This window comes from Macrosteles quadrilineatus, unplaced genomic scaffold (genome assembly GCF_028750875.1).
Source record: "Macrosteles quadrilineatus isolate MER2022 unplaced genomic scaffold, UCM_ALF_1.0 Scaffold_5__1_contigs__length_97177068, whole genome shotgun sequence".
Classification (NCBI taxonomy): Eukaryota; Metazoa; Arthropoda; class Insecta; order Hemiptera; family Cicadellidae; genus Macrosteles; species Macrosteles quadrilineatus.
Window position 1 is genome coordinate 94,140,114 of NW_026542598.1, and position 60,948 is coordinate 94,201,061.

The window sequence follows — 60,948 nt, forward strand, 5'->3', positions numbered from 1 at the left end:
TCTCCTTATATGATATTACACATGTCATTCTGCGCCACATGCGCGTCTAATGCAATATCACTCCCGCTTTCTTGCCATTCAGACGTTATTCGATTATTTCCTTCCGTAAATTGATATTTTATTGCGAAATGTGGCTTGGGTTTGTACTCAAGCCAATGGAGTGGAGGGGTGGGAACCAATAGTTTGATTAGGTTTTGGATCCCATAAATTTCATTGGTATTTTTAAAATACACATCTTTTTTACAGCTTCGTACTTGATGAGCTGTAGTTAGTTACGTGTGAAACCGGTTTGCAATAATAATTGTACCTGATTCCCAAAAAATGGTTAAAAAAGTATATGAGTTGTAAACAAAAATTTAACTGATTTTCCACTACAGTGTCAATATGCGAAATATCAATGTCCTATGCAATTTAAGTGGCTTTTCAAAAACATTGTAACGGACAAAAAGTAAGTATTTACTTACATGTCACATATTTAATCAATGCTTGGATACCCTTCCTGGATTAAAAACACAACTGAGTTCAATTTTCAACCATCGTGAATCTTCCAGAATTTAACTAAAATAGCATACAATAAGCTGTTATAGATCCGCTTATACTAAAGATAAAACAAAGATTTTCTGATTTCTGAAAAGAAATTCTGATTTCTGATACTTCTTTAAATATTTCGCCGGTGAGTCCACACTGTTTCATTGCAGACTAGGGATTTAACATTAGGGCTTTAAAATGTTCCAGACTTTCAAGTTATTTCAGACGCAAAAACATTCACATTGATTGAACTTGCAGCCAAGGAGCAAACTGATTAATTTAATCCAAAACGATAAAAACACTTGCTCAAACGTAACCAGTGATGAAACACAAATAAAGACAAACTTTAGATTTTACAATAGAGTAAATATACTAGCAGTGTACAAAGTAGTGTAAAAAGTGGCATGAATGACCGAAGATTAAGTTTACATAGCGCTCGCACGGCTGACCAAGCAACCAGGCGTTGATTACATCGTATAAATTACACCTCGGTCATTATTCAGCATTCTGTGTAAGATGTGATAACAGACCCTTGGCCACCACAGGAGCCTCTTACATAAGTCACCGAGACGAATGTGCGGCAGTGGTCTACACTCTATAGCACGGTCTTGGCTCGAATATTAACTCTAGCGCTGGACTTTGGATACTGAAGTGAAACATTGCATCTTTAAGTGATAAGGAACAGTTTTTCATTAAATTGAAACATGATGGAATGATCATCCCAGAATGTGTATTAAAATATTTTCTCTTTTATATCACCAACTTATAGTGTTATTAAGACAGAAACTTACATTATGAATCTATAGAAAACTAAGTGTAGGATGAAGATAAATTATCTGTGCTCTGTGCAGCCTCCACAGGATCACTTCTTAAAATACCAACGATTATAAGATGTAACTAAGAGGAGTATTCTGATGCACCCATTTTGACTAAAAGATATTAAACTGTTCCGTCAGTAAAAACCGCAAGTAATTATTAGTTATGAATGTTATTTAACTTTTTGCTTACATTATTATATACATTATATTGTCAGTTATTGATTTAAAACTCTTGCTATCTTGTTTATTAACTTTTTTATTGTAAAATGGTGGAATAAATCAAAACCGAAGCAATGTATTCCCTTTGGTATCTAGTTTCCTTTACTTATAAGTTTAGGTTGTTAGAATAATCTTTTTAATTAGTGACATAGGCAACCGGGGAAGCTTCCTATTAAAAAAAAATGTAATAATAAGTATTGAGCTAAAAATTCTGCAATGGTATTACTCATTTTATGAACAATTAATCCTTCGATGTCAACTGTCTTTAAATCTTCAAAGGGTGTATTTCCCTAGATAAATCCATCATCAGCAAATCATATTATATATATTTTTTACTCTTCACATTGGCGTTATATTGATCACTCCCATAGTTAAGCAGAAGCAAGTGAAGCCCCGTCAAAACTCTGTTGTCCAATACGAGGAAATGCCTCAAATTGGCCAGCAACACAATGTGACATGATTAGACATATTGTATCAATGCGATCCGGCCCAGATCATATGTCATCGTGGTTAATCATCTGTTGCATACTATACAGCATTTGCCAATACGCTACGCACCACACGCTACACGTGAAATACCACAACATACATGCTATACGTCATACGCCGATACGCTACCCACCACATGCTATACGTTATACGCCATACATCATAGCCTAAACGTTAATCGTTACATGTCATAACGCGGATTAAATACATATACACTGTCTCTATTCTGTATCCATACGCTACACTCTAGTCTAAATGATACAAGGAACTGCTCTCTCGCGCAAAGAGGCCTGGGCAAAGAGGTTTATTCTGGAAAACTCCCTCTTCTAAGAGTTCTCTGACTATAGTAATATAAATTATGATTCAGACGATAGTCCAACACATTTCATTTTACAGCTTGGACATTTCTCAATTATTAACATAGTGGCGTTGTCTAAACAGATGTGTCTATTTCAGGTTCTGCGTCGGTGACAGGTTCTACTTGTGTGAGAACAAGATTCTGTGCGAGTACGACTACGAGGAGCGGCTAGTGTTCGCCAACATGGCTTACAACCCTACACATAGTGGCGTTGTCTAACACTTGTGTCTATTTCAGGTTCTGCGTCGGTGACAGATTCTACTTGTGTGAGAACAAGATTCTGTGCGAGTACGACTACGAGGAGCGTCTAGTGTTCGCCAACATGGCTTACAACCCTACACATAGTGGCGTTGTCTAAACAGATGTGTCTATTTCAGGTTCTGCGTCGGTGACAGGTTCTACTTGTGTGAGAACAAGATTCTGTGCGAGTATGACTACGAGGAGCGTCTAGTGTTCGCCAACATGGCTTACAACCCTACACATAGTGGCGTTGTCTAACACTTGTGTCTATTTCAGGTTCTGCGTCGGTGACAGGTTCTACTTGTGTGAGAACAAGATTCTGTGCGAGTACGACTACGAGGAGCGTCTAGTGTTCGCCAACATGGCTTACAACCCTACACATAGTGGCGTTGTCTAAACAGATGTGTCTATTTCAGGTTCTGCGTCGGTGACAGGTTCTACTTGTGTGAGAACAAGATTCTGTGCGAGTACGACTACGAGGAGCGGCTAGTGTTCGCCAACATGGCTTACAACCCTACACATAGTGGCGTTGTCTAACACTTGTGTCTATTTCAGGTTCTGCGTCGGTGACAGGTTCTACTTGTGTGAGAACAAGATTCTGTGCGAGTATGACTACGAGGAGCGTCTAGTGTTCGCCAACATGGCTTACAACCCTACACATAGTGGCGTTGTCTAAACAGATGTGTCTATTTCAGGTTCTGCGTCGGCGACAGGTTCTACTTGTGTGAGAACAAGATTCTGTGCGAGTACGACTACGAGGAGCGGCTAGTGTTCGCCAACATGGCTTACAACCCTACACATAGTGGCGTTGTCTAACACTTGTGTCTATTTCAGGTTCTGCGTCGGCGACAGGTTCTACTTGTGTGAGAACAAGATTCTGTGCGAGTATGACTACGAGGAGCGGCTAGTGTTCGCCAACATGGCTTACAACCCTACACATATTGGCGTTGTCTAAACAGATGTGTCTATTTCAGGTTCTGCGTCGGCGACAGGTTCTACTTGTGTGAGAACAAGATTCTGTGCGAGTACGACTACGAGGAGCGGCTAGTGTTCGCCAACATGGCTTACAACCCTACACATAGTGGCGTTGTCTAAACACTTGTGTCTATTTCAGGTTCTGCGTCGGCGACAGGTTCTACTTGTGTGAGAACAAGATTCTGTGCGAGTACGACTACGAGGAGCGGCTAGTGTTCGCCAACATGGCTTACAACCCTCCCAGCATTGCGGCGCTGAAGCGACACACCAGTCATCTACCGGTAAGCCATCTTCCTTGTATCATTCATATGTTAATTCATGTACCATTGTATCCTTCATACGTTCATTGATACTACAAACACACTGTATTATTTACCTGTGTACACTTTTATGTCACAACATCAAACACACTACATTATATCCACGTACCCTTCATTCCCTAACTTGTTACTGATTAAGTGATACTTGTAAGCCATGGTGTTTTTATCAACCTACACTAATAATTTTTAAGTCTTGAACTATATAACCCATAGCATTATTGTATTTTTAAATCATATCGCCGTTTCAGTAATCACAATTACAATCTATCAAATTCTCTATTTGAAAAAGACTAAATTTGTTTAATACGACGGAAAAAATCACATTCAATCTAACCGGCCACAAAACCCTCCCGCGGGAAAAGGATACAAAAGTGATCCTCCACAGTGGCGGTGTATCGCACAAAGGATAATTAATGATGTTGGACAGAAGACGTCGGCATCAATCACCTGTACAATGCTGATCGGTGATCGCGGTCTCAGCAGCTATTGTCCCGCCAAATCTCTCTTTGCTTTCAATTAAACCTTTTATCGGAGATTGACGCTTTCCCGCGAAAATTGACACGTTGAACGTACGCTCGCACAACAGCTGTATTTCGTATGGTAGTTCGGTCTCCGAGGAGGGTTGAGTTCAATAGTTGCTGTATCGTCAATGAGGTTGGCCACTCATTTGTCATGCGACTTGTGGTGGACAATGGGAGATTATTCGATTTAATAGTGATGCACGTAAAACGTTTACAAAGTTTTCGACTCCATGACGAACCAAAAACAGGGCAACGTTCAATTTAAAGCGTACTCAAACTATTCTTTGACGACAGTCTAGAAAAATCTGAGTTGGTTCCTGCAATGTACTCTTGTCTTGCGTTAAGGAGAGTTAAAATAAACAGGATTATTAGTATGGATTTCTTACAGGTTAAACTGCAACTGGGACTTACAAACAGTTTTTCTTTTTAATTCCTCCTGTCCTGCGGGAACTTACCAACACTAGTTAACTATACGTTTATAATGATGTAGTAGTAGTGGTGAACTAACTATCCTTATGAAACAGGTTGGCTCTATGATTTTTTCTGTTGGCGTTTGGATGAGGGGTTGCCTTCTATTTCCTTTTAGTTACATCAAAAAAATTAATGCTATGAGTATTATTATCACATATAACAATGTATAAGTAAATTACTGATTTTCCTTCTAGGGTTAACCACAAAGAAATGCCTAGTTGACATCAAACCTTCCAAGCGTTACCGGATAAACACACAAACCGTGCTAATGATTTGTCATCACGATGAAAATGTTAATTACTTTTGTGACTCATCTTACAGTATAGTAATCAAACAAAACGCTTGGCTAAAGTCCCTTTCTGGAATAAATTTCCTTGCCACTTAACAAATGAAAGTAGGAGTGAGAGTTGAAATCTCGGGTGTTTTATCTCCTGGTGGTAAATCAAGGTAAGGAGTGTAGAGAAGGTCTTTACGCCATCCATTGCACTTAGGCGACGATCAGGTGGCTTGGCTAACGAGCAAACAGACTGGTGGGAAATGTGGCATATTTATGGCGGGAAAAGGGTGAAGAAGAAGAAACACCCCACAGAACGCGGGAAACCGCAAGACCACAGAGTAAAATGATTATAAGTGTATTCGGAAGAGATACTGAATTATTTATTCTTAAAAATAAATATTTTACGGGTATGAGGTGGTAATAATCCCTAAATTTAGATAAATTCAACAACATGCATAGTAGGTATAACATTAGATACAACATCATGCAATTACAATCGATATTGAAACGGAATTGAGTGCGTTTCGCACGGAAAAGAAACGTATGCTACCCTGTATTGTATTGAGACAATTATTGAAAATAAAAACCCAATAATTGTTATCCATTAAAATTGTAAAATAATTCTGTGCATTTTAAAACAATTAAAACATGTTCTCAGATATTATTTGTCAAAATAGAAGTAAGGGAAATTAAAAAAAAACACTTACATTTTTAAATTGTTGTGTTGATTGAGAATAACGTAGATGAAAAATATTTTTAATTCAATGTATTTTTATGGTAATTAAATTGTATTCACTTTTGGTTAGCTAAAATACCTCTACATATATATTTAAACGGAAATATATTTTAACTGTTTTTGTGCCATCTGCTTTTACCTCTACAACCGAAAAATAAATTGGAACGCAACGAATGAGCAAGTCTATAAGGAGTTATTTAAAAACAGGTTAGTTTAAAAGAAATTAAAAATTGGAATAACTTAATCCAACATTTTCGAAGTAATTTTGAAAATGACTTTACTAAGGCCATTGTTGGTCTTACAGGTTTAAAGTCGGACCTTGCGAGAATCTTCTCTCCCGAGAGTACTTCCGTAAGTACTTGTTACTTTTCGAATCAAATCTGCTTCGCAACTTGATTGTTTGGCTTGCATTTTCAATCTGAAATTACTTGATACTTCATTAGTAAAATTTGAAATCAGCTCTCAAGCTGTAGGGCCCTATACACACCTTAACTTGAACTTGAATTAATTCAATCTAACATGTTAACAAAATTATATAAATTATTGCTTAAGTCAAGCATCATTAAACTTAATATTTGGAAAAGTTTTCAGTTGAAATTTTCCAAACGTTATTTGTAAGATATTTTCTTTGTCAAAAGTATTCATAAATTTTTATAACACGATGTCTTGACACCTTTTATATAATATTTAAATTTATGCAAAATTAAAGCAATTACAAATTCTCAGCATTCCAAATGATGTAGTAAAAATCGCCAAATGGTTTAGCTATTAGCCTTTTGGTCACAAGCATGGTTTCGGGTTTTTATCCAAAAACATTTTACAAGTAGAATGCACGTTATTGCATAGATCTTTGATATTATTTATTTTCATTACAGTAAAATGCATGAGACGTCTATTAGCATAACTAACTCATCGGTGAACTAATATTTATGAAGTGTTCTACAATTCTATTATATCAATAAAGATAACATTTAGTAGATTTTGTTTATAAAAAAAATTAACAGAGCCACTAAATATGAAAATACATCTATTTCAATTACAGTTAAAGTCATATTCAGAGTATGGTGTATCTTTTGTTTTAGTCTTTCAAATTATAAAAAGTGTACAAAATATTGTATTCTATTTTCAGTTACAAACGTTAGCTACACAATTGTACATTCAGAAAATTAAATTGTCAATTATTGATGTAAATCATAAAAACTTTATTTGAGGCCAATCATAGTTTGAAACGATGAGGTTGAGAAGTTGAAAAACTAAAAAGTACCTAATAAAATGTTATCAAGTGTAAAATATGAAAGTGTGTAGTGATTAAACGGGACTTTTTATCCTAAAGAGAATCGTTGTTAACTTTTACCTGCGGGACAAGTACACCTGACCAGAAAACCAATAAATAACACATTTCGATGTAAGGAGAGGAGAACTATTTTCCTCCTGTGTAATGTGTGTATTCTCCTACTAACATTATAAAAAAAAAAAACAATCATCGTCCAACATAATTGTAGAATATACTTCAAACCATAGATATTTATACAGTAATGTCCTCCCAACGGTGTCAAGAGACTAATAAAACTGTTGTCAACCTCGGATGACGTTCACAAACTCCTTTGAACAGTTTAATCGTCACGCCTAGAGATAATCCTGCGTTGGGACGCGCGTCACGTCCAGGTATAAGACGAGGTCTAATTAAAGGGGGCGAATCCTGCGATCCTGCGGGCGATCAGGTAATCTCGGTGATAAGGAGCCACTTGTTTCCTTAGGACCTGTTGTCTTGATAAGGAGATTATCTGTACAAGCACCTCCGCCTTGGGTAAACAAATATCTTGAGAGGCTTCGGCTGTAACATCACAGGTATTGAGCGTTGTTGTGCAGTGAAACTATTTTATTATACCTTTTTCGGGTAGATGTAAAGTTGGGAGAAATAAATTTTTTTAAGAAGTAACAGGTGTCACACAACATATTTTAAGAGGAGATACTCGCCCCTTCAAAAAAATTGGGGAAGACCAAGGACATCGAGAACGTTTTTGTTTGTACAGTATAATTCTTAGGGGCGAATTTTCAAACTTGCTCAAGCAAACTTGTTTCGTTAATTTTCAGATTGGCAGAAACGTATTTTTGCAATGACTGTTCGAATTTTCATTAACAAAACCTCTTAAGGAAGTCCTCAATGTATAAACACAATATTTAGGACAATAGTTCAATTTGTCATGACACAAACTTCTTTCAGTTTTTTTGATTGGAAGTGACAGACTTTCATTATGTTCATGTTAGTATAAAAAACTCATTTAAAAGAGGAGTTCTGACTTGCAAAGTTACACCATAGTAGTTCGCATTAGCACATCTATATAAATAAAAATTTATCCCTTTTTGGTGGTATTCGATAACTCGAGAATGAGTGGACCGAATGGGATGACTTTTTTGTTGTGATCCTTAGTGACAGGGGAAAGTGTTTAATAAATGTATAGTCCATCCAACCGTTACTTAGTAATTTGATTTTTTTTTATTGCCTTTACATTAGCATTGGAGGAAACTGTTTTCGTTGAACTGTGGGATACAATAAGAAGTGGTAATTTTCAACAAAAAGGTGAGTGAGCGTAGCGAACGAACTTCATCCAGGACGTGATTGAACGATGTGAATGAGCTAATCTGAAGAATGAACGAGAATTTGACATAAAATCTCATTAGGACCGAACGACGTATGTCGGACCAATTTGGATAACAGTGCATTTCTTCTGCAAAATATTTGAATGTGAAATGTTTAAAATAGTTGAATAGCTGAGCCTTATAAACATATTTTTAAATTCCATGTCATATCTTCCGAGACAACCTTACAAATCACTTAACACTATCCTCCTCGCAAAGAGAGTGTAAAAAGAATAAAGACCGAGTCGTTAGCGAATCAACAGGCAAGGATATCATCATTTCCTGGGCGAAAGGAGATATTATGGAAACAAAAACAATTCTTCTCAAGTAAATGGACTGCCTTAACAGGGCAGTGGTAAATAATTGTGTGGGTTTGGGCCAGCTGTTAGGGGAAGGGGGAGGACAAATGGGGGCTGCCTCTCTGAATAACACGCAACCTCTAATTCCAGACATTTTGCTCAAGAAAAAATGTCTTGGTGTAATCGGCCCTCCCCCATCTTCTGGGTGGAGCACTCTCTTGGCAAATGTTCTGTTGATGGGTAGATGATTTCGGTTTTACTTTTTTAGACTACCTATGAACTGGTTTCTGGGGGAAATATTGTAAAATTAAATGTCTTGAACACATTATTGCTTAAATTGTAATATTCAGAATTATATTGACCTGCCCTCGAATGTGTTGTGTGAACATTAACTATATTTTCTAAGGAATATGTTATAAATTTTAGAAAGTCTATTCTGATTTCGTCTTTTAATGTGTCAAAGTGTCTTAACTTCTACCATGCAAGAGAGTCGCTGGAGCAGTACAAATATAAACTTTTTCCATCAGGTTCAATGTCACCTCTAGTTGTACTAATTAATTTTGAGCCGTTAATTGGGTCGCTAATCACTTTAGGAAATATATATATTCAGCAATAAAAGATTTCAAATATTAGTTGAAACTCTGGAAATCTTTTACAAAATAGTTTATATTAAAAATACATGACCAGTACCACCTGTAGCCACCTTTTTATATCGAAAGGGTCTTAGTTGATTGAGTGTCACACACAGAACCCAATTATGGGAGTTATATTTTTTCTGTTAGTTTCTCGTATTTATAATTGAATAGAGGCATTATAGATTATATAGCCTAGTCATCAAATTATTTTAGCACGAAACGAGTACAAACTTGTGGATAAGGAACCGGTATTTCGCACCAGCGGTTCACGCATTTATTGTAACTTATTTTTAAATTTTATAAAGTCGTGTTCACAGTAATGATCAGCTGATCAACTACAGATTACCTCACAATGAACTCTGTACCCTTGCAGGTGATTTCTCCCCGTTAGCGCGTCGCAACGCAGAGATGTGCCGCAAATCGCGCTCATTTGTCGTGTGAGCCGCCAGCCGCACCGGCAATTTGGCCCTGACGTCGCCCAATACTTGATTCAGATAAATTGAGAGTTTAACAAAGTTTTCGCCGCTCCCCTCCCCACAATTATCGCCAATCATTTGTTACCGGGGATTGTGTCTCTCACACGCACACGCACACACTCACACAAATTGTATTCGTGTTTCTTTCCGACGCATCTTTGACGTCTGTTGTTAGTGTGACATTGTTTGATTGTTTTAGATATGTGTAGAACGGATTTATATAGCTTTTGTCAAATATTTTCCCAAAGACAGTAGGCCCTATTTAATATTTTATTCATATGAGATGGAATCTAAATCATCGCATTTACTCATGTACAATTTTTATTACTTCCACCCGGTACATGTAGGGTATCTGTTGATGTTTAACTATTCATGAATAGTTTTACTATTTTTTCAAGCACACACATTTTTATGAATTTTTTCAACGAATCTGCGATGTTTTTTGTGTCGTGTAATCTATGTTCACTTTCATTGCTGAGAGTTTACTCTTAACTTATCGTACTACTTCCTTTTGTATTGAATACACTTAGAACTGATATGTCTGTAGAGGGTGCAATGATGTATACAAAATTGGTATCTATGTTTTAAACTGAATTTTAAATCATTTCAAATTGAACGACATTCACGTAAACAATTACTTCTCCCCTCATATATCTAAAGAGTGAAGCCGTCTGTAAAACTTAATCGAACATTAATGCATACTAAATCCAGCTTTAGATTTTTACTGGGGAATAAGTAATCTAATTGCAGAACTTAATGTCAATCAATATAATATAATACAGTGTAACTAACGCGATGAAAGGGTAAAACTACTCTTCTTCAGATGCACAGATACTTAAAAGAGCACAAGTGGTCTACTTGCAGTACTTATAATGTCAATGGTTTAAATCATATGCATATTACAACTTTACGCGATAAAAGAGTAACTATTCTTCTTTTGCCAATGTGTTTATTCTATAAGCCTCCTTATCCCTTTGAATGTTCAGCCCACGCCACGCCACACGATTTCAAAGTTCTTGTCACAGTCGCTGTACCGTGTAGGTCTCCAATAATTCACCACAGTCTGCCTATGCTCGCTCTTGCTCTAATCCGTCAATTTCCGGTCATTTCTGCCAATCGGATTGACAAAGACGGCTTTGCTCGGCGCTGATTGGTTTAAAAAGTCATGAGTACAGGCTGTAGAACAGTGCATGCGGGTTAAGTTGTATTTGCTTCGTAATTTCACCAATTTACACAATCGATTCTTATTTGCTATTGAATTTATGAACTTCAAAAGTGAATGTAGCATTAGGTGGACAAGTAAATTTGTAATGGATAATTTAGGTACAACGCAAGTTTTAAACGTGCAAATATTTAATTAGATTATAAAGTTCGTATTTTAAATAATGTTAAGTCAAATCTCAACGAGTAATTGACATTGATTTTTCTATCATTCAATTTTCTATTCAAACGTACAAAACGTTCCACGATTTTCTATTCAAACATTCAAATATTTCTACTATTCCCAATAAAGTGTTCATAAATCGTGTCATGTTTTACTTGAATTGCTGATAAAATTTCAGAAAGATGTATTCCTGCAATACAATAAATCAACGATTAATTTATTTTGGCCAAGTTGTCTCATTCATTGTTCGTAGATGAACTTTCTGATAAGTATTAAGAGTCTATAAGCCGCCATGCACTCGAAAATCAGCTGGTAGCTACAATGCTATCATTATGTATCACTCGATAGCTACGTCATGTCAACTCCTCACTGATGTGTTTCTCCTGTTCCAGCCCAGCAACCCTCCAGGCAGGTCCGGCCAAGAAGGTCGACACCCCGAGACCAACGGACACCACTATCCTCCACCCCCAGGCGCTTCCAACGACCCTCCACTCCTGTTCGACGTCAAATGATCACCTCGCGTCTAGACTTCGCCCCCTCGGACCCTTGGACCTACTTTACATATTCCGACAATAATAAGTCGAATGTCCACAGCTATACGCATCTCTGGACTATGAATGTTTGTAAATGTTTTAAACTCATACATCGGAATACTCATGCGAAATATTATCTCCTTGGATGTAATTTGTTGTTAATGGAAATATTTTTGTTTTGGAAATATTGGATATATTTAAACTTGAAGCCCTAGTGTGGCGGGTTCCGAATACTTAAGCTAAAGATGAGCATTCCATATTAGTTTATAACATTCCATAAAATATTATTTTGCGATCTCAGAAACCAAAGATAGGAATTAAAAGACTCAATTTTAGTATAGTTTGTCTGTAAATTACTAGGTTTATATAATTTTTTAAGAAGAAATTTTTGTTATACTGTAGTTATTTTTTAATCGTGCTTATTGTATTTTCAACCAATTAGTGATATTTTGTGGTATATATTTTTAACCCTACATTTTTTACCTACGGTAAAGTGTCATTTTGAAATAAATGTGATCTTGTTTTTAGATTTTATATTTCATTATACTGTAACCGAATTGTCTCATATCTTCCATCAAAGCTAGCAATGTTTAAATTTCCAGTCAGTATTTAAACTTCATAAGCCTCATAAATTCCACGATAGTTTCATCATTATTTGACGAATGGCACGGTTTAGTATGTAAATATGTTAATTGACTCCATTCAGATTATTTGTTGAGTTGTTAATGTATATAATATTGTTGTTATTAGTGATATTAATTACTTAGTTCTAGTATGATTTTGAATCCGCGTATGTACAAATAGGCTACCATATTATGTTATGACAAATGGTTAGGAATTTTGTCTAACCTCTATTTTTACGTTAATATAGCGATTAGTAATATAAAAATTAATATAAAACCCCCTTAGTATTCGAAGAAACGTTGTCTCCTTATAATTAACATTAAATTATGTATGATTACTCCAAATTTTGTCGCTAAGTCAAATTATAATAAAATAATAATTCATTCACTGCCAATTCAATTTGATAATATTTTACTGTCACGAGTGTTAAAATGCTTTCAACTTTTGATTTATAATAAAAATAATTGAATATTAATATCAACCCTGTATTTAAGATGTTTCTAAATACATAAAAAAATATGGCATAATGATGATTTTCCACCCTTAGTATAACCATCGGCTTTGTACACTAAAGTAGATATACCATCTGATGACCAGTTGTAGCTCGGGTTTTTACTGATAAAAAGCACAATTGAGCCGTTCATAGTGTTATGCATTTGCAGTTCTATTTTCACTTTAGGGTTTCCATTATTAGGGAGTTGAGAAATACATTCAATATGCTACAGTTTAGTTTAGTTTCCCTTCAGATTTTCACTTCAATGATTGATGAATTTTTCAATTACAAACAAATTTTACGAAAATTAACACTGTACTTTTACAGCAGCCCACTATACTGGTGGCTCAGTTCCATTGAACAAAGTATTTTTTCTCTAAAGCTGGTCTGAACTTCGAAAACATTTTATTGGAATGTCTATTCCACATTAGTGTAGGCCTATACAAAGTCGAATGTTATACCATTCACTTTTGGAAACAGCCAAAGGTTACACTAAATGATATTGTTGTACATAAAGATTACCGTGTAGATAATTTATTGTTAGTTATGTTGGAAATACGAAAGTTGGTAATGTACTCCAAATACAATGGTTACCTCGATGTATAAATGTACTTATCTTATCCGAATAAAATGAAAGTCCATATCATTAAACCGTTGTTTTATTCACCTAGTGTTAAAATTGTTAATGTTAAATACCGGAACAGAATTCAATTTTAGCGGTTTTAAAGCTGTTCAGTGATATACATTGTGTATTTTAATCTCTCTTGAAACCTTTTGAGATAAATTTTAACTGCAAGTTAGGAAAGAATTTGTTCTGATGTTAATTACAGCAAAACATATTTTAAGGTGATAGAAGTTTCATACTTAAGGGTATTTCAAAACCATTCCAATCGATACATTATAATATTTGTCGTTCTTTAAATCAACGTTTAGTAGCAACTCTTTGCTAATTGGGCAATGATTGCAAAACAATATAATATTTACTCATAATAATATGGGATTTAAAAAAAGAGTATTTTCTATACCTCCAAAAATTCTAAAATAACACAAAACCTTTGACAAAGAATTATATACAAGTTAGCTAGGTATGACAAGTGAGGAGTCGCAGTTAACGAATAATAAAATAAGAAAACTGAAATGAAACACAACAAATCTATATTTATAAAAAATGAAGTTTGTATATATATTTATACAGTATATTTGAACGTTATGGACTCCTAAACCACTCGACAGATTGTAATGAAACTTTCAGGCATTATTAAGCATTATTCAAGGATGGTTTGTGTGAAGTTTGGTGCAGATCCGTCAAAGGACTCCGGATCAGTAGCTCTGGAGTTTCCCAAGTTAACCTTATGAGTACTTATATTTAAATAGAAATAAAGAATCTTAACAGCTGGTGCAACCAAAAGGTGAGTGAGCGAAGCGAACGAACTTCAACCTGGAGGCGAGTTAGCGTAACGAACAAGCTAAACCTTAAGGCAAGTGAGCGCAGCGAACGAGCTCCAACCTAAAGGTGAGTTAAGCGTAGCGAACGAACTTCAACCAGGGCGTGATTGAGCGATGCGAACGAGTTCATTTTGAAAATTAAGAAGCATTTGACATAAAAACACATTAGGACAGGACGACATCTGTCGGGCAGCTAGTATGTAAATAATGAAATAGCTCAATATCACAAACCAACAACAACACAATATAACCTAAAATTATAAACAGATAATAATAATTAATAATTCAAAAATCTAGCGCAAATCAAAGAGAGATCAATATATTCTATAATATAAAGCACATGATCTATCACTGAGGATCTCTTGATACGTCAAGTCACAACCAAAAAAATTTTGAAAACATCATCCAACACAACCATCTCATAACTCCTTGGTTACAAGATCATTATTCAAACGTCTCAATCCTTCCTTTCCGGGAGTTGAGGCACAACGGGGTATAATTTGTGTGTAAGGGAGAGACAAGGGAGAAGAGGGAGACGAGGGAGGTACTAACTGTTAGATAAGAACATCTTATCACCACAGTACAACATCACATAACAGCTGATGCCTCTGGTGTATTGTATTGTAGTCTGACCAAAGCAATCGTCAGTTTATGTCAAGGATCTAATTAGAGTTGTTAATGGAATGTGGAAACTCCTTCAAGATTTCATCTTATTGTTGAGTAGATTGGTGTTTAGGGATGGAAGTTGATGTCCCATTGTGTGCTATGAAGCTTGTCTTGATGTGTATCATTATGGTTACCTATGTTGGATGAGGGATACAATTATGAGTAAAATAAATTGGTTTTGATTCATCAAAACAAATAATTTTACTCATAATAAAGTATTTATTTGGTAGCAGTGCGAAGAATAAAACACGAAATTGACTATTGAGTTACCTCAATTAGTTGTGTTCTCTGAAATGATTAGGTGGTACATTGGTAAAATTGCACAAAACAAATTATAAGAAATGCTTTAAAAATTTGCTGTTTAAAATGCCATACGTATTTCAACAGATTGGAGACACGAAATCTACTCTCTTATCCCAAAATATTGTTGAAAACTGTATTTTCATTACATATCGTATAGAATATGGATATAAAATCAGTTTTGGAGCATACAGTAAACAGTCTAAGGATATATTTCTTACTGAATGAGTTAAGAGTGAAAAAATAAATAGTGTTCAATACCGTTGGGAACTCTAGTCCCCAAATGATGAAGAAAACAACCAAGTCAACTAATTATAATCTGTTTACCGACTTGGAGAAATTGGATGTCGACACTAACCTAGACAAAGTCAACTACCGCTTTATTCTGTATAAACTACCTAAAGGGTGGAAACACTAGCCATATATAAACGTATGTGGGAAAAGTGTAAATTAACGTCTTGTCAGTACCCTAAAAACAAACTACATTGCATTACTGTTTGATTAATTCGACTTTTGAAATATAATGTTGGTTTTACAGAAAAGTGGCTACACTTGTGACTAGAAGTGCTGCCAGAAATCATGCACTTCTGTAAAAATTATTTACTGTTAACGAGGTTAAAACAACTTCTTGTTCCTACAAAAATTGATGAATTATACTTTCTCAAGGTAAAAAATAACACAATGCCTTAGCGTCATCTGAAACACAACTATTTGCAATACTGTGCGGATAAACATAAAGAAAACCAAACATTATACCCACCTCTCACCGTCGCGGCGCTACGGGACGAAGTGTCACCGGCGCTATCTATCTTTGTTTCGATGTATTAATCAGTTTATTACGGCTCTCTCCAGAGGCAGTGACGAGAGTTTGCTTTTAACACCAGATATGCAATAACACACCATTATCCACCATTACCTGCACTGTGGAGACATGCTTTTTCATTCCGCCATCCCCCTCGTTAAAGACTGCGAGCCACTGGGTAATGATGGATCACAGTTCTCAGGGATTTATAGTGTTAAGTTTGGTATGTGGTTGGCAGCACTGAATATTCACTTAGTAAGAGAAGGCTGTTAAGAATTGATAACAACCTAGTTGAATTTTAAATAAATATTTCGGCCAGCGTTGTTGCATTTTATTGTGCTTCTTTGGTACATCGGTTCTTACAGTTCTAAACATTAGAAACGCGTTGACAATCTAAGGTCAGTTTTTTACATCTGCTGATGGATCGGCAAAGAAAGTGGTATTAATAAAAACTATAAGTATTAGTTGGATTTAAAAAAAAATTTTGTGAGCATGGTTGCATTAGTATGTACTTTCTCTTTAAAATTTCAATCTAAAAATCTAACCCTAAGGACACATTTAAATCCTAATGGTTGTATAATGGTATTTTCGGATGGTTTTGACTCGACAAGGAAAACACCTACAGTCTACTAATGTATCGAATGAATACCTAAAATTTGTCCATCCGCCAGTAGAGTTACGTAAACCCTTAGCGCTCTGCTCCACAGACCTAGCCATAGTTTGAGTTTTGGGAAGCTTTTTTAGCTGATTCAAATTGCAACGATAAAAGTTTGAAATGTTTACGTGATATTTACTTAAACTTGTTAAAGATATATTAACTCCCAAGCCATTGCTAGAAGTACCAACGCAGGATGCTTTCCAGACTATAAATTTAAGAAAGGACGATTACTTTCCAATCTATAATATATTTTCCAAATAACATTTCCCATCAAATGATAATTTAAACTAACGTTACTCGTATTTTATTCCCGACAAATAAAAACGCCAAAGTAAATACCCCCACCGCAGCAAACCTGCAGACTAAGCAAATTTCCATTTGCGTGATTGGATTTACACTAAAATGTCTCCTTCAAATGTCACATTTATTCTCTATTTAAATAGAATTAGTTTAACGAGTACTTATGTTTGCTGCAACAGGGAGGGTAAAAAAGGGGTTTTAGTAAAAATTTAACAGATTAGTAAGAAATAAATGCATTTTCCAAATTTGATCAAAATACTGTATGTTCATAGCCAAGCAAACTACAATTATTAACTCATTGTCCAAAAGAATAACATAATAATTTTAAATTCACGGTTTTTTGGAAATTTTTCATAACCATCACGCGCATAATATTCAATACATTACATTATTTGTTTTTACTCTCTTCAAAATGGCTTGGAAAGAAATTGGTAAATTTTATGTTTTTAGGTCAAAAATAGGAAAACACAATTTTTTCCCATAGAACCCCCCCCATAAACCCCCGTTCCCATAGTACGATCATGCTGGTTCGCGAATGTGGTCCAAATCTTACCATGAGTACTACAGAAATAGCGTATTCCCTATATGGGAAATTCGCTAAAACTAATTCTCATTCCCCTCCATCCCACAACTTAGTTGAGTTCGATAGAACAGGTGAATGTTTGGAAGTCAATGGTCCCCGACGGCAGTTTTATGAACCCACAGTTTCACTGGAGTTAAAGGAACAGGAAAACTGTTAATTTCACCGAGAGCGCGTGGAACGTTTAACTTCCAAGTTGGCCTCGCCTCGCCTCGCCGCGCGGTTAAAACTTGGAACGTTTGTTTTGCCACAATCCCCGAAGTGGTTTACCGATTTAATGTATTACATTGCTACTCTGAGCATTATTACAGGCTGCGTCGAGATCTACGTGTTTGGTTTGTCATTTGTTAGGTTCAGGTTGACGTAGTAATAAAAGTAACAAAACAGCTGATCTTGGTCTGTACAAAGCTGTCACTCATCCTTTGCGACATCATATTTGCCAAATATTCAAAATGGTGTTAAACAACAAATGTTGCAAACATATCTCTAGGGGTCGTCTAGTGGTTGAAAACTTGACCAAAAATATCTAATGTACAGACTTCTCTATTTTCACCCCACGCTGTAAATAAAACATGTGCTTGGAATTTCCTCCATTTGTTTTGATTTTCTGTTTATATTTCATTGTTATTTCGTCACCAGCATGGCAATCCATAAGGCCCATGTTATTTGTTTTTATTAAATTCATTTTTTGTGCTTATTTTTGAGCCTATTTTAATTTATAAAGGGATTATGCACACCTAAAACAAAATATATTTCTTACAGTACCGGTATGCGTAGATTTTTTCTAGAATACACACGAGCTGAGATAAAAGGTTTTAAAGAAACATGCTTGCCTATCAATATATAGATGGTAGTAAACGCGATTAGATGAAAATTTTCAAAATTATTTCTTTTGGCGAATTTTATGGGGAAATTAGATATGAATAAGGAATAGATTTTTACCATAAGTCTCATGGTAAAACCTGGGTCCGGGACCGATTTAACATTTCGTGTTGGTCTCCCCAGACGGAAATAACGCCCTCAGAACAAACTCATCAACCGATATTTTAGTGACAACATACACTTTATTACCTTCCCTGTAGAAGCAAGCTCAAGTATACCATCAGTTAATAAAATTAGTTAATACCAATAGGAATACGTGAAGGCGATTTCTTCGAAACACTACTCCTCCGTTAATAATGGACGGATTTTTAGAAACGGTGTGTCAAAATAAAGCATTTTTGTGTTGACGCCCCCTTTCACAAATTCCTGTAATAAAAGTCCTCGGGCTTTGCCCCACAGGCCATCAAAATCCCAATGTATTTCTTTTGAAGAAAAGATTTTGTTTACTTAACAGACGAATAGTTTGTATTTATTGCATACTAAAACAGATGTTCATAGTAAACACATGAAACACAAGTAAGAGCGTTCGTTTTCAGTTTCAATAACTGGAGTGGAGTGATTGATTACATTAATTTTTAGTTGACTCTTTTAAGTAATCGGAAAATGTGACTATTATTCGTTTTGAAATAACACATGTAATACTTTGCAATTGCTCGAATTCGAGCAACATGAGTACTAGTAGTTAATAACTAGTTAATGTTAATAGCCAGTGCCCACTAGAAAAAACAGGCCATGCTGCAGGATCCATGACGTCACACTAGTGGATGGATTTCATTGATAAATTCATTACCATCACCATTCCCATATGTTTTAGGTAAATAAACAAGCTGGCTGTTTGTAAGATTTTAATGGTAAGAGTTTAGTACAACTATCCACCACTGTGACGTAGTGTTGCGCTACCCGCGCTGCAGCATGGCCCAAACCAATGGTATTCATTTACAATAGAGAAAAATCTGGTTCCTTTAAGGAAATTTTTTGGTAAAAATCCAATCGGGCAAATGGAAATTCGCATAATCTGCAGGTTTTATGCATTAAGGTAATTTATTTAACTGAAAGTATACAAAACCAGGGTCGTATTGTAATAAAATTGCTATAGCTACAACCGATCATGGTTACAAATGAAACAAACTCTAATCCTCCAATCCTCCTAAACTCCTATAGAAGACAATTCAATCAACCTTCCAAAGAATCATTCCTGAAGAAGTACAAGTATGTTTTCAGTCCTATTGAGAGTTATTGCTACTGCGAGCCGGTCTGTGAAATGTAATAAAGAAATTTCCAGGAGATATTCTTCACGGCTCGACGGACATTGTAGATTGAGTCCGGCAAATGACAGGTGCGCCGCTCGAGCGCGCTCACATTCATACCTGCAGCGCACAATATCTCAGATACAATATTGTCCAGTCGCTCAACTAAACGAATTTCCAATAACATTTCTCTTACAGAATCTCTTATTATATCTTGTCTTGTCGTCAGAATAGTTGGAATACTTAGCCTCAGTTCAAACTCTGTCCAGTTGTTCAACTAAACAAAAAAATGTCTACAAAATTTCCCTTACTCAGCTTTTATTATAATTTAGATGAGATTATTATTGAAAATTGTTTCTTTACTCGATCTCACATCATATATTATCTAGTTTTTCAGTTAAAGATATCTTCTTTAACAATTCTCTTTATGTATCACCAACAATATTATAATTGTTCTAACGTATATAATTGTAGACTATATAATGTTTTGATCGTCAGAATGGTTGGAATACTCGTCCGAAGATTAAATACTGTCCAGTTGTCCGCATATTCAACAACCTATAGGAAGTTTTTTAGAGAATGTCTAGTTATATTCTCCTTTTAATTATCGCCAAAATAGTTGGAATACTCGATCTCACAACATGCACTGTCTATGATTACCGGTACTATTCATATACATTTATTACTAAAGATTATTTCCACGTAGATAGCTTACCTCTGCAAAGTAGTCTAGACTCGATTTGTAGGCAATTTAAACTAATTGCTTAATTTACTTGATCATGATGACAGAATCGGGTGGTAAAACTAGTGTAGAACTTTGTATGATTTATACGCAGTCGTATTTTGTTATGACCTTTGTCCCTACCTAAGTACTTCAGTGCCAACAAATATTTTGTGCTATTAATTGCGTTGAGGCATAGCTGTTAAGTCGCACAAAACCTAATTCCCTACCTAACATTTCCTACAAAAATGTAAAGGTAGTCACTACTCCTCTCTAAGATCGTCACGGGGGGGGGGGGTAAATGTCGCCCCTCCCCCCCACAGAGCAATTAAAAGCAAGGGTTGAGAGAGTAGTTAGCTTTGTTGCCGCCGATAATTATTGTTATGATAACCAAGTTGTTCCTCCAAGTTAAAGTGGCTGAGATAAGACGGTTTATTGTCTCCAGACATTCGCACTGTTTCTTGGTTCCTGGCCCATTGTTCCGACTCCCCGTGAAAAATAATTATCTTACAAAAATGTAATTGAAACGTTTAAAAGAGTGTGTAAAAGGGTTAAATAGGGTATTTAAACTGTTCAGTTTGTTTAAGATGACTTTGTTTGTTGGATACTTAAGTTGGTTATAATTCGAAATTGAACCTTGGTGTTTTTGATCAATGTGTTTTCCTTATACAGTTATGGATTTGCCTAGCATATGTCCTATAAACAGTCTCCGCTTATCGAATAAAAATTTGCGAAAATTTTTTTAGCCAACAAACGAGAGATCTGATGTAAATTGCTCATTTAGGTCACATACACCTACAGTTTAGATCAAGCTAAACTGAAGAAAGTACATTATGGGATGAAATACAATTTTCACAGTTGCACAAAATGTGATTGACTCTTTCAACTAAGTTATTTTTATTTATGAATAAACTGCTACACCTAGTTCATAAATAGATGAGATGTCTACTTCAGTATCTATGACTCAATGGGTCTACGTAAAGAAGCAGCTGACTACTTGTTCTTGTTACTGACTTCAGTAACAATACAATATAAAATATTCCACCTTTGGCTATAAAGTACAAGACCACGAAGTAAACACTAATTACTTTTACCTACTTTAAGGACAAAAACATACTTTACTTGGGCCATTGGCAGACTGCACTGTAATAAATTTTACGCCACACTACATTATTTTGACGAACTTCCCAACGCAAGGATTTAGTCCGGAAAACAGCTGTTTTCCACCAGCTTAATCAAATGTGGTTTCATTACGTACTACTGTACTGTAATGAGTTTTACCGGACACAAATCAGCTGATTACACTGTATTTGGGTGGCAATGAGTTGTTATAAACAAAAACGTAATCTCTCTTAGAGGTTATGACTAGTGATTTTTAGTCCTTTAAATGGTGGTAATATAGAGAGAAAAGATGTAAAATTTTAATATTTTGAACTTTTACTTACCAGCTGTTAAGAACAATGTAGTTGTTCTTGATGTGTTGATTAAACAATGAGTGAGTGGTTGGGACAATAAATCGTTGCATCACAATCAGTGGCAATGAGAGGTTATAAACGGAAACATAGTCTAACCTAACTTCTAAGAGTAGAAGTTATGAGTAGTGATTTTTAGTAACTGAAAACGGTCGTAGGTAAAGTAGTGTACGAAATTCACGTAATTAGCGTTACGCGATCGTTACGTAAACTACTTTAACGTATTCTTAGTATGATATCGTTCGGCAGTAGAGTAGCATAAACTCCACACATGTCTTTATAGTCTTTTACTTTTTATGTGATAACTGATGTATCCTATCCTTTGTCCGCTTTGCAAGCTGTCTTTTACTCGTTGTACGGCAGAAAAGGCTACTATCACCCAACACTGTGACGTGTCCATGAACATTCCATTCGAATAAAACTTTTTAATTGCCTCCGGACAGGGACAAGCCCAAACATGGTCAAAGCTACAAAGTGTACAGCTGAGGACAAATGAGTGGAACTTTGCCAGGCGTTGTCCGCGACTTTCATTGTTGAACAGCTGATTTATATTCTTACTCTTCCCCCAACATCGGACAATAAAGGTTTTGACTGGCTCAATAACACTGGACTCTCGACAGGAGCTTTTATCAAAAGAGTTGAACGGAAGGTCTTGGGAGCGAACTTTTACCATGGATATGCCTACTACACCTTTAACATTAAGTAAAACATGATAACTTCATTTTGTTCGACTACAGTACTTATATTATTATACTAGCTGAGTACCAGTCCTTCGTACGGGGTTGGTATACAATGCTTATTGAAGTTAAATACTCGTGTTTTGCATTTGCAATGAGAGAGGACACGTTTTGAGAAAATTTTGTTTACTATAATCTACATTAGTATATAGAACATCTACCATAGCCATAATGTTCTACCACTTCACCTAAACAATAGAAAGAAGTAAAGTTCTGACACTCAGGTTTTTGTTGCTGCTTGGTTGAAATTAGCAGTTGTCATAAATGTATTAAATGGTGCTGCACCCTGTTGGTAAACCGTATAACCTTTTAATGATATTGAATATCATAGAAACAAATTGTGTAGTTGAAACAGCTGGCAAAATTATTTAATTCCTTTTAAATATGAATACACATAAGGTTAACATGGGAAACTCTAGAGCCGCTGAGGTGGAGCCCGAAAGGATTTTTGAGGTACGAATACGTCTATTTGTTAATCGGGAATGTGAGCTATCATCATACCAAATGTCAACACAATCCGACCAGTAGTTAATGCGTGATTGAACTTCAAACAAACAATCAAACAAACAAACAAACAAACAAATAAACAAACAAACACACACTTTCACATTTATAATATAAGTATGATCGTATTATTACTTTCATACTAGTTCATCTTTTGATGATTTTTTAGTAATTTTGGTGGATTGTGTTTTATAGTGATTTGTGTCTATTTTAGGCGGGGTCTCTCAGGCTCATGGAAAATAATAATGGCCGTCATTCTTGGTTACAAGGCATCTAGTTTTCACGGATTTTTTTTATGGTGCAACTTTAAAATGGGGTGTCACTTGATGGGGTATCACATTTAACATTTGTGAGCTGCCCCAAACATACCTTCGGAAAAATTGGGACATAAAAAAATACTTTTATGTAGTTTTATTGTGCAGAGTTTGGTTTTCCTAGTGTAAACCCTCTCAAAAGGTTATTGGGTGTCCATAGTTTTGCAGTCCTGTATTTAACTCACATTACTTCTAATCTGGATTATCGTTAATTCTATGACAGTCTATAGAATAATCTCAGTTCAACTAGCCTCAATAACCATAAGACGTATATACTCCTGCATATTCAAATACTAGTTTTATTGCCGGTTCTGCAGGGGTGTAAACAGTTTGAGTTAATTGACTACGAGGCCGGCTGCCGGGTACGTTTATAACGTCTCAGTGACGCAGTTTGGGCATTGCCGCAATCTCTGATAATTGTATCACATCGTCTCCGTAGTTAGAATACATTACCACAGTCGCCCCTTCTACCCTTCAGTAGCACGTGACTATACATCGGTGTGTTGTATTCATGTATCACACAATCTATAGAAATTAGGTTAGAACTTTAATGGATTGATTGAATGCGATTTTTACGACGACAAAATGCGTATTTTGAGAAGAAGCTTAATGAAGGATGAGTGTTTCACCAAGTTAAGCTGCTTATTGAGCCAGGAACACTTGTTTAAAACACTATTTTCAAGGACAGCTGGGTCATTTACCGCCAAATGTTTCTCAAAACCGAACCGGTGATCTTCTGACAACCAAACGAACACCATCCATTCAACTATTTAGATCTATTAAGAATATTGTAGAGTATTTCTCTGCACTGTGTATGTAGTGTGTTTTATATTTACTCTAATGTTTTGTTACTATACCAAATTCAAACTATTTCAACCAAAGAAAACTACTTTTAGCGAATTTCCCATATAGGGAATAAGCTATTACCGTAGTACTCATGGTAAGACCTGGAACCGGGACCGATTTACTTTTTCGTTTTGTGGTCCCTAGAGACCAAAAATACCATCCGTTCAAATTCATATATATATAGGATATTTATATATGTGTCCGTTAGCGCGATAACTCGAGCAAAAATCATCCGATTTTGATGAAATTTGGTACAAACATGTAAACTTACAGCATGATCGGACTATGGGAACAGGGGTTTATGGGGGGTTTTATGGGGTAAAAATTGGTTTTTCCCATTTTTGACACTTAAAACTTAAAATTTAGCAATTTATTTCTATACCATTTTGTAGAGCTTAAAAAAACAAATAATTTAGTATACTGAAGCGTGATTATGTGCCTAATGGTTACGGAGAAAATTCAAAAAATCTGTAAATTTAAAATTCCCATGGAGAATAAGTAAACTGTTGTAGTTTGCTTGTTTATGAACATATTTTGATCAAATTTGGAAAATGCATTCATTTCATACTAAACTATTGCATTTTACAAAAAAAAATACCTTTTTACCCTCCCTGTTGCAGCAAACCTAAGTACTCGTTAAAATAATGTTATTTAAATAGGGAATAAATGTGATATTTTTAAGGAGACATTTTAGTGTAAATCCAGTCAGACAAATGGAAATTCGCTTAGTCTGCAGGTTTGCTGCGGCGGGGGTATTTGCTTATTGTTTAACGTCATTGCTAAATGACTAAATTATGGCAAACTCTATGGAATTTGTTCTGAAATAAGAGAAGATGATATAAAATCTTAGTCTATATAAAGAATGGCTTAAATTATAAAACTCAAACTTCAGATATTTCAACGTTGTGATAGCTCTATTTGCCTAATCAAAAGACTAGGCCTATGATCAGATATTGTTTTTCTAAGATTAACTTGTTCAAGTCTCGTTTTAAAGACTCCTTTGGAATATACAAAAAATTGAAAACTTTAGTTTGAATGCTACAAATTATCTGATTATTTGATTTTTGTAATGAACCTAAACAAAGACTAGGTCTAACATGGCATAAAGGTCGAGAAAAGTTCAGAACCTCACTCCCTAGGTCAAGAAAAAGATTTGAAGGAAGTTATGATTCCAAATCACGATATAGATTAAACTAGTGTCCCTGTTGCTCGAATTCGAGCAATTGCTGGCAATAATACAGGCGTTATTTTAAAACGAATTTCAACCAAGTCAGCAAATGTATGTAGGTACTGTTAAATTAGCAAACTTATTAACTGTTTATAATTACATAACATGCTCTTCTTCTCACTTTTGATTTCTGACAACAGCTGGAGTTTCATAACAATTTTTGTTTCCAATGTTAATCTTATGGAGAAATTCAAAACTTTAAAGGGCTTCAGGGCCTCACTCTCTCAGTATTTCCCTAAAAAGAAAGTTCCCTGCACAACTTCACGTAACTCTCTTTCCAATGACACCAAAAACATGACAATCGGTTCAGTAGTTTCGGAGGAGTAATTGTCACAAAAAATCTGCTTGCGTATTAAATAAGTATAGATGAAACAAACTAAAAAAATTATTTTGTCAAAAAAGTAACATATGGCAAATTAAATTCAATGCCGTCTTAAAAGATTTGAAATTCACTTGAAATGTTGAAAGTTAGAAGAAAAAGACCGGTATCTCTAGTTAATTTTATTAGTTTGCCGTGGACGAGGGCATTTTAAATTTAATTGAAACATTATTTTAGCACAATTAATAAACAAATAATAAAACCTATACAAACGTAATCAAACACAATTTAAAAACGAAATCCCTAACTCGGAGGAAACTCAATACTGCAGTCCCACATCAAGACCGTAAAACAATCCTATTCAATATTACTGTGAAATGTAATTCAAACAAGAGGGACTCGAATTTAATAACGTTATGCACTGATATAATGACGCTTTGTTGGAAGTCAAAAGGTGTAAAATTATTTTCAGTTACAAAGAAAGAATAACAAACGTCGAGATGATAAAAATGAGGGATGAGGGGAGGGCAAAGTTTTAATGGAGTTGTGGACAACATTAAAGCGGGGCTGTTATAGACTGCCCCAACAGCTTCATTATCTGCGTCTTCTTCAACACTTTGTCTGCCTCGACACCGTCTTCAGATTTACTATTGGCTTTGGATACTAGTAGCAGACAGTTTATGATATTTTTAATTAACCTTGATGTCCTTGACGAGTTTTATGTCCGGTTACGCGTTGCTGATATAGGCTGAATCCGTTTATCTTAAGGGCGTATTTAACAAATATCTCTTCCTTTGGTAATAAAGTCTGAAGAAAAGCAATAGCGCATTGAATGGCACATTGTATTATTATTGTTTTTGTGTTGATGCCATAAAAATAAATTAATTACAAAAAATGAAAATGCATTCTACCGGATATAAAATTCACCTAAAGATTGCCCATAAGCTCTAGCTGTTCAACAAGGATGTTGGACCTAGTTTATGGGGGTATGTATATCCGTATTTAGTATCTTCACTGATTTAAGTGGATATGAAATTGCCTCTCATTTGACGGGTTTTAACCCATCTATAAGTACACCATCTACAGTTTATAAACTGATAGAATTTGGCGATTTCTTATAGCATCGACATTAAAGATGCCACCGTTCAATTTTTCCTGTAATAACAAATGGAACTAAATATGATTTTTTCACAGTTTTTTTTTTCAAAAACTTGCTCAGTTAGTGATAATTTTTAACAGTCTTAATTGTAGTTTTAATTTAATTTTTTGTGAAAAAATTTAACACGAAACACACATCAAATAGAGTTCAATATTTAAACTTATTTTTAATAGAATTGCAAAATATACGTTCAGCAAACAAAATCAGCTATGAGATGTACATTGTACAGTTACGAAATCCAAATTTGAACGAAACAAACCCCACGATTATTGATATATCAGCTGACATTTGCGCGTAATATGCGGCGAGAGGCAGGCGCTGGAAAGCCAATATATACTCAATGTTACTTTCAAAGTGATTCTTTCTCCAGTGGTTTACAGTTATAGACCTACATTACAAGAGGGTGAAGACTTGTGTGCGACAAGTAGGGAGGGCTCGGGGACCAGTTACACAACCTATTACCGTTAGTAACGTGTAAAACCTCACCTCATGTGTAACATGGAACGGTACGGGACTCGGGGACTAGTAACACAACCTATTACCGTTAGTAACGTGTAACACCTCACCATGTAACATGGAACAGGTACAGGATCTCAAACAGGTCCTCAAACAGGACCTCAGGACCTACAACAGGACCTCAGGTTCTCAAACAGGACCTCAGGACCTAAAAACAGGACCTCAGGACATAAAACAGATACTCAAACAGGACCTCAGGTTCTCAAACAGGACCTCAAACAGGACCTCAGGACATAAAACAGGTACTCAAACAGGACCTCAGGACCTCAAACTTTGACAGACAATATTCGAGGTCCTTCTTTATTCTAACTAAGGTTCCACGTTAGCATAACTCAAATAGGGAACATCCTATAGAAGAAGCCATGATTAGATGACAAAACGTCTGTGATAAGGAGATAATTTAAGTGCCAACTCAACGTAGAATTTTCGCCTGATTTTTAACATGTTTCTTGCAATTCATAGTAACACCTGTACATATTGTAGCCTATAGCCCACTCGGAGGCAGTCAGCAGTAAGGGTTGTAGGTCTGTGGTAGGAAGGGTGGGGGAGGGAGGGGTTTGGAGGACTGTATTGTGTTCTAATGGTATATTTATTCCGATGAGTCTCTCGATCACTGGTACAATAGAAGTCATACATCAGACGTCAATGCCCCCTTGTGGCCGCAAACTTTACAACAGAAACATATCTTGCAGCTTTATAAAGTGTAACTTGTGTTGTTGTAAGTTGAAGTTAAATGGATTGATTCTTTGGAAAATTCTATCTGAAAACACATTTGCTACAAAATACGATTTTTAGGATCTAAGTATTTAAATGGATACAGTATAAATTCAATTAAAGTATCAACGACAATTTACCCAAAACTAAAATTTGTAGACGGTAAAGGAAACTCTTAAGCGGTCATGAACAATTCATTTTGAAACTAAAGAAGACAACTCGTTTACAAGGACCAGCTAATAGCCATTTAGCAGTGTTGGGAAGTAGCGCGCTACAAGTAGCGACGCTACAGTAGCGCGCTACTTTTTTTGTAGCGTTAGCTGTAGCTATGCTACTTTTAAGATTTTGTAGCTTTAGCTGTAGCTAGCTACATTTTTAAAGTAGTTGTAGCGGAATTTTAGCTACTTTTCTCGCTACATTAACATTGTTTGAGATAGTGATTTTTATCATAACCTCAACCTTACGTGAAACAACCTCTTTCAAACTGAGATTATCAAAAAAATTAGGCCTACTTTCTTGGCTTCATACAGCTGGTTGCAGCCGTTTCATTCCCTATTACAATGTTGTGTGGACATGGAGGCCATTAATTGAGTGTTATCCACATTTTTGGCTCTCATTTCCTTAATTTACTACTCTGTGATTACTGTCAGATTAATTTACTACTCTATGATTACTGTCAGGTAAAATAAAATCGCTAGATACAGACGAGTAGACGACGTTTAAACGTTACCGGTGACAAGAGAAGCTATTGAATGCTTGCAAGTGATTGACAGGGAAAATTAGTAATCAATTTAGTTTCCTTATTATATCGATAGTGTTTCAACTTGGGTTTTAATGGAAACCAACACTAAACCTTAAAATAATGAGAAAGCTGGTCTATCAACCTTTGCTTCAGCTGTTGATTGTGGTTTATCATCACAAGCCCTTCCTTGGTTAGATTACGAAGATTTTTCAAAGGTTTACTAAATTAATAAAGAGGCTAAATTAATAATTTAGGTTTACTAAATTAATGCCTAGACTACATGATAATTGTAACGAAAAAATCTCCATATAACATGAAAATTGCAATGAAAAAATAGCATAGTTTGCTCCTGCTAACAGCTCTTGTAATAGGACTATTCCTAGGCTATGCTATGGTTTAAGACGAATACAAAGTTCCAAGTTCAATTATTAGGAATATATCTGTTTAGTCCTTGCAAGAACAAGCCTACTTGTTACATAGCCAAGTAGGCCTACATGTTATTAATTTTTACTTTACAAATTTCAACATGTTTAAACTAAAAGCCGATTTCAAGATAAGTTGCTGAATACTGTTTTCTGTACCAATTAGGTTGAAGCACAATTTGCCCTATGCATAATGAGCATAAAGGACGATTTATTGACATTGAAAAGTGTTATTCATAGAATAAGTAACTTATCATTATGGTTAAAAGTTATGGCAATGTCGTTTTTAACATTAAAAAGTAAAGAAAGGCAATAAACTCCAATTTCAGTAGGCTAGGCTCTGTAACACAAAAAAGTATTTTAAATAATCGTTTTACCGTTTTATTGGTCTTAATTGTTGATATAAGACATATATAAATGAATCAAGCCTATATTAAATAAATAAAATGAGCTTTTAAAATATAGTTTGGTTGTATGTCCTTTGAACTTAATGAAATTTACATAAAGATGCTTAAAAATAATGCAATATTTAAAAATAAGTACTAAATATGATGGGACACCCAAATATTTGGTTATGTTGTTGTAATGTTAGTTTTATAATGCCAACAAATTAAATATAATCTAGGAATAATTTGTTTTCCAAGTAATTGTTTTTCTAGTGGGGCCTTGGTTGGATACAATACTGACATTTTTTGTTTAAATGTTTGTTCAATAAAAATGTTGTTGCAATTAATTTTACATTTACCTAATGTGCGTGGAATAAAAAGTAATGTCTTTGGAAAAGTAGCTAAAATTGTAGCTGTAGCTACATTTCATTGTAGCTGTAGTTGTAGCTAGCTACTTTTTCGGAACTGTAGCTGTAGCTGTAGCTAAGCTACTTTTTTGGAAATGTAGCAGTAGTTGTAGCTAGCTACATTTTAAAAGTAGCTTCCCCAACACTGCCATTTAGTTATCTAGCCAACTATTGTAGTTTATTTATTCAAAAAGATCATACATGATTGATATTGTTATTCATATAATAGTGTGAAAGGCTATCGGGATAAAAACATAGCATCGTTTAACCTTTGTAATGTAATATGAAAATGAGTTTAGTAGATGTTGCACGAAAATTTTCTCTTATTTTAATAAATGGGAACATTTTAAATAAATGCTTAACCTTTTGGTTATACTGCTAGAGAACAAGCAATAGCTTATAGGACATTTAATTTAATTTCAATAGTTTTAAGTTGGTAAAACATCAAATACATAAATAAGCAATTAGAAGCAAAACTCGGCGTTACCCGCGTCGAAATAAAATGATCAATAAAATATATCTAATAAATTCGGGAATATTCTTCACCATTCTGGTTCAAGTATTATCAAAATCATTTATGAACTGTCTGAAATATTTAAGTAAAATCCTAGAACATTCTAAGCAAATCTGAGATGGACTATTAGATTAGTAATTATCGCAGAACCCATGAAATATACCGGTAAAACAACTTACAACTAATCCACTGATCCACAACACCTATAAAATATTATGTTTAATCTATGGTTGAATGTACAAAGCAATCGCTTTTCCGCATCCCCAACGTAAGAAATAAATACCACAGCCGCGAGGGGAACTGTGTTTTATATCACATAACTTAGCCACATTAATTTGCAACTTCAACAAAAGCCTTTGACGTCTGTGTTTTACCTCTTGCCTTTGTTCTTGTCTTTACAAAGTTGAAATTAAATATTATTCATTTCAGATGGACAAATAGCCCTCGCAAATCCGGGCACGATTACCTTGGCTTCAAACTGTTCTTTTGTGTAGAAGAAATAACTAGTAGAGTTATTCGGGTTTGTGTACAAAGTTAAATACAATTTTTTATGTAAAGCGTTTAGGATTTTGTGTTCAGCGATCAATGCTTCATTGCTTTAAAAACATGACAAAATACATTTTACATTGTTAGATTTTGACAGGACGTTATTAGATTATTTTTAGGACAAGTCATAATTTTACTTTCTATGTAGTTCAAATAGGTGGAAAACTAGTGAACCTATAAATTAAAATTATATCTAACTGTGCAGAAAACGTCATGATATTTCCTCCATGAGAATGTTAAGAAATATCTTACATACTTTTGTTAGTTAAATATTAAGTTTATTAATAAAAACCCGAAAAAAGACTGTGTACGCCGACGCAAAGCAAAGTACAGTAGCGCCGTCCATTCACGACAGGCAATATAGAGACAGAGTTGGTTTAGTATTACAAACGTTCAGGCGTTTAACTATTTAATAGTGCTTATACGCTTTTAAGCCACTCATCCTACACTTATCTCCAGTCATACTTGGCTTAAAATACCTACTTTGTATGGTCGCCATTCCATTGAAAAGTATTAAAGTATGTATTCAAGATTTTTATGGACCTGTTTAGTTGTTAAGTAAGTTTAACAATTTTAATAAACAGGTAAAAATGTGTTTGTTCTACCTTTAATAATGAAGTAAATATACATGCTTATTATACTGTGATAATAATCTCTATAGTAGGATCTTTCTATGCTCCTAAGAACACAAAACTATACTTTCAAGTTAGAATTGACAATAATATATTTGCCTGTTAGTAATATCAAAATGATTGTAGGTAAAATAATCATTGCTTAATCATCCTGCATCCTGTATATCCAAATTGATTTACAAAATAAACGGTATCAGCATTCTGACACATACTTTCTCCCATAAGTTTGTCAACAACCTTTATCATGTGTAAGCGGTGAACGTATACACATGAATATACGAAATACGAATATACAGAAATGGTAATTGTACAATTTTCTTCAGAATATAAAGGACTATAACATACTAAATTTTTATCAAAATCGTTCGAGCCATTTTTGTGAAAACCCTATTTTTCTGTTATTTTGTGGGAAAATCCCCATTAAAAATCAAAATTTATAAAAAATGAAAAAAACTATCAAAATTGTAAGGACCATAACATACTATGTTAAATCAAAACCGGTTTTTGTCTAAAATCCTATTTTTTGTTATATAATGGGGTTTTTATGGGAAAATAACATAATTTACCATAACTTTTGAACCGTAATTTTTACAGAAATGGGATTTGTACCGTTGTATAAGCGGGTTTTAATTTATCAAAAAATCAATCTTTTAACGCTTTGTTTTTCTGTTGTTTTCTTTGTTTTTCTTGTTCGCTTTGTTTTTTCTTTCATAGTAGGCTATGTCTTTTTCCCGTAATAACCTTAATATGTGTATGCTCAATGCTATTAACAATATTTTATCTTCTTCCAGCTTTAGCATTGCACGTATTATTTAATTTTGGATAACAACTTAAACAGTGATTGGTCATGAAATATTTTCATTAAATATTCATAAGAGAACAAAATTCCTAAAGGATCAATTATAAATTAATTAAGATGGCAACGCGACCTAGATGTGTATTTCAACCCAAATATGAGTGTAGAATGGTGTGAGATCATCTGTGTAGCTTTGTTACTGACTAAGATCAGCCGTTTCATCATTTAGAATTTAGGATAATTTATTTATAGCCTAATTATCAGGGAGAGCTGGGTCCAAAACCATCAAAAAGCTACCACTTTCCTCAGGATCGAACTGGAGACCATTTGATTGTTGATCACTTAAACCACTCAACTACCCAGCCAGTATTTTTTGAACAGTTTTTTAAGACAGAACTTACTAGGTGTTTGTGATTTTTCCTGACAATAAACCGAATACCTAGTTGAATAAACTCCAAAATAGATCTTAAAACACTACCTGAATAAACTCCAAAATAGATCTTAAAACACTACCTATCTTGTCACAACAGACGTATGAAGCACCAGTTATGTGTTCAGATGTCCCGTTTATGAAAGGGGTTGTCAGATGTCATAGAGGTGCGCTAGACCAGTTAATCAACAATCCATTTTTCTCCTGACAAAACAGTCATCCAGTGACAATTGGCCTTGTTTCCTTTGTAGCTCTGTGTACTCTGAGCAATCAGGTTTGTTACTCTGTGGGGAAACCTGTGCATCCAATCAAAATCTTTCAATTGCCTTGATTAAGTGGTTGGCATGTTAATGGAAACTATTGCATTCTTTATGGGTTGATTCTTTTTTTAATACTTTTTTTACGTCAGAAATCAGAATTAAAATATTTATTCTTAAAAATCTATTGACGTCAAATGAACTATTTTATACGCCTAGCCAATTTTTTTAATACGTATATTTTAAAAATTTTAAACTTGTGCATACATTTTTTTAAACTTATTCCATTAAAGCAATTAATTTATATCCCCCCGGTTTTTTTGTGGGCAATATTTCTACTGTTGAAAAAGACTGACTAGTTTTTAGAGACAAACATCGCAGTTAACAAATACTTGTTTGTTATAGCTGAGCTAGGCTGGTTTTTACAGTAATCATTCATTTGTAATACCATTGACGTTTAAGTGTCAGATTACAGATTAATTTGTAAAAGGTTGTATAGTTTATGATGGAAATAAATCATTGGTCATCATTTCAATCAAATTGTTTAATAGTCACAATAAAGTCACATTTATATCTCCCACTAAATTAATAAAAAGTTATATTAAATTTAAATCTCCTGCTAAATTGTTAAACAAATAAATGAAATTAAAATCTCTCAGTAAACAGTTAAATGGTCTCAGGGGTTACTTTAAAACAATGCTCATACAGTAAATGGAAAAGTTTAAATAGTCAAGCGAACTATTACTAACTTAATTCCATTAAAAAATTACCTCTACAAGTTTTTAAACGTAAGTACTGTATCTTGTGTCATTTCTGGATAAAGTTTTTTGTTATTGTAGCAAACAAAACGCAAGATCGTAACAATTTACAGACACAAATTACTATAAAAACATTCCCTCCTTTAACCCCCTCAAGGAAACAATGTAAGAGTTCTGTTCAACAACATTGTTTGTTTCATTGTTCCAAAGAAGAAAGGCAGCCAGAGAAACAAGCATCAATAGTTCTCTTCTCTCAGCATTGAAACATCTGATAACACGCAATACATCCTCACTCAGAATGTAGGAAGGAATGTAAGCTGTATCAACAATGCGTGGAATGTCACACGCCTCGAGTGGAACAAAGCAGCTTTTATATTCTTCACAAAGACAACTGGCATCCGCCTTTTGTACCTTATGTTATTGTACTTATTATTTATGAGGTGCTGGTTGTTTTACCCATACGTCACAATGAGAGGACATTGGGCTTTATAATAATCCTGGCAAATGAAACAGCTGTTCTTAGTCAGTAACAGAGCTACACAAGGCACCTTACTCCACTCTACACTAATCCTTCACTTATATTTGGGTTGAAATGTGGTGTCCCCATCTTAAATACAAATAATACAGAAGAGAATAAAATGGCTGTTTGAATCTACTGTAGAAAGCAGATGTTGTTAACACATTCACACTGTCCTGAATGTTAAGTAAACATTCCATAACTTGATCTTGGTAGCTTCAGTGGCAAGTTACGCTATGAGGTATTGGCTAACTTGCATCAGTGTACCGGTCCATGACGTTAATAGTTTGTTTATGCCAGCCAAAAATTATTAAATGTTAAATATCTCATGTGGAACCATAGACAAAAAGAATTAAATATAGACAGTCAGCCGTGCTGCTGTTACCATGGTTCAGGCGCACACAGCTGGGTGCGCCGTGAAGTTAAGTAGTGTGTACGCCGTAATAATATGGCACTCCCAGCGGTGTGCGCCAGAACCTATGGTAACCGCAGCGGAGCCGACGGTCTATATTTAATTCTTTTTGTCTATGGTGGAACTGTGTGTAAGTGAACTATATGTGGAACTGCAAAGACTAGTGTTCAAACAGTTTAATGAAGACAGAAGATTTGACAATGGGGCAGCACACTTCGGAACTATTGTCATCCCGAAAGACGACTAGGATAGATGACGTGAAAAGGTATTTAATCTATTCTATTTATTAGTGAATTATATTAATCGAAAACATGAATGGATTTAAAATGTTACCCAAACATGTTACCTATATGAATAATAATAACAATAACACCACTATTCCTAATTAAATTTTACTTCTAAATATACACGTTTAAGTAAAACAAGGGGACACGTTCGTAAATTAAGCAGCTTGAGCTTAATAAGATTTAAAATTTGTCACCAAGGTTTAACGAATATTGTAATATCCTTTTACCGTTCATAGAATAATGTGGAAGTAAAAATATTAACATTTAGGAATAACATAATTTTAAATTAAATTAAATATGATTGAAGACAACTAGCAACCTGTGTCACTCCGTGACTTCAAAATCCGTGATATATTAATTTTATATATATAGTTGAAAAGGGTGGAACCGATTATTTCTCATCTTATGCCTATTCTTTGCATTGTAAGCCCTATTACTTTCAGTGCTTGCGCGATCTCTTTGAGGTATCTTAGAAAAATTACAAATACTAATGAAACATAGGTACTATGAAAACAAAATCTAACGTGTCACTTTCTTCTTTACATTTTACACTACAAATAACATTACAACATTTTACTTGAATTCACTGAAACATCACCAACTACAGTTCAGATGATTGATGATAGAATTGACAGAATTAAGCACAAAACACGATGAAATTTTAAAAGCCTGTAGGACAAAGGGCTTTCACGGAAATCACCCAAACCCGCAAAAGGCACATCCAAAGACCATGAAATTGATACCCAATATGCCTAAAAAATAAATATTTAGGGGTCAATTGCTGTACACAAAATTTCAACAAATTCTTTAATATAGATTATACTAGTTTAACAACACAAGTTATTTACGATATTAAAAATATGTTGATTGTAGACTTATACTATAAAGAGAGATTCACCTCAATCAGACAGCGACTATCAATAAAAGTACTCTATATGAAATTAAATTCATTTTCAAAAAAATTCTTCGTCTTGTTTAAAATTTAGTTAGAAACTTAACTAAAGGTAATCAGCTGTTGAATTACAGTTCACAATTTTAACCATAATAAGGCAAGTTTATCTGCATCACCTGAACCCTGAAAGCGCCTTCTAAAAAAAAATCAAAGGCCTGGGGGGAAACCTCAATTACACTTTGATTGAATTATAGGTTAAGTAGGACGGCAGAAAATGAGATGTTGTTGGGAAACCCCTCAGTGTATGTGATATAGGAAAAAAGCAAAAAACTGATTTAACAGAAGGAAAATAGGTATATTTTGCTCTTACAATTTCTCTTTAAGTTCTGTTGCAGTTTACACCATTTTCTTCTCTCTTTACAATGGTATATTTGTTTGTCCTCTTTCAAAGTTTGGTTTTTTTTTTGTCTTTGCTCTTTCAGAATTTTAATATTTTTTGTAAAGAGATGAAGTGAGCACAACTGTTTTTCATTGTTGATTATCACTTTTTAATAGACATTTATTTTATAGTGAGGTGGTTTTGTAACTCCAATTCACAAGCACATATTGACGTTTTAGTAGCAAGTTTTTGCTGCCTCCTTATGTTCTGCAGTTTTGCTTTGCTTTTTTAACCTTTTTAAAGTTAACTTAGGAACCTACAATAACTTAGTAGCTTTGAGGTACTCCATGTGGCATAAAAATATCTCTCACTGTTCCCTCCATACCTTCTTGCCATGATTGCCTTTGCATCTTCTTTGTGTAGGTATGGGGAATTCTCTTCAGTGTGTCCACCTAGAATAGATTTTATGGGTTAGTTAGCTATTATTTCATTCAGAATAACTTAAGAAAAGTTTTTATTTATTTAAAACAAATTAAATTGAGACATCAACTTACCGTTTGTCACATATATTTAGATTATTACCCAAGTACTATCAATTTACAAAATAAAAACTGTAGCAAATGATTTTTAGTCTTTGAGACTGGGGGTAAAATAGGGTATTTTTACCTGGTTTCACCCCACTGATAGGGAATTTTAGATATTTGATATACAAGTGTAAATATAAATATAAAACATGGTGCCCTTACCTTCACTTAAATCCATGAAGTTTGCCTTACAAGATCAAAGTGTCTATTATTTAAATCACTACCGGTAAAAAAAAACAAAATGATCATCACAGCTAAAAGATTTCTCTGAGGCAAAGTCATTCATCATCCACCAACTACCGAGGAGGTTTGGTGGGAACCAAGCAACACTTACTGGGAAAAATCAAACAGTTTTACCCCTTTTCCTTGATAGTACCACTGAGTCGTGTATAATGAAGACTTTTATCAATATGAAATAGTGCTTTTATTTATAAAACAAGTGAGTACAGTTGACATTCTTAGCACTATACAACAATGATCATTAAGATCGTCTGTCACGACTGGTATAGACTACCTGGTCAGCACATAAAATAAATATCAAACAGCAATAATTAAATTAATTAAAGTATACTGTACTGGTAAAACAAATTAAGAAACCAAAACAATTAATTTTTTTATGCAATGGATATATTTTAACAAAAAGAACATGTATAATATTTTAATAACAATAACTTATAAGTTAATAACAAATAATAAAAATAAATTTTAAACAGAAGTTTTAACGAAACAATACATTTTTTCCATACAATCTAGAGATAATTTTATCAAAAAGAGTATAACAACATTTAACACTTTCTTAAACATTAAGACTGTACTAAACAATTAAATAAATATTATTTTTTATGATTTTGAAAATGATTTAAAAAAATTTAATTCTTGAATTAACTCCCATTTTATTGACCAAGCAACTTTTATATAATTACTTAGGGTCCACCAATACCTGCCACTCAAAAGCTTCAAATGCAGGATATTGATCCCGTGTCAAAATCGGACAGGCAAAATAAAAATTCCTGATCTACTCTGAGGCAAATCGTTCCTCGTCCCTTCACTGTTTGTTAGTTTTGGCACTGCTAAAGAACCAAGGGACACTTACAGGCAGTGCTCGATTGGTAAAAAATCTGGTGCTGGAACTGTCACCTAATAATGTGATTACCACCTATTTATGGCAATATTTTTATCTTTCCTAAAAAAAGGCACCGGAACTCCGTTCTGCCACGTTCGCATGCAAATCAAGCACTGCATGGAAAAATCAAACAGTTTCTCTAATAGCACTATTTACTTGTGTGTAATGAAGACTTTATCAATAGTCAACGGTTAAAGGTAAATAAAACTCCACAAATCTTTAAATAAAACATATCGGTTTCATTCCACACACGCCGCTTATTTACACTAGTTCGGTAACACTCTATTAGACACCATAAAATAAATAACAATCGTACATATACTATTCGGACTACAATTTGCAGATGTTAGAGGATTACGTCTGGTTTTGTTGTTGGAGTGGAAGCCGAAGAACCACTGAAACATATCAGAGTGTTAATGTAGAAAAATGGATATCTAATAACAATGGTGACTCAAAACTAGGACAAAAGACATTGATATTTGGTTGAGTTCGAACCAAAGACTACCTCCAATAATGACTTGAGGTTTTGTGTGAGTTTCGTGTTATTTTATAACTAGAATATATGTAAATTAAATTCTGATAGGAGTTTGTCGTTAGTTTAAAATTGGGAAAATTGTACAAACAACCAAAATGTTCTGTGTAAATATTATCTCACGTTTGCGTTTTGTGTTCTTGTTTAGAGTAAAATGTGTGAAAATGGCATATTTATTTTGGTCTAAGGCAGTGTTTCACTCTCATCACAATTTAAAAACCTCTTACAAACTCCACCACGAGGAACATAAGCAGTCGTCAATCTAACCTGAAGATTTGCTTAATTTAGTCTGGCATTAATTGTGTACAACAGTTTAATCCGACAGTTAATTAGACAACTTTATTGATTTAATTTCAAGTTAGCAAAACATTCAACAACTTTAAAATCTTTTGCTTACCTAAATCTTAAAACAGTTTTTCCAATCGCATTGGCAGAGTCTATGTGCTGGAAAGCACGTTCTATTTCATGAGGCTGTAGCACTTTGTCCACGACAGGCTGCAATCGCCCACTGTCCACCAAGCTCGTCAAAGTATCCAACACCTTGTAGCTGATGTGACAGCTTCCCCAGCTGGAGTAGCCGAAAATACTCTGCAATACAATATGTTTTAACAAATACTGTAACAATTTCCAACGCATGATATTTGAAAGGGTTTTTGAGATAGCTCTTAGGGATGGTTCATGGTCAAATAGGATGATTCTAGAGGATGGCTCTAAAAAACGGTTCTATAGAATGGGGGAGAGAAAGGATAGGATAAGCAGGCTTACCTTAAGAAATGTAGGCATCCCACTTCATTCACTACAGAACACAGAAGAAAACACAAAATAAAATAAACACTGGATATTTCGAGGCCACTGGCCCCTTTCTCAACATGCAGTTCTATAGAATGGTTTCATTTGAAAATTCTCCAGGATTGATCATGGGTTAGTAGAGTTGGATGTGGAGTCGGAGTCACATTTTCAAATCAATGAGTTTCATAATAGTATATTTCTTCACTAGGGCCTAACGTGACTCTTTTTGACCTGTAGAAAACAAAATAATGTTGATGTAAAGATAACCTCTCAAAACGACTTCCAGCTTGTTTTTAATCCTGCTAATGCAAATGAGCAGCTGTTTAGTAAGTGATTCAATCATTTTGTCTATTACTATTATACGATTGATATGTCCAGCAATCGACAACAATAGGCCAACACCATACCTAATTAATCAATCGATAAATAATTTGGATCGATTTGATTGCCAGCTGATTTTTAAATCCCTAGAGACCAAAAATGATTTTTACTCCCTAGAGAGTAAATGCAACTTTAGCCCCGCAACGCATGCATTAAAAACGGCTGTTTTTGCTGCAGTATGACAAAAAAAAAAATTATGGGGTTTACTTAACAAATTAAATCAAAACAATATAGGGTTAAAAAAATATATAAAGCATTTTATAACTCCAGATATTTTATACTGACATTGTATATGTGAAAGTATAATGTTTGTGAGTATTTCACATGGCCAATCAGGTGAAAACTTCTAGACCAATCGAGCTGGAATTTTGCAGAATAGAGCCAATAGATGGACATAAGAGGTAGGCGGACACCTTTGGTCACTCATACCATTTCTATGGACCGAACAACATCGATGTTGTGCAGTGTGTGCGTATTTTCAAAACAACAAGTCAGTGGTTGCGACGAAAGGAGGCTTTTTATTCCACACCAAAACAATGTTTTTAGTGCAAACACAATACAATTGTTGGTCAACTAGTTGACAGAGAGCATTACTTTAAAACTGAGAGAAACACAGACAGCAAAGATCAGATGGATGTAGTTGTATTTCACAAGGAGGCAATCTAATAGGCTGTAGAATATATAAAAGGTGAGACAAATACTCACATGAGCAAGTCGCACCCAAGTTGTATACAGGAAGCCAAGACACAAGCCGAAGGTATCGGAAGCCAGTTGAGAGGAGATTGTGGTGATCACAAAGCCGTCAAACTTACACAGACGTAAACAGAACTGGTGAGCGACAGAACCTGCTGTGTTGAACACTATGTCATACCTGGACAAACAATGCAAATTCTCGTTAATGAACGATTAGTGTGTAACATTATAGTTGGCAGAGTGCTAAAAGTATTAGAAAAGCAGTATTTTACAACAGAATAGCCCATATGGGACTAAATCATCCTAATATTCTTTCACAACATAAACAATGTATACTTCACAGAAGGTTATCTTAATAATATTATAAATGTGAAAGTTTGTGTGTTAGTTTGAAGTTCAATCACCCATAAACCACTGGACGGATTGGGCTGAAATTTGGCATGATGATAGCTCACATTCCCGATTAACATATAGGCATATTCTCATCTCAAAAATCATTTTGGGCTCCGCCCCAGTGGCTCTGTAGTGCCCCATGTCAACCTTATGAGTACTCATATTTAAAGGGAATTAAAGAACTTAGTCAGTTGTTTCAACTAAAAAAGTTGGTTCCATGATACAAAAGCATTAAAAAGTTATAAGATTTACTAACAGGGTGCAGCACTATAATTTTTTTGCATTTATGTAAACAGCTAATTCTAAGCAGCAACAAAAAACTGTGATACGCAAAGAGAACTGTCAAAGTAAATCAAATCAAATCAAACTTTATTGTCACAAAACGTTTATACATAGCTTAGCTACAAAACAGGTGACATTGTAAAAATTGTGATGAATACATTGTTGGTCATCTTACATTCTATAGTTAAAAATTAAATAAAAATAAAAAATTCAAATACTGACTTTGATTTAAAAATACTTTACAACAAATACTCATTAAAATGGTAGTAGTTTTTTTTCCATTAAAATTTTGGATAGATTCTTTTTAATGACATTGTATTGGCTAAATTTTTTAAACCTAGTGGTAACTTATATTGTAAAGTTTTTTCCCCATGTGTGTTGGTGTCTTTTCAATGAGACGCAGATGATGGATCGGTAATTGAAAATTATTTTTAAACCTTGTGTTGTATCTTTGGTCAAAATTATGGGTCGCCGGATTTCTACCCCCGGATATTTACCCCCATGAAAAAACGCCTACGTCATTTTGACGTCACGAGGGGCGGGGCTTATACACGGTCGTGAAACAGCCCGCGACTGGAAATCTACCCCCAGACATCTACCCCCAGATATCTACCCCCGGACATCTACCCCCGGACATCTACCCCCGGAAATCTACCCCCCGTGGGCAGCTCTGCCGCGTATCGGCCAATATTCATTGTTGTAATTGATTTTATTATTTGCTTTTGTAAATCAACGGCTCTTCGGTCAATCATTACCCTTTAATATCTGGTATTAAGCATGTGATATGTCATTGCCTTGTTTAACATTATCTATCTTCCTAATAAAATAAGCTGTAACAGCCCTTTTTCACCCGAAATACTTCACTGATATTTATGATTGAGGTGTAATTTTAAATCTTAAGATCCAGCTCAACGCAAAATGGCATTTAAAACTATATGTTGATAAAGGGCTTCAAAAGTGTGACCCTTAAGCATTTGATTCATTTCCAGACAGTGATTTAAATGGTTGACCAACTTTCACATACAGTAACAGCTAACAACGCATGCATGAGCGCGGATCGGAAGTGTTTATCACAAAAGATTGACCAATACGATTTTAATACTATTTAAAGGTTCTTCCAAAAGAAGAGAACCCAGTTAACATTGAAATAATAATAAGAGTACGGAATGGGAAATATTTTATATATATACTAGCTGTTGTACCCGTGCTTTGCAACGGGAAGAGGACACAAAATAGAAACATTTTAATCTTTATCTTTTGCATATAATAGTTACACATCCGCCAACGCTTTTAGAAACAAAATTAAACTTTTTTGGCCTTAATAGAAACGTTTAAAGTTATGACTTTTAAATCTGGTAAGAAGTGGATACCACCATTTTGGTTTTTATTAATTTTAAATCTTGTGTTGGCTGATATGAGAAAAACTGACCAAATCTTCGAGTAAAACTTTGACATACATGATTTACCAGATTTACCTTCATCTCCCTTAATTACACATCTTTTAATTTATTATTGACATTTTAAATTTCAATTTTGAAGTTGCAAAAATACTAATTATTAAATTTAAATATATTTATATTAAACTCTTCTTTATAATCACAAATCCTTTCATCTTCAGTTTTTTCACTCACAATAAATCATTAGCAAAACTAAGTCAGCTGTTATAAGCTTTAGAAATATTGCTGTGCCTTATCAATACAGTCTTTTGAAATATTAAAGAAACGTAAACAAAACGTAAAGAAACATCTATAGGTACTATAAAAAATTATAAACAAATAATTTAGCACTAAAGACAGCAGACAAAACTAATATCGTTATCAAAGCATCAAGGACTAAAAAATTTAATAGAAAATAAATACAGTATATGTTTCATTGCATCTCTGATTCTACTATACAAAAATATCAACAAACAACTTAATATACAAACCATTTCTTTTAATCAGTTCCATTGGCCATTGCCTTTACATTTTCACACTTACCATTAAGAAAACTTAGTACCCTAACAGATATTTCATTGATTTTAGAAATAAAAGAACACTGTACTGCTTAGTTTTATGATATTTTCCTTGGTTTAATTTAATCAGTAGTGTGACAAAACACAAATAATAAATGTATCAAATAAAGTAAATGTGAACTAAAAGCTATGTTAAGATAAAATAAGAGTATTTTGTATTACCATTTGATAATTAAATATAGTTACACATGTACAACAGATTTTAGAAAACAAAAATAAACGACAATTTAGTTATTGATGATATTCTTTAGTTTAATTTAAGCATAGGTTTAGCAAAACACAATAACTTAATTTACCTAAATATGCATATAAAAAACAATGTGATGTGCAAGTTATGTTAAGTTAATCTAACGCATGTGAAGCAGTTAGAATTTATTTAAAGTAGCCTCCAAATTCATACAAAACATTTATACATTGTAATTTTCATACTGTTTCCATGAAAACATATCAATAACATTATTTTCACTTAGGATTATTAACTTAAGACGCTTTAAAAAATCCAAAGCAGAGCCGGAGTTGATACAGAGAATAAATAATCCATGATAAAAGGTTAGATTAAAATAAACCTACCTCATATTTATGGAAAATATTATATTTAATTTCTTTGTATCAGCTGTCTGAAATTGATGTATGCAGTTTAGCAGTTCTTCTTGTTTATATTTAAATGTCAAAGCAAATGTAAACAAACATTGTTAGTGTTCTCATCACAGCCATGGAGACCAATCAATATTTACTTTTAAAATGTTCACCTCAGAACTTTTAAAGCCACAGGGGCAAAGCCTACAGTCAGTATCGAAATGTGAATAGCCCTATAATGGTCCTTGGTATGGTAACTATATTTTTGTAAAATTTAAGCCCAGTTGGTTCAGTAGTTTTTGCATCTATTAGTAATACACATACAGACAGACACCATTAGATTTTTATATAATAGTATAGATATCATTTTATATGTATATATATTTTATATATATCTCAAAACACCTATATTTTCATATTTATTTGACGAAGACGATTTCTAAAATTCCAATCAGGGAACCTTTTATTTATCCTGATTACCCATAAGAACAAAGCTACCTTAGTAAACCAGCATCACAAACAATTATGTGTTTTCTGGTGTGATTCAAATCATTTATTGAAAATAACATCAACAAATAAATCAAACATAGACGGGCAACAAACTGTTTTTTACACAAAAGATAATGTCATTCTGAGTTTGTTTAAATACTGGAATTGCAATCCGTTGTTTTACATTTGAGCTTTTTAGGGAATTATGTCCCTACAAGCCACTAGTATTATATTATTTTCATAACTTTTTCATCTCCTGTTTACAGTTGCAGACTATCTATTCATGTTTTCACAACCTGACTTAAAAATTGATCTGATGAGTAATCTGCTCACATTTCACTTTTACTGTTACTGTATAGTGTAAAAGTTGGTCAACTATTGGAAGCACCTTCTAGGAATAAATCAAAGGCTTAGGGGTCCACCTTTTGAAGCCCTAATCGAAATATCTTTTTAATTACCATTTTGTGCTGCGCTAGATCTTAAGCTTTTAAAAGACACCTCAATCGTAAAAATCAGTGAAGTAGGTCGGGTTGAAAAGGACTGTTACAACTTATTGAATTATAAATATGGATAATGTTAAAACAGACATCGACATATCGCATGTTTACTACTGGATATAAGAAGGTAAAGCAATTTATAAAATCAATTACAAAAATGAATATTGGCCGATACGCGGCAGAGCTGACCACGGGGGGGGGGTAGATTTCCGGGGGTAGATGTCCGGGGGTAGATGTCCGGGGGTAGATGTCTGGGGGTAGATGTCCGGGGGTAGATTTCCAGTCGCGGGCTGTTTCTCGAACGTGTATAAGCCCCGCCCCTCGTGACGTCAAAATGACGTAGGCGTTTTTTCATGGGGGTAAATATCCGGGGGTAGAAATCCGCTACCCCAAAATTATATTTTAATAAATTGTCATAGTTTGTTTGTACCATTACTAAGGTTTTGAATATGTATAAATTTGGAACAGTTAAGATGTTTAATTCCCTGAACAGGGATTTACAAGATTTCCTAAAATATGAGAATGTCATTATTCTTAAAAACCTTTTCTGTACTTTAAAAACTTTAACTGAATCACATGATAATCCCCAGAACTCAATCCCATCGTTAATAATTGAAAAAAGAAAGCATAGTAGATATCAATTCTTGTTTTGAGGTCAATATAATTACGTAGTACTAGCATTTGATAACAGGCTGTATTTAATTTACTAATAATATTATCAATACAATTACTCCAAGAAAAATTAATATCCAGTTCCAAACCAAGGAAATTTGCGCTGCCACCGAGTGGTATCAACTGGTCCTGAAAGATAATTTCTGAACTGTAACCTTCTTTTGACTGTGCGGTACGAAAATTTAATAGTTGGGTTTTATCTTGATTAAAGTTTAAGTCCATTAACTTCAAACCAGCTTGTCAATTCGCAGAAAGTTTGATTAATTTTATGTTCCAATTCAAAATGGGACCTAGCTTTGATAATTGCTGTTGTGTCATCTGCATATAGAATGATTTTTTTATAAACATTCCTAGGTAAATCACTTATATATAGTAAAAAGAGCAAAGGTCCTCAGATAGACCCTTGTGGGACACCAATCAACAACAAGTTGAAAGTCACGTAACTGAGTTAAGAAACTCCCCTGCTCAAGAATTGGGATATCCTAAGTTCACTTTCAGACCTGTACTGCAGTCTGATGTTCTGAAATCTATTCGACGTATTCGGAGTAATGCTGTCGGATCGGACGGCATTCCAATTCGCTTTATTAAAGACATTCTCTTTGCTATTCTCCCAACTATCACATATATTTTCAACACATCCTTAAGGCAAAGCACATTCCCTATTTCTTGGAAGTCTGCCCTAATTCGACCCTTGAATAAGATCCCAGCCCCGGCTTCTTGCCAGGACTTCAGGCCGATCAGTATATTGCCCGCATTATCTAAAGGCCTTGAAAGAATCGTTCACTGCCAAATAACTGATTTTCTGACTGAAAACAATATCTTATGCAACTCACAGTCTGGCTTTCGAGCAGCTCATAGTACAGAAACAGCACTTTTACGTGTGACGGACGACATTAGACTAGCAATGGAACATCGGCAGGGAACGATTCTTACCTTATTTGATTTCTCTAAAGCCTTTGACTGTGTAAATCACAAGCTCCTCTTAGAAAAGCTAAGGGCCATAGGGTTTTCAAATGGTGTATTGGACTGGCTGGGATCCTATCTGTCAGACAGGCGGCAGTGTGTTGAGGTTGATTACTTACGATCTGACTGGGAGACAGTTACTAGTGGTGTACCTCAGGGGTCCATCCTTGGTCCTCTGTTGTTCGTACTATACATAAACGACTTGAGCTCAGTCCTCACAAACTGTAAATACCACATGTATGCTGATGACTTACAGATTTATACACATTTTTCACCCAAACAGATCAACGAAAGTGTTCAGAGAGTGAATGAAGATATTGAGAAAATCATTACTTGGACTAATAAACACGGACTCAGACTCAATCACGAAAAAACTAAACCTATCATAATTTGTCATCCACGGTTACGGAACTCAATTGACTTTCTCACGACAAATCCAATAAATATAAATGGAACAGCTTTGCTTTACTGTGACAAGGTCAAAAACCTAGGACTTACTATGAACTCGACACTTACTTGGGGCGATGCAGTCTTAGACATCCGTAAAAAGGTGTTTGCATCAATCCACACACTTAAAAAATTACAAAACTTTTTGCCAATGCACATAAAAATACATCTCGTCAAATCACTTGTCTTCCCCCACTTCACTTACTGCAACTCTGTGATCAATGACATGACTGTAAACCTCGCTGATGCTCTCCAACGCGCTCAGAATTACTGCTTGAGATTCATTTATGATCTGAGACGCAGTGAGCGTATCACGCCTTACTACATTAATTCTAAACTATTAAAGCTATGTGACCTTAGATCAATTAAAATCCTTTTGCTAACCTATTCAATAATAAAATCAAATTTTCCAAAATATTTTGTAGATGATTTTAGGTTTGTAGCTGAAGAAAGTGTTAGATTTTCACGCTATGCTTCATTGACTTTGCGTATGCCTCATCATAGGACTGCAGTTTACGACAGGGCGTTTGTTGTGACCGCTTGCCGACTTTGGAATGACCTCCCCTTAGCCATCAAATCCCTTGATAACCGTTCCCGGTTTGTGGCAGCGCTAAAAAATATGTATTTTGAACGTATGGCCATGGTTGGTTTGTCCTAGGGGCTTGTACGCGTGGTTGGTCACTGACAGATGTGCTTGGTGTGTGTGTGTGTGTGTGTGTGTGTGAGAGAGAGAGAGAGAGGGAAAGAGGAAGATTATTTTTGTACAGTTTAAAATGTAAGTTATTTTCTTTTAAGTTTCTGAATCCATGATTTAGATTTTGTTTTTGTTGTATATTAATGTAATTGGTAAAATATGTGTGATATATTTATGACAGGTTAAGTGTAAGAAAGGGCCATGTGGCCCTAACTTTTGCCTGGATAAATAAATAAATAATAATATTTCAATTTTAATGTTCTCCCAAGGAGACTTAGATACTAAATAATTTTTCAAAATTACAGTTCTTTGGAACCGGTTTTCTAGGTATGATTTTTTCATCCATGTAATTGATTGCTTTGAGAATTTGTACACATCAAGCTCAAAGGCCTTGGAAAGGTGACAGAAGACCCCCTCCGTGACCAAAAGTGTTTGACATCATTACAAAAATGCCACTGGCGTAGACACGAGAAAAAAAAGTAGGATTGTTTACAGTGGTTTACATGTTCATGTTCTTAATGTCATGAATAATTTGCTATTTTTTGTGACTTTTTAATAATTTCTTTATTGTTTAGGTGAAGTGGTAAAACATTATGGCTTAATAGATGTGTAATACTGTCAGTTTTAAGAAGCAAAATGTTATCAAATTTTGTCCTCCCCCATTGCAAACACAAAGCTTGAGTATAACTGCAATAAGCATTTTAAACCTATATGACAACCCCCTACGAAGGACGGGTACTCTGCTAGTATATAGATAAACATTTAAATACTAGCAAAATGTAAGCCTAACAGAAACATATAAATATGAAAGTTGCATGTAGGCCCAATCATACATTTTGCAACTCATCTTAATAATTTAGATATGGGTCTCCAGGCACTACTATTTTACACTGGGTCGAATTTTGAGTCTTGGACCAAAATCAGGTTGCTTTAGAATGTCTTAGTTATTTAAATTATTAATGGTTATAATTAGTGATGGGCCGATTCCAGCGATTCCTGATTTGGTCAATTCCGATTCTACAACTTTGGTTTTGATTCTCTTTGAATCGGCCCATCCCTAGTTGTAATACAAACGGTTAAAATATTGTACATTAGGCCTAATTCCCGTGATCACAGTGAGATCAAGAATATCTCCTGAGGTAGAGACAAAATCATAAACTTCCCCTGCGATCGCGGCGTAATTTGGAACATCTCATGTTAAATCTTCTACAATAGGCTAACATTGCTCCACTCAAAAATCAAGCCACTTGTATTCTTTTAAAGTAAATAAATGGCATGAGACGAGCTTAGCGAAAAAAATAATTCTTGCCCAGACCAATCCAAAAAGTTTTGGAGACCTGCAGACTTCTTGTTATACACAAGTACCTGGGGACCGATCTTTGCTCGGGGGAAATCATTAGTTTACTCTGAAGGCAGTCTTAGTATTGCAGATACATGAATCCATTCCCCACACTCCGCACTGCTAGCCTTTACTAATTTGTTCGCCATTTCCTGTGTCGTGGACATGTTTCCACTCCTCATAGCATTTCAGTATTGCAAATACATTATTCTAACTGATACAAACTGTTTCCAGCTCCCACACTCCACACTGCTCGCCTTTTCTACTTCCATCACCCCTTCCTAAGTCCCTCCCATCCCATAGCATTTTAGGATCACAGATAACTTAATCTAATCGTCATAAACAGTTCCCACATTCCACACTGCTAGCCTTTAATACAATCATAGATAAAAAAAAGTCCTGCTACAATGTATTGAGTCATCTTCAGTATAATCATTGCTCAATAGTAACAACTGATCTTTTTCCTTTTGTACTGTATTTTTAGTTTGCAAGTATACTGTGGACAGACAACTTACAAGTCTTTTGTTTACTTTTTCCTTGTAATTTAATTCAGCCAAGATGGTTACTTAGCAACCCATAAGCCTAATGTTAAAAAAATGTGACTTTCAGTTTCATTTTTCTACGTAATTAAGATTTTTGTTGGCAGTTCTAACTGCAGTAAACTCGTTTTTAGGCCAGGAATAAACTATTTACAACATTTGAAGAAAATCGCCGGAGCCGTTTTCGAGATCATTGTGCAAGCAAGCATACATACATACAAGCAAACATTGCTCGTATTAGAGTATAGGACAATTCCATGTGCCTTAGCACAATGCTTAAGGGAAAGACGTACCTATTATCTTTCACCAGCTGTTTCTCGATGTCAGTAGACTCGAGGGGAAAGATACTGTCTGCGCCCAGTGCCTCCATGACAGGAGCAGCTCTGTTGAGACAAGTGACACTGACGTGGACGCCCATGTTGTGACAGATTTGTACTATCAGACAACCTACACCTGTACTGGCACAGTGTACCAGCACCCTGCAACATACATAGTTATCCAAGTCAAGTATGAGGAATCAACTTTAAAAATACTGTACATTTTGCCAAATAATAATAAACTAGTTAATCTATTTACAGTACGGGCCATGAGAGTCTGCAGTTGGTGGTGCGGCAGCCAATAGCAAGACCGGACTAGCAAGATATATCATCGCCCCTTGATTACCGTTAGGCAGCCATCATGATCTGTGGCGACACTAATTAAAATTGTGTCAGTGTTGAATAAAAGAATAGTTTACATGTAGTTGTCTTTTATTCACAATTAGAATTAACAAAAAAATCATAACAAAAATGTAAATAATAATTATATCTGAACTGAAACAGCTGACTATTAAGAAAGGTATATAGAGAAATCCTACAATCTCCCACGCTTGAAGGTTTGGAGTTCTTAAAAATTTTTAAATCCGCTGGTATAAATTTCTACTGTTGGAAACAAATTTTTTAAACTAAAGTATATATAACATATTATAGAAATAACAAAGCCAATTTTGATTTTATGGTAGGCCTACTTAAAAGATATTAAAATGTGAACATTTATTAATCAATTATTAGATTTGGCAACAACGCTTGATCCTTGTTGGCTCCTTTAAAGTCACGAGGTAAATAGGCTCCTCCATTAACTGCACTGATGGTGGTACATATAATACAATAGAGATTGACGGCAGATATCTTTTATGATGTTTAGGCCTATAGAATAAAATTGATGAAGGGGTAATGAGGCACAAATAATATCTTCTTTTCTTCATTACCATCATCTTGTGATTGGGCCAAAGATGGAATGGTAATTAATAGATACTAGCTGTTACCCACAGGGCTTCACCCTGTTTGACTTCATAAGTATTAATAAAACTATTGATTGGTTAAGTGAACCTAAAATTAACAAAATAAAGTAAAACATAGAAATATTCACATCTGATTTTAATAAGGTAATAAATTGAATGAATAACAAACAAATAAGTACAGCTGAGGTATTTTTAACATTAGGTATATGGAAAGTTCCCTTTAGAAAGTAATTACAACCTCAAAGGGCAATTTATGAAATAATGGATGGTTTTGAGCAAGGTTTCTCGTCATGACAAACATTTTAAGTATATGGTTTATGAGAATGTGACTTGTAGTTTTCTCAAAAGTTCATGGGTACTTTTGGCTTTATATATAGATGTGTGTGTCCAAAAGAGCTAGACGTAATTGTCCGTATCTAAGAAATATGAACCGAAATTACAAAATATCTTAAAATATTTAAGGGAAAATTATAGGCCTACCGTTTGGACGCAGCATTTTGTGCACTGAGCTTCGCCTTGTTGGCAACAGCGTCCCAAGCTACTGCTCCACAGTACGGCAGTGAGGCGGCACCATCGAAGGTGAGTGTGCGAGGTTTGTGAGCTACGTAGTACTGGTCCACCACTGCTACCTCGGACAATACTCCGGGGAGCCACGCTGGCACGGCACACCACACCTCGTCCCCCACCTCTAGTCTGGTCACACTGCTGCCAACCTCTCTCACAATACCTGCCACGTCCCTGCCTAGCACCAGCGGCAACTCACCTCGCACATTCTGGAATTAATCTACATTTTAGTTGTTCTGAATAAAATCTAGTTGACATCAGTGTAGGCTACACTCAAAATGTACCCGGACACAAATCACACATCAAAACAGTCTTAAGCTTTGAAAATGGATGAGAAGCCTAATTACAATATATGGCCAAAGCCATATGGTCCGAGTCAGTGGCCAATGATATTGATTTATCATCACAATATTACTCTAATGATTAGTTTGACCAGTGCTCGATTTGCAGTGGAATGCGGCCTAATGGCGTTCCACCACCACTCTTTTGGAATGATAGAAATATTGTCCTAAATAGGTACTAAACTAAACACATTAAATAGGTTACAGTTCCGGCACCTCATTTTATATTTATATTTTATATTTATTTACATTTGCATTTTATATTTATATTTTAAATAAAGGACTGAGTATGACCATATTTTTACAGTTAAAATTGTCACGTTTAAGTCAATACCATTCATCATTAGGGTTACATTCACAAATCAGAGTTTAACAAAGTTTTTTAAAATGGTACCTATATTAACCTGATATATTGTACCTAAATTGTCTATGTGTTTGTTGAAGTACTCACCGGATTGTACTTGTTCAGCTGCTTCCTCAGTACTCTCGCGTAACCAGTGCAGATTTTGATGTCAATGGGATCGACTGAACCAGACTTGACTTGTATCAGAACATCATCTGGAGAACAAACTGTCGGCATGACGACATCCTCCATGTACGCTACGGCCTTAAAAAATACAAAATGTGTCAAATAACTAAGATTCAAAACAATGATAAGTAAATTTTTCAGTTACTGACACACTTACACCTTACCTCAATTAAATAAAAAGGTTAAAATACCTGTTGTCGCTTTGTGGTCCAAGTATGTTCCACTAGATATGCACATTTTGGCACGAACGTCAAATCTGTATAAGAACAAGAGGTAGGATAAACACAAGACAACAACAGGTATTTTAACCTTTTTATTTCATTGTCACTAATTTGACCGGAAACACCACAATAAGAAATGAATTTACCTTACTTCTTTAGCCATGCAATTTAAGCCACCATTAAATTTGGGGGAAAATCGTCAGATGTTTGTAACTATATGATTTTCTTGACTGAAATGCTCCTAGTTGATTAAAATATGAAGTAAATTAAAAAAAAAACTATGTTTTAATTTGTTTTCTGGCTCAAAATTCCAAAAACCACATTTCCGTTTAGTAGGAACACACAATTTTCCTTATAGAAATAAAACGAGGACTTACATCGATCCCGTTGAAGCCTGTGAGGGTCACAGCCTTCATGACGGCTACTGGCTTTTGAGGGGATTGTAGGCACAGGCCGACACCTAGCCCAATCCCTGTACCTAGCAGTAAGCCAACACATCCGGCCGTTATAACTCTCTGGTCCCCTAGCCAAACATGTCAACACATTAGTTATGATCAATACCACCAAGAGAAAACAATAAATCATTATGATCAAAAATAATCTGTCATTAAATTTTCCAAAAAGTAGTAGATTAAATAATAAAATTAAACTAATACTTTAAAAAATCTCTCGGTACATTAAATTTAGTTTAAAATTTAATTTATAACCTAGATTGCCATTGAGTAGTGTAGTATTAAATTTCCAAACATTGAACGCATACAATCATCTGAGAACCAACATCGGATATATTCACAATTTCATTTTAATTAGCCTACTGAAGACTTTACGTTACACATTGTAATTGGCCACCAGGGCTGTTTGATTAAAAGAGTGCACTGTTACCGAAGGTCACGGAACGTTCAGTGTTAAATACAGGCCATTGCTGTTATGTCGTGTATTGTGTTTTGATATTGTATTTGTATGTTTTTAACTTTTGTTAATGGGTTGATGACATTACAAGACGGATCAATTTGAAGCTGTAATGGATAAGATTATGGTTTGACAGAAGCCAAAAATCGGGTCATCCATCAGGGAACGAGTCGGGGCTGAGATGAAAAATCTGTTAGGCAATCCATATGTTCATAACTTTGCCACAATTATGGAAGACGACAATGTCTCAATGGCCGCATAAGATACAATTTCACCACAACCACAGGAAATGTTTATGAATTTGCCTTGTTTGGAAAAAATGATGATGTGTCTGTGACCGCGAGAAGTGACCATAGGGAATGTTCAAGATATCACTGTGATATCGCAGTGTCACCTTCGCAAAGAACCTTCACAATATTGAAGGTGACACTAGTGACTTTACTGAGACCATCTGAAAATACAATAGGCCTAGTGAAAATGTGAAATTTTACAAAAATGGTCCTACACGAACACTATGAAGTGACTACAACTACTATTTTTGCCCCATTATTTTCATGTGATCTACATGGCTACTAAATAGAACGACAAATAAAAGGCCAAAAATAGTACTTATATGTAAACTAGGTACATAATTTAGTTCAAATGTATGCTACTCTAGAGCTGCTTTAGATAAAAATGGACTTACATTCTGGGCCGACTAGATCTGTTAGTTTAACATATAAGAATGTTGGATTCGTATATTTGATGGTCGTTCTACTAACATGCTTCCCAAATTCAATCGTCAAATTTATCTTTTCATTGACAATTTGATGAACGAGCTGGATTTCCTGAGAGTTCCAGGCAGTCAACAACAATTCTGAGCTTTTCACCGCATATTGTTCTGCCCACCTGTGGCTGTTTTGGACTGCAGTGTACAGTAAAACCTATAACATAGAAAAACAACAATTTTAAGCATGTAGGCCTATTAGCAATTTTTTTAAATATTTAGACTTTTTATTTCATGATTTTAGTAGGCCTACTTAAAACTGATAGTAGACCTAGTACGGGTTTTTTCTCGTTCGGAACTGTCTAGTTTGAACTTTGGACGATTTGGATGGCCACCTACAAATCACCCACTAGTAGGCCTACATAAACAAGCACCACTGCTTTCAAGTAACTGCTTTTCCACCACTGCAAGAATGTTATTGATGTAGGCCTATTAAATTATTATTTGGAATAAATTTGTTGTTGGATATGTTTGCGCAAATTCTAAGTTGTTTTGTAACAGTTTCATTAACTTTTTATCTGATGGTTCAAATTTTCTTTGTTCGGACCAGAGTCCAGCCCAATGTATCCAGTTCGAGAAGTCTAAATGCTTATGAAATAAATAAAGTTTACTCTATGCTTGTGAAATTACATACCCATATAGCCGTGTTTGCACAAAGCTAGATGACGGGCGGGTTGGCTTCCTCAGGTAACTTGGAATACACTTGGCATGAACATGGGCAGGTAACCTGCTCGCCATCTAGCTTCGTGTAAACGCAGCTCAGTTATTGAAGATTAACAGGAAATTTAAATAAAGGAGAGATCTAGAGGTGTCTGTAAAGGTCTAAAAGGACGTATAATATATTTTATATTTTTGTTTACTATATGCTAGTCTCAACTTGCTGCGGTTGCGTAGTGGCAATGGATAGGACCAATGTGCTGAGTGCTATAATTGTTTGTATTCTGTACATCCAACATTTTTAAAGAACGTTTCATTGTATTTTTGAAGAGCCATGGTATTGACTATTGGTTGCTGATTAATAGTTGTAGTAATTATTAGTTGTATTAATAGTCAAAGGTATTAGCATGTATGTATACTGTTTATCAGTGTTCGTTGACGTAGTTGAACAAGAACTCAATAGGTTGCAGCACCGAAAATTTCTCAACAGTTCTCAAAAAGTGCTGCTAAATGCAGGGGAGAAAGCTGGGACGAAAATGTTGAGTCGACACATTATTTTGTGTAACCCCAATAAACTATGCATTCTGGTTATGCAGTAAAGATAAAAAGTCCTCCTGGCCCAAGATCATCCACAGACAAAAATAACCTCTTATTAAGCCATGCAAGTTGGCATGGAACATTGGTGTCACAAATTTAAGTCTGTTGTGCCAGGCAGTCAATGCATTAAAACAGACATGTTTTAAAATTACATCTGACACGGCATAGGTTATAGGTCTGATTATGTGTAGTTCTTTGCATGTGTCTGGGAGGAACCAGTAACACCAACCTAACTTTTCTACCGACATAAAACTAATCTGTGTCAGGCTATAAGCACTAAACACTCAACACTACCGTATAATCATTATGAACTACTGTTATACCCCAATAAACCAAATAGTCGTGATGATAATTAAACTGAAGACCTAACTATCAATGATGTTAGTTTTTAATACTACATCATAGTAATATTTTTTATTAAGGCTTTGTACCAAGGAAAGATATGTTTTAGTGTTCTCAATTACAAAATGCCACAAGTGTACATAAAAAAAATTATTTTCTTCTAGCTTGATCCTTCTTCAAGTAACTTAACCATTCCAAGGTTGGGGTAGGAATGAAGTTGTATTATTGGGTTACTATTCTATAATTACTGTAATGAAATGTTTCAGGATTGAAGGCCTTAAGTCATAGGCAAGTTAAGACATTGGAAAGTTAGATTGGACTTAACTTTTATCTAACTTACTTGAAGAGACTCCAGGCGTTGAGAGACATGGAAAGCGACCTCATCCATTACTAACAATTAAACCCTGTTTGTGTCTCATTTCTCTAATACTAAATTACCTGGAAAAAATAAATAAGTAATTGTATGAACAAACAAATGTATAGACTGATAGAAGCCAAACATGATTAACATTGAACAATAACATCAAATTGAGTTAGGTGCAGTAGAACCCCACTTTAAAAACCAATCTTGGCTAGTCCGAATCCTAGCATAATCCGACAATGCCTTCACCTACAGTGAAAAATTACCTCATTACCTCCTCCTTGGCTTGATACCAGCATAAGCTGGATAGGCTGCGTCAATATTTACAAAAACTATTTACAGTATATACAGACTTTCGTATGGTCATTAGACCAAAAGAACTTAAAAAACTTTATGGCGGTAGATTTAGAGTCCTGTAAGGTCGTCCTCAAAGAATTCCTTGAGTGAGTAATATGGCCTAGCTTTTAGCCAACACTTTAACCTTGCTTGAAACTGATTGTGGTTTAAATCCCTTACTGCAACCGGCAACTTATTGGTCAGTCTGAGGGCCATGACAGGGAAAGCGTCTTTTGTCCTGCTGAGCCTACAATAGGGTACGTCAATGTGATTTTTGCGTCTGGTGTTATGCGCATGCACCTGCTGTCTGGTGGTAAAGGTATTTACATTGGAGTGTACGTAGCTGACACATTGAAGGATGTAGTTACTATGAATGGTGAGTATGCCCAAGTCAGCGAATATAGGCTTGCAGTGCTCCTGTCGCCCGCTGCCAGTCATAATTCTCAGAGCTTTCTTCTGCTGCTTTAGGATTCTGGAGACATTAGCTGCATGACCCCATAGCTGGAGACCGTAAGTAACGTGGCTGTGGAAATCAGAACTCGGCAGGCATGGTTCTGGTTGATGGCCATGCTGTTTGCAGTTCAGAGTGATATTCACTATTCACCCTCAACGTGGCCTTAACTAAGATAAGTCAACTTAAAAGGCATGATTAAAAATACAGTAAAATTATGAATGTAAACTAATCTAAATTGAAAATTAGGTAAGCCTTTTTTTTCCTGAACTATAATGTTAGCCTGAATCTCATTCAATTATTTAAGTTATAGGCCTAGGCCTACTTGCTTGTTAAAAATAGATCTTCATTTTTGAGGTGCTCTTTCCAGAAAAATAATAATAATAGTCCATGTGTTGTTGTTCAATGAAAGAAATAAAATAGATGGTTTTTGTTAACATTTAATTTGTCATTTCTGATGTTTAATCTTAAGTAATCGCCCGTGATACCTATCAAATTAACTTAATTGAATCACGTAGGCCTATAGGCTATTGACAACTTCAATCCGGATGCAAGACAGATAGCCCAACCGATTGGGTTGACATATCAGGTAAAAAATGAGATACCGTAACTTAACTTAGCCTTTTACACATTTTTTTTTAAGAGGTTAGTGACCTCTTTTAACCTTGCATTAGCCCGTCCACATAGACACCATAAAAACCATTACATAGCTTGAATATAGGCTACAAGTTAGGCCTGCAATAGTAGTTTAGTGAGCCGGTGGCTCAGTCGGTAGCGTCGCGGACTTCGGGCCCAAGGCAGCGATGTTGTGGGTTCGGATCCTGGTCACTGCCGATAACATTTTATCAGTACAGTTCACCTTTGTACTGTACCGGCTCACTCCTTGCTTTGCTTACTGATCCACGCACGGGCGCTTAGTCTATGTGGAAGGGCAAATGCAAGGTTAAAAGAAGCCGCCAACCTCTTTAAAAAAATTAATAAAAAAAATAGCATAAAAAAGTTACATCAGCATCATAAGGTATCAGTTTAGAAACAAAAACTAAGTATATACCGAAGTTCTTAAAATAGCCTACAACAGACTTAAGAGTATATAATCCTATATTATAGGAGGCAATTTTAGCCTAGCCTATACAGATTGAAACCTCACCTAGGCTCTGTTGAGGGAGTAGGCTATATAAAATAGCAGTATTGAACATTTTTTAGGCTCTTATAAAACCTTTGTTGTAATTAAAAAAGCCTTCGATTTTAGAAGAAATGTCTAGTCTATTCAAAAATAAAAACATAGGCCTATAGGCTATGGATAACCTAAACCATGAACATACTGTATCAATAAACATTTCATAGATATTAGTATTTGAAATTTGTTTTACAAGATACAAATTTACAAACATAACGTAGGTATTATTGGGTTGCAAAATACTAAGAAAAACTCACATAATTGTAATGTTACTCCTCATCTTCACTTTTTGACTTATTTTGACTCTTGAGTCTTGACTCTTCTGCTGGACTTTTGACTTTCTCGTATCGTACGATTGGATTGATTACTACGATTCGATGTTTTGATATCATCAGGTATTTTGGGACACCCACCAGTTCTGCCAACACGTAACAAACCCCAGCTGAAGTTATAACACCGAATACATAACCGCACATAACTGAGTAGCGGGTCCAGTTTATACGAGAAGAAGAAGGCTCACGGGACGCTCCGTGACGCACATATTCTATTGGCTCTCATGGCGTGACGTCAGTCTCTTCTCTAGAGGGAACGGGATTACCATTAAAACAACAAAGCGGCTTAGTTAGAGAGACGGCTATTAGTATTTAGTAGAGCCATCGGACTCATTAGTGTAGTGGCACGACCGCCTTTAACTACGGGCCGCGGCCTGGTAGAATTGGCAACATCGCAAGTGGTGTTGTTCAATGACAGACGTCCCATAAGATAACATGGCAGACAGGTGACATCAGCTCATTAATTCGCACTTAATTGATTTAATTTTTAATTTATGAACATAAATTTATTAAAATATTGAAAATAAAACATACAGACTTTAAAATTGAAACAATATGAATTAAAATCTATATCCGTACATTTTTAAGCGGAGTCAATATTGTCATAGTCCAGTAATCAATCTTTCGTAATTACACAAATACCAAAAGTTGCTTCCAAAAAAATCAGCTGTTACAACACCACTTGCAACGTTGCCAGTTGGAAGGCCGTGGCCTGGAGTTAAAAGCGGCCGTGGTAGTGGACAGCGTACCACAGAGCACTAAATGAGAAATGAAATAATTGAGCATGAGCATTCAAGAGATTCAAGATTCAAGAGATTTATTAAACCATTAAGTAAATAAATACAATAGGTAACGTCAAACTATTCTAAAATAAAACAAACCAATGCATATAAATAATGAAATGTTCATCATTACAAACCATGCTGAAATTAAAAGTGGTTAATTAGTATTATTAACCTAAACCTATTATTAACCTATTATAAATACATACCTGGCTGATGGACTGAAGATAGCAAAGCCTGATAAAATCCCACCGATTTATTTATTTATTTATTTATTTATTCCAACGGTTTCTCCATTAATACAATGTTGTCAAACTATGAACTATACACAAGTAGTAAATAATAAGATAATATCAGTGGTTACAAAAATCGTGCAATAATAATAAATAAGGAAGCTGGCAATAAATACATGAGTGGGACCTAAAAACTACAATAAATAACAACCAGTGGCGGTTCCAAGGGGGGGGCTACAGGGGCTAAAGCCCCCCCCCCTTGGACCCTGGAAAAATAAATTTTAACGTACATTTCGTCCTTTAAATACTGTCATAAAACAGACATCAACGTAGGTTTATTAAACTTAATGAGCGATGGCAGGAGTAGTATTAAGTTTCACATAGATAAACTTTGTGGACAATAATAGCACAACGAATAAAACAATATTACGCTATGGAAAGTTGTACGCATCATCCAATTTTTACAGCAGTCAGCTGACATGCTAGGGTAAAGGCGAGCGCCGAGCGCGCGAGCGAGGACGGGGAAACAGCTGATTTCCTGAGTTAGTTGTCAAATGGTCTGCTAGCCACTAACTTTACACAGGCATCAATCAGCAATCAGCGGTAGCACCACTAGCCTATTACCATTGACTATATAAACACTAAGTGTTAAAGTGTATATATTCAATGCTATTACTGAATTCAATACTATAAATATTGTGACAGATCTATGAAATGGAGAAAAACGTAAGGTTAATAAACGTGACTACTTGCTTGCGTGACATAAAACAGGAGAAATGGAAGGTTATAGGACAATTAGACACAGTTCTAGCCGTTATGTTTTGAGTCACCAAACGGCTTTTAGGAGATTTGGCTTCGTAGTCTACAGTAGGCCTATGTTTTGGAATTCATGAATGCAAGTTCGTCATAGCTTGATTATTTTAATGTCTACTTGCTCATGACAAAACAAATGACAGGTGAAATGAGAAATTTTTGAATAGTTGGCCACAGATATAGACATTAATAATGGCTTTAGAAAGTCAGTAAACAGCTTTTAGGAGGATATGGCCGTAGCCTACAATATGTTTTGAGATTTATGAATTAATGCAATCGTCATAGTTACTGTAGATTTAATTAAAAATGTCTACTTATTCATGACAAATAAATGGGGAAATGGGAGGTTTTGTACACAGTTCTAGACGTTAAAACTGGCTGTAGAAAGTCGCCCAACGGCTTTTAGGAGGATATGGCCGTAGTCTAC

At 35.0% G+C, this 60,948-nt stretch overlaps 1 protein-coding gene across 1 annotated transcript; it reads right to left on the reverse strand.

Moving 5' to 3' along the window:
- Positions 1-38,747: 38,747 nt before the first annotated feature.
- On the reverse strand, positions 38,748-58,721 carry LOC128995889 (reticulon-4-interacting protein 1 homolog, mitochondrial-like). The gene is made up of 10 exons (XM_054420924.1): positions 58,619-58,721; positions 56,377-56,474; positions 54,360-54,597; positions 53,143-53,288; positions 52,467-52,622; positions 51,591-51,883; positions 50,125-50,310; positions 40,939-41,104; positions 39,461-39,651; positions 38,748-38,926 (listed from the first exon to the last, which is right to left on the reverse strand). The coding sequence occupies exons 2-10, from the start codon at positions 56,422-56,424 to the stop codon at positions 38,878-38,880; spliced, it is 1,473 nt and encodes a 490-aa protein (XP_054276899.1). The 5' UTR covers positions 56,425-56,474; positions 58,619-58,721; the 3' UTR covers positions 38,748-38,877.
- Positions 58,722-60,948: the final 2,227 nt, after the last annotated feature.

Coding starts and splice junctions, on each gene's coding strand:
- LOC128995889 (XM_054420924.1), bottom strand. CDS start 56,424: ATGGATGAGGTCGCTTTCCATGTCTCTCAACGCCTGGAGTCTCTTCAA. Junction 54,598..56,376: donor AACGCCTGGAGTCTCTTCAA/GTAAGTTAGATA, acceptor TCTATGTTATAG/GTTTTACTGTACACTGCAGT. Junction 39,652..40,938: donor CTTGGGTGCGACTTGCTCAT/GTGAGTATTTGT, acceptor ATTGTATTGCAG/AGTATTTTCGGCTACTCCAG.